Source organism: Lycorma delicatula, chromosome 6, assembly GCF_047948215.1.
Source record: "Lycorma delicatula isolate Av1 chromosome 6, ASM4794821v1, whole genome shotgun sequence".
Taxonomy (NCBI): domain Eukaryota; kingdom Metazoa; phylum Arthropoda; class Insecta; order Hemiptera; family Fulgoridae; genus Lycorma; species Lycorma delicatula.
Window position 1 is genome coordinate 158531108 of NC_134460.1, and position 72089 is coordinate 158603196.

Sequence of the window (72089 nt, forward strand, 5' to 3'; positions counted from 1 at the left end):
CTTATACATTGGGTTTTCTATTTTGAAATGATTCATCTTCTTTTTATTGCATTTTAATAAGAGATTATGATTCTCTTTTAGTTAATTTGGTAACATTTATTTATGGTAAGTCAGTGATTTTGTAGAATGAGTTTTTAGAAATTAATAACATGTTTGGCATTGGTTTATTTTTTGGTTAAAAGATAATTTATTATGCTCAAGTATATAATTAATTAGAAGTTAATATTGTAATTAATAAAAAATTAATCAAATAGTTCTTAAAAGTGGTGTTAAAAATAAGTTTAGATTATTATTTAGTGTACATTAATAAACACAAATTAAAAATAATATTGTTATAGAATTAATATTTGTTATTTTGAAAACATAAAAAAAACACTGATTTTGTTTGTATGATCATATTTTATCAGTTTTTAAAAAAAAAAAAATTATGTATTAATAAATTTTATGTCAAGTCTTTTGAATTGATAATCTGTTGTAGTTATATATATATATATATATATATATATATATATAAATCTCTGTGTTGTGTTGTGTATGGGGTATGTATAAAAATATATATATTTATATTTTTTTAATATAAATGGAAATGGAAATGCATGTGTTCATTTTTATTAGTTAAAGTAGTGTTACCATATCAGGAATTTGTATGGTGACTACGTTGTGTAGTAAAAAATCTGCTTCTTTATATTTTACATACATATCCCGATCAAAAATAAAATTCATAAATCTTAAAAATTTATTTAAAATAAACATTTTCAAACTGTATCTTTTCTTTTTCTCCAGAATAAATGCTGTTTTAATTTATTAAGAATATTTTTCATCTTTTCGTTTCTTATATGTTGGTAAATTTTTGTAAGCTTGAAATATTCTTCAATTGAAGTATATCAAGCGATAAATTATCTGGTTTAATTCTAAATTTCTTACAGCAAGTGTTAATTTTTCATAATTGTAGATGTAATGGAAGAAAACAGACTGGTGCAAAAATGATGAGATTTATTCATTAGTTTAGTGCTATTTATGCTTAAGTTCCAAAATTTTACACTAGAGTAGTAATTGTTACTTAACAACTATACAGAACTGTATGCATATTAAGGAGATGATCTCTAAGATGTCTTAAAAGCTTAATATAAAAAATTATGACAGAAGAACTACCACATTAGGTGGTTACAAAACTTAATTTTTAATCTAATTTCTAAAATTATCTCAATAGTATTTACTGAAAATAGAATTTGAGGCAGATCATGTGGATTATTTATGAAACTAAATTTTTATTAATTTTTTATCTTTATATCAAATTATGTGTAATATTACACCAGTTTGCTGCTTATTTCTGCAGCTGTGCATAACGGTGGATCATGATATATATATATATATATATTTTTACGTTAATTGTAAAAAGTAATTTTTTCTCATCTCTTTTTATCACAAACTGCATAATGCAATTTCATCAGTAGATTATGTAAAAGATTACTGTTTAAGCTTATTTGATTGCCTTTATCTGTTCAGGCATTTAAAAATATTTTTCCAGCGGTTAGTTTCCATATGACAGCTATTTAAAAAAAAAAATCACCATTTTGACACCTAATGAATTTTTTGCATTAAACTATATATTTTAACAACATTATTGTAGTACATAGATCATCTTTTTCAATTTTTTCCATAAAATATTTCAAACGTTATTATTCTTCAAAGGCAGCTCTTTGAAGGGAGATGGGATTTCAAATTTGAAAAAATAATTTTTTGAAATTGTTCTTGCTTCATGTGTGCCTACTTAATATGACATTCTAACATGTTATGAGATGTCAGTCAGCAAAAAGGAAGTAAAATATAAATAACATACTTTTGAAATTAAGTTGATGAAGCACTAATTCTTTATAAAGCAAAATGTTAATTTTTTAATCTCTTTTTACATTGTACTTTTCGAGTCAAGAAGATTAAGGAAAGATCAAGTGATTGTTTAAAAAGCTTCTTTTTAGAAGTTTTTATTAGCAATTTTCTGGACGTTTAATTCCTATTCAGTGTTTTAGAATTACCTATGAGATACACACATATTTAGTTTTGCCACTTTAGGATTCGTTAAAAAAGATGCCCCAATTTTTTATTTTTTTTGGTTGAGTAATTGTAGTTAAAGATTATATTCAAATTCATCTAGTTCTGCTATAATTGGATTGCAAATTAATTGTAACTAATATGTAAGATTGTATAGAATGTTACATGTTAGTTATCCTTGTTAAATCTCAAGTTTTTATCAGAATAATTTTAAGAGAAATCCGTAAGGTCAAGGAAAACAACTTTAATCAATTTACACTGTTTAGAGGTAGCATTTTTATGTTGTCAAAGGCTTAACTGCTTTGATACATTTCTCCATTATTTTTTTAAGCAATTAAATAATACCTTTATTTATAATGATTACTATATACATCATTAAATACAACATTACATGGTACTACAGCTAGGCAATTGAATGTGGTAAAATATACAGAAAACAGTTCATAAAAAACATTTATATTATATTCATAATAAATATCAGAAGGATTGTTCAAAATGTTCTTAACACAGTCAATTAGCATATTTTTCTTATAAAGTTTTATCCCACTTTATAAAATCAATCATCTGAACTTTCGATTGACAGCTTCAAGCAGTTCAGGTCATTTGGATTTGAAGAACATACTACTTTGATAATCTCCCAAGACAAAAAAATTGCGAGGCATCAAATCACATTGTGGTATCATATTCTTCCTTGGGGTTCTATCTATTCAGGAGAAGTATTATTGAGGTAGATCTATGGAATATAATGAGGCCAATTCAAAGCTTCTACTTCTGTATCAGAATGCTACTGAGACAAAGATAAGTACTGAGCTTGATGCATTTTTTTTATTTTTTGGGTCGGCAAAAGTATTATGTTCATTAACCAAATACAGTTAGCAGAAATGTAATCCATGTATGTAACAGACAAGTAAAAAATATGTTTGGTTAAGGATTAAATTATAAAAAAAAGAAGAAATTGTAAATAAGCAAGCGGTCTGTCATCAATTTTATATAAGTATTAAATAGCAGTGAAATAATTAAAATCTTTGCTTAGCTTTAAAATAATTAAAATGATTTATTTATACATTTAACACTAATTTAGATAAGACATACTAAAATATCAGCCTATACTAGCTCAGTACTTATAAAAGTTATATAAAAATAATTAATATAATCTTATAAATTTATTTTAAAGCTTTGTGTATGTATGTATGTATAGGCTTGTAAAATATGTATATTGAATAGCTTAAAGCTATGTAACAAGAAATTTTGTATAGAGATATATTTATTTGTAAATGTTAGTGCTTAAAAATTAAATATTGAAATGAAATAAAAAATCTTCGTTAATATAATTCCTTTAATTCTTCTTTATTTCCTTATTGAAGTTGTACCCTATTTACTATATTTTTTTTTGTTTTATGTTGGAGAAGGAAAAATCTGCAACCAGACACCCAGCAGCCCATACCACCGGGTGTGTGGGGGTTTCCTGCTGAAGCAGAAACCCACTAAAAACCCTTCTCCTCTCTTGATGCTGTGACGGAAAGAACCCTAAGGTATGGCATCGCCTCTGCATATGCCAGCAGATACTTGTGCTGCCCTTCTGTGGGAGTTTCCAGCGTCCCCTGGGGGCACCCAGCGACAGCAATCCTGTTGGACCCTTGGAAGCTGGCCTTCTACCTCCATTTCCAGCATTGCCCTATGTTCAAGCTTATTCCTGAGCACCTTGTGAAACCATCTCTAACATTTTTCTCAACCCTTTGAGCTCATCACAACTCTCATAACCTTTTCGAGCAAGATGTGTCGATCAAATGACCTTTTACCTTCCATCTTGGACATTTCATGAAGGTGTGTACAACCTTGTTTATACCTTTGCATATTGACATCTAGCTGTCATGCGGTGTCCTCTAGATTGGAGGTAAACCCCAAATGATCCATGGTCTGTAAGACAGTGGTCTATCTTCCCATATCTCCTGTTAATCCAGGTCTTAATGCAAGGAATAAGATGGCATGTCCATCTGCCAGTCAGCGCATTATCCCATCTCTCTTGCCATTTGCCTAGCAGGTCAGTTCTTTGAGATCAGAATAACTAATATACTATTAACTATAATAGTAAAAATCAAAATAAAATTACAATCTGTCGTTCAAAATTTACAATTACATCCAGTAAATATCCACCAACAAAACCAATCCAAACTGAAAAAATATCTCCAAAAACCAATCTAAAACTAAGAAAAACACAGAGCGGCACGCAACACATGTTTCCACGATGAAACCTCCAACTCCAATTTACTAGATTATTTGTTCCCATGCTGACTCAGTAGACTAAAAATATGCCTTCCAAACAATATCCCTTCACACAAATGTAACTACTGAATGAAATGGATTGTGATAGTGATGCATATTATTCAGAAATAATGCTATTCTTGTTACCTGCATGTTATTTGTTGTACACATTCAGCGTCAGTTGAAGCAACTTCCTAGTGTATGGCCTCTTTGGATTCAGTTTCTTTCCTAATGTTATGTTTCTGCTTACATGCAGGTAAAATACTTGAAAATTGTTTCTGTTATAGTTATCTTCCTGTCATATGTAATAGATTTACTTTATTCGTTGCGGAGAGGAATTCCCGTTGTGTCTGATGACAACAGTAATAAGTGAGCCTCTGAGAAAATAAGTTGGTTCCTTTGGTCCTCTTTTTAGAAAAACTGTCAGTGGTTTTTGAATCTACATTGCAAATCAATTGTAATTATTGTACTGATATTTGTTGCTCATATTGTGTTGTAAAATTTAAGCAATACCTTACACCATTGATTCTCAAAATTTTTCACCCACCATTCACATTAACAATCAAACATTTTTTAACACTCTCAAAATTTTTAAACTTACCATCTGTTAAAAATAATTTCAATTGCTGTTTTTAAAATTCACTCTTTAAAACAGCATTTAAAAAACCCTTTAATTTCCATATTTATTTGAATCAATATGTTGTTTAGATCGGGAGGTAATCAGCATTAAAGACAAAAGTGACTTTTTCTATTTAAAGTGGAATATTTTGATTCAGAAAATCATAGAGAGACATACAAAAAAATAAATTAAAGTTTAAAGTCTAAAGCATTTAAGCAATTTTGATGCAGTTAAAAAAAATTTCTTTTCCCCCATGCGCTCGATCAATCGCAAAGAAATATTTTCAAATTTTTAAAACCTTTCTTCTTACTGATTTTTTTTTAATTTGTCATTTTTGAAATCTGAAGTATACTGTCAAAAAGTATAATATTCAAGCTCCAATGTTTTTTTTTTATTCATCTCTAAGCCTCTTGGTTGCAAAGTTAAGCTAGTTTGAATACAGTCATTTTTTATCATAAAATATAGCTGTCCCTTTAAGTTTTTGTGCTAGTGTTGTATGGATTTAATTTTTGTTTGAAATATCAGGAAAACATCATTTTTGCCTTTTTTTAATCAGCCATCCTAGACCTTCGTGAACCTGTCTTCCTAGACCGCGAACACCCCCAATTTCTGTGGGCTTTTTACTGTCCCCCCTGAAGACCTCCAGCATCTACAAGGGGGCATTATTGCCCACTTTGAGAATGAATGCCTTACGCAGATAGCAAGAAGTAAACAAACTCTGATTCCCATCTGGTTACCTTTACATGTAACAGCTTACATGCCTATTTCAAATGCTTTTGACCAACCTTGAGAATAATTTTTGACTAGAGGCATTACAATACTAGTCTAATAAAATACTAGTTCAATACTAGTCTGAAGCTGATAAAATCAAGTTAATCATATTTAAATAAACGTTTTAATAAAATAAATTTTTTTTTACATTTAAATCAATTCAAAAGTAAGTTATCTCTGGGGTTTTTAAAATTATTGATTATGAATTTTATCCAATTTTAAATATTTATATACTTGTATATGAAGTTTTTGTGGTGATTTTTATAATTTATCATATAATAACAAACACGTAAAGATTATGTGAATGATGAAATAAACAAACTTTTTGAGTATTTACAAATAAAATTTAAAATAGTACTTGCATTATAGTAAAGAAAGGTAAATTAAAATTTAATAAATTAAAAATTTATTTAAAAAAAAGAAATTCCAAAAAAAAAATTGGAATTTTCATTTTAGATTAGAAATATGAATAATTATATAAATCAGTATGCCATGCAGACAAAGAACAGATATTTAAGTATTATTAGATGTTCAGTACATCAAAGATGAATGAGATAGCAAAATGTTACAACACAAAATTAGGGATGTAACATTTATCACATTATCCATAAATAACATAATACAAAATTTAGAAATTTCCAGGAAAAATTTGAAGAAAATTTATGGAACCTACATTTTCACAAATATATAAATTATTCACATCTCGTGCAGCAGCAATTCATTGATAACAGTGCTAACAGAATCCAGCAAAGTTTACTGTTAATAAAATGGATCCTAGAAATCTACCAATTGAACTCCCAAGATTTTAAATAATTGTCCAGTAGCTTTGCGTGTAACTTTCAAACTTGTAGAATCAGAGTCTAAGTAAGATGAACAATTACACTTGCGTAAAGGAGCACGTGTTATTTTAAGGTGAAATCTTTGGGCCACAAAAGCACTTACTAATGAATCAGTAACAATAATAATTGATAAATAATTTACGATCTGCTGTTGACAGCAAAATTACAATTATATACCATTTGGCAAACATGTGCCTTTTGAAAAATAAATAGGCATCTTCAAAATAAACATGATTTCAGTTCATTTCTCAATCAAAATAAACTATTTTATTATCAGGTCCTACATTCTGATCCCCAAGAGAAAAGCCTTGTGATGATCCCAGTTGCGAAACCACCCCTTCCATTCCTAGCTGTGATGGAGCTTGTCTTATAGACCTTCTAAACCCTATAACATATCACAGTCTTCAGTTTGGCTTCTATCAGGATGCCACTGATGTCACCACCCAGGCCTCAGTCGGGCTGCCACCAATGCAAATGCCTTGGCAGAAATTTCCATCAGTATATTTTCACAATCTACTATATTGCCTTCGTGTAGCTTCTTCCAACCATGACAATCCACAACTATCAAATTAACCAATTTACAGAAGTGCAATCCCCATGTCTTCTTCTAACAGTAAGGGTGTCGCAAAAAAACTTCCCTTATCTAAATTAAGTTAGACTGTGTACTCAGATCATTACTTTACTGAGTCTTTTAAACACTATTCTTATACAAACAAAACAAGTATTGATTGCAACAACAACAACAATTTTGTCATACAATTCAGTTTACCCAAAGTCCTTGATTTACTCAAAAATCAGGAAAAAATTTAATAAGATGCTAATGAAAATATACCCTATCTCTTTCTGCTCTGGTCTGCTTTCAGGAGTGAGGTCAATGCCTTCACCCTCACACACTGCAGTTCCATCACAGACTTCTTAACATATCCATTTTCAACAGCAAATATCTTTGCCGTTGATGCCAAAAAACCTATTTTTGGCATCCAGGTGAAGCAAGCACCCAGGTGAACCCCTAGCCACCCACCCTGCTATGCTATCTATACATCTAACAACATCAGTGTCTTCAATCATCCTCCATAGGGCTAAAAATCTGATGAAGCCAGCAACTACTTCCATTTCCTTTCAGTTTTCCTATTAACTTGCACATCAAAACCAGAATTGATCCTTGCAAGCTCTCTAACTACTTTGGTACATTCAGCTTCATACTTGGGCTAGACATATGACATGGCACACATTAATGGCCCCACACTCTGAACACAAGCCTGAATTTATCAAACCAAATCTGACCTACCTAACTCGAAAAGTTCCATGCCCAGAAAGAAATGTGTAATATGCCGCCTGGTGGAAATCCACCAAAAACCTACATACTTCTCACATCAGTAAAATACCATTGTACAATTCAGTCCACCTGACCTGCCATAAACCAAGGCCATGCTTAATATCCTATCTTTTCTGTCATCTAAGCGAGGATAATAGTTCAAAATTTACACATAACTCTGTGGAATGCTAATAGTCATGAGGTGTGGCACTGTCTTGCTGAGAGGGGTCTTTGAATGTGACAAAGTAAGTGTCGCATGGAACTCGGAGATGGAGCTGAGTGGGAGTAAGAGGTCTGACCTCAACTTCCTTGTGAATCAGTTTGGAGTCCACTTTTTTAAATCAGTTAATTGGTGTAGTAGGTGGTGGAATATAGGTTTGAATTTCATTGTTACATATAACAAATTTTTGAGTGGTGAGTTTGGCATTGCATTTGACTCGTTACTTAGTAAATGTTTGAACATTTACAGTCATAAACATTTGTATTGTAATTGAGCTAGGACTAGTTGGTGCTTCCCCAAACTCGTTTAACTAGTTCAGAGGGTGATGCTGTAAGTTAGCCCAAAAGTGAAGATATCTGAAGGAAGCCTAAAGTGAAGGTGGTGGTTGAGTTTTACTGGTGTAAATCTCTGCCGAGGCATTTGCATTGGTGGCAGCCCGACTGAGGCCTGGGTGGTGACTATGAGATGTGATCAGTTGGAGCGTCTGAAAACGACCTCTGGTATAGAAACGGACAGGGTGGTGTGATGACCGGAATCACCATAAGGTGAGGTGTCTTCCCCTACAGGGTTTGGGGATGTCTGGTACTCTAATTTGTGGTCCATCTGATGCGTCCAGAGATTGCTGTGGGTTACGAGTTGAAGGTCAGTGTTATTTGAGCTAGTTGGTCGAGTGAGTACCTTTCCCTAGTTTCAAGTCTTGCTGAGTTTTATACTGTGGCTACAGGTTAGCGTCAATTTATTAAACCTGGAAGTTTACGAACACACACAGACAGAGAGAGAGGGAGAGATAGTATTGCATTACGATAATTTAACACATTCCTATGTTTGTGATTAATGTTTTATGTAGGCACGTGTCTGCAGTGGTGGTGGTGGTAGCAGCAGTAACGGTATGCAAGTTGCACATGCGCAACCGCTTTGAATCCTACGCTGTGATAGGTCGGAAGGGTGTGGCGATTTCGCGCTTACCACTGTAACGGCTGTTCAAAATAGGACGCTAAACCTTAGGTCATGTTCGCCAGCGGTTCTTCAGTCGGGCGCCACACCTCGAACTGTCAACAACACCGCGCCGCTACGTCAACGCACGCACGCGAACACACACTCAGCCACAGCTGCCGCCGTCGCCGCCTCCTTGTGAACGAACCATGTCCGGATGCTGGAGTAGCGGGTAACGACTCCCGGTTCAACGTTACCTTAACAACATAGTGGTGAACTTGTCATTGCAAATCCGCTGCTTTCGAAATCGAGATTTCTAAGGTTCAAATGCTAGTAAAGGCAGTTACTTTTAAACAAATTTGAATACTAGATTGTGGATATCAGTGTTTTTTGGTGGTTGGGTTTCACTTACCACCCATCTCAGTAATGGTTGACCTGTGACAATACAAGAGTACACTACACTTACCTTTTTACATTTCATTCTGTTTAAAGTAATAGCATATAGAGGTTCTACAGGTTAGATTTAAAAGTGCGCCTTAACAACCTAATCTTGTCATCGCAAATTATCTGCTTTCAAAGTTGGGAGTTCTAACGTTCATATGCTAGTAAAGGCAGTTTCTTTTATATAGATTTCAATTCTAGATTGATGATATCGATGTTCTTTCATAGCTGGGTTTCAGTTACTGCACTTTCTGGAATGATTGACCTGAGACTACGTAAGATTACACACCATAAATATCGTTCTCGTTAAAGTAATTGCATAAGGTTGTTGTGCAGGTTAAAGAGAAAAAAATTACCCTTAACAATGTCCTGGTGACTTTCCATTGGAAATCAACTGATTTTGAAGTCTACAGAAGGAAGTTTCAAAAGCTAGTAAAGGAAGTTTCTTTTATGCAAATTTGAATACTAGATCGTTGATATATCCTTTGTTTGTTGGGTTTCATTAACCAACAATCACAGGAATGTTTGACCTGCGACTATACAAAAGTACAGATCACTTACCTTCTTTCATATCATTCTGTTTAAAGTAATAGAATATGGAGCATTTGCAGGTTAGATAGAACAAGTGAACCTTAACAACATAGCGGTGAACTTGTCATTGCAAATCCGCTGCTTTCGAAATCGAGATTTCTAAGGTTCAAATGCTAGTAAAGGCAGCTACCAATTTGTTTAACAGCTACTTTTAAACAAATTTGAATACTAGATTGTGGATATCGGTGTTCTTAAGTGGTTGTTTTTTGCTTACCTCACATGTCTGGAATTGTTGAACTGTGACTACGTAAGATTACACTTAACTTACCTTCATACATATCAGTCTCTTAACAATGTAGGTGTGAAATAGTCATCGCAAATCAGCTGTTTTCAACGTCGCAAGATCTAAATTTAAAACGTTAGTAAACGCATTTTCTTTCATGCAGATTTGAATACTAGATCGTGGATATCTTTATCGGTGGTTGGGTTTCACTTAGTACATATCTCAGGAATGGTTGACCTGTGACTATAGAAGAGGACACTTCACTCACCTGCATACATATGATTCTCTTTAAAATAATATGATATGGTTGTTCTGCATGTTAGATAGAAAAAGTAGCCTTAAAAACTTATCATCGCAAATCAGCTAGTTTTGAAGTTGAGAGTTCTAAGGTTCAAATGCTAGTAAATGCAGTTACTTTTATATAGATTAGAATTGTAGATTGTGGATATCGGTTTTCTTTAGTGGTTGGGTTTCAATTAACCTCACATCTCAGGAATGGTCGAACTGAGATGTACAAGACTACACATCATTTACATTCATACATATCATCCTCTGAAGTATTATCTGAAAGGTAATTACTGGAGGCTAAACAGGAAAAAAAGGTTTGATGCGATGGCCAAATCGATTCTTTGGCGCAGTTGTCATGAATTATTATGGGCTTTCGTTCCTGTTCGCAGAGACGCTTTCTGCATTGGATGACGGATCAACTTAAATTTATAATACATTGGCTTTGGTCTTCGACTGAAGTATGGATGTGCTGTAATAGGGGACCTGGTGGAGAGTTTCTTTCCCCTGGATTACACCGCTGTCATTACTTCTGTGAGGTTCAAGTGGCTAGTTTCCTTCGCCTCATATTCTACATTAATTGCTGAGCGGGTTTATTTTAGAGTAGTACCCCGGGTGGCTAGGGAGCCGTCTGGGCAGTTGACTGGCCGAAGGTAGGCGCATTTGGCATCGGGCCCTGGATAGATTAGTCTAAATTATCAATGGGGGTAGTGTTCGGTGGTGTGGTTATCACGCTCCTGAGGGCGATTCTAGTGTGAGTAGTTAAATTCTGAATTGGTGTGCATTTATTCAGGGCAAATTAGAGAATTCGTTGTTGCGATCAACTTGGAAGTCAGTGTTAGCGGGGCTCTAAGTTAAAGCTGACGTGAGAGATTAGAGATTATACTCAGCTCCCGAGCGTATCAGACCAGAGGTTCTCTGATATTTAAGTTTAAGTTTAATTATTGAACACCAATTGATAATGTTTTGGTCTATTTGTTGTTGCGAACAACAATGGCGGCATGCATTGAATTTCAATTTGTGTCTGCCAAGTTACACCATATTGGTTTAGTAATAGAGTAGTCGTGGTCTTTGTGCTTACGCAATCTCGGTTAGGAAGTTTCTGAGGGCTAATGGTAAACCTATCAAGACGTCCGATGCCTTCAGGGAAGGCAAAGACTGAGCGTTATTTATAGATGTAAATGTCTTCATTTGTCTTGGATATGACAGTTACCATTATTAAATTGCCAGACAAGTAGAACTACTTGTCTACAAGTAGACAGTAGACTGTCTACAAGTAGACAGTCGAGTGGAAGCTTGTGTTGCGGTAGGACGTATTGTTGTGCGCTCTGTCTTATACTGTTTTTTTTCGGATCAACGGTTTTATATCTGATTTTTGGAATTGGGAATCGACGGTGGAAAATTTTCGGAAGTGTTTTAATATAATTTGGTGATTTTTGGTTGCGGACTGACCATTTTATTGAATTTTTTGTCTGAGTAGCCTTATTGTTATTGGCAATAAGGTTCATAGTTGACTGCTGGTCGCAGTGGTTAGTGTGAGTTAGTAGTGGTGTACCTTGAGTTGTTTTCAATTCGGGTGTAGCTTATCTGTAGTGGATGGCATAGACAATTGTAACTGGCATCGACTGATAATATTGTTTATTATTCTTCAAGTGATAAACTTTTGATATTGGAATTAATTTAATTAATTTCGGTTGTTGTTATCTCTTGATAAGATAGACTGCTGTAGCTTATTTTATCAAGCTCTCATTTATATATATATATATATATATATATATATATATTTTTTTTTTTTTTTTTTTGGGGGGTGTCAACGGATGCGGAATTGTCCCCTAAGTACAATTTCGAGACATGCGAAGTCGTAGCTCCCTCCCATCTGAGGATACAGCCTCACAAGGGGCTGGACCCTCGAAGGGAGCAACTGGAAGGAGAGAGAGTGGCACAGTGGACACTGAAGGTATGGATACTATGGTGAGCACCCAGGTAAAGAATAAATGGAGGGAAACCGAGGGCAGAGTAGCCAAAAGACCTAGAGCGGGTTCTTTGGAGGAGGAAGAAACCCCTCCTACTCTTAAGGAAATTACCTACAAATTAGGCAATGCAATCACACAACTGAGACACATGACTGGCAAGGGGAGTCAAACTGCAATCAAAGCCCATGAAAGGGAAGTTAAAGAAATATATGAAGACTTACAAAGACTGTGTGAAGAGAAAGCGGAGACAAGTAATCAGACCACTAAGACTGAAGGTCATTATAACAGCGAGATGTCGGACATTTTGGATGTTGATCTATCAGACGAGCAATTGATAGAGAGACTGCCTTCCAGATGGTCAAGGTGGGTGATGAACAGGATCACTCAGGTTAACGCAGCAAAACCTGGAGAGGGTAGTTGTCACTTTGTAGACTTGAATGGCATAAGACCAAACAGCCTATATGCAGGAGCAACGCCTGGTGCAATGTTTCTTCAGGAATCAACGATACTCGAAGACAGTAAGGTCACAACTAATGGTACAAGATACACAGTCATCTATGACTCCAGTTGCGGGGATAAGGAAATGGCATCACACGTACTTAAGGCACTAAGAAGAGTAGTGGGTAACTCTGAGTCTTCAGTTTTCGTGATACCAAATGGCTCTCCGGGCATTTTGATTAGGAAAATAGTAATATATATTTTAATGAAGGGGAAGACCTTACCAAGGATGGTCCTCCCCAATCCAAGTGACAATGCGAGACCAAGATCCAGATCGGCGTCTGTAAGGCGAGGAACCCCACCGGTCGCCGAGAGTAAAACCATTGTTGTACAAGCACAAGGGAAAACATACACTGATCTATTAAAAACTATGAAAGAGAAAGTTAAAGTAGAGGAGGCTGGAGAAATTCTTTCTATTAGAAAGGGTAGAGATGAACAGCTAGAAGTTAGGGTAAGTGGAGTACAGAAGGCAGGGGAGTTTTCTGCAATGCTGAAGGATAGAGCAGGGGATCTTCAGGTCGATATAGACCGTAGAACAGTTGTACACATTAAGGACATGCTTGGAGATACTACGGAAGGTGAGCTAAAAGAGGCAATTGAGAAGGTCCTAGGAACGAGTGAGAGATTTCAAATAACATCTATGAGAGACGCATACGGTAGTACCAAAAATGCTACAGTAATTACTACTCAACGCAGCGCAACAAAGTTAATAACAGCAAGACTGAGAGTAGGCTGGGTTTGCTGTAGGGCATATATCTGCATCGAAAACGAAAAATGTTACCGGTGCTGGAGCATGGGGCACGGTAGAAGAGAATACAGGGGCTCTGACCGCACCAACTTATGTTTCAACTGTGGTAATACGGGGCATTTCATCAAAGACTGTAGGCAAGCAATGAAGTGTCTCGATTGCAGAAGTACAGAACACAGAACCGGGAGTATGAGCTGCAATAAACATAATGATTAAAATATTATTAAGTAATAATAATAGAAGCCTACTATCAGGAGACCTGACGCTGGAAATAGCCACAAGATACAATGTCGACTTTCTGGTATCTACGGAGCCTAATGTGTATTCGGCTGCCAGAAGTCAATGGATACCCGACAGGAATGGGGCTGTGGCCATCAGAAGAATACTCGATAGAGTGGATTATAACTTGTACAGCAGAGAAGACGGAATAATAGCTATTGAATTAAGTGACACGATTATTGTAGGTACATACATCAGCCCCAATTGCACTATAGAGTTTTTTCAAAACCAGATATTTAACCTACAGCAGATCATGACCAGATCGCGGAAAAGAGTGGTAGTGCTTGGAGATTTTAATTGTAAAACTACTGTAGCGGGTGCCAATTCTACAAATGCTAGAGGTAGAATTCTCGAGGACTTGTTGGAGGTTATGGGTGCGTGCTGAATAAATGATGGGGCTCCTACATACAGCGCAAGAGGTCACCAATCAACAATAGACCTGGTAATTGTGGATAGTAGGTTTAGAGCAGATACCGTCGAGTTTGCTGTCCTTACCGAAGAAACTGTAGTGATCACAAGGCCGTATTGGTTAACATCAGAGATTGTCCAAGGCGGGTAAGGCAGGATAATATTATCTCTAGATTAACGGATTTCCAGATACACCGGGTGGCAAATAATGCGGCAAATAGGATTAGGAACTGTGAAAACATAGAACCGGAGAAATTTCAAGAAATAATCAAAGAGGAAATTGCTAACATACCGCAGTCAGTGTTTACTGTGAAGTGAAGCAAAACTTGTTCCGAATGTTGTAAGATATTTCAGTCCAGAGAAGGGAATTCAAGTTAAACTTTTATATGTCGATGAAGTGTCAGGTGAAATTGCTCAAATTTTGACTCTGTATCTTTTGCAGTTTGTGAAAAAATTCAAACTTGAAGAAAATTGCTGATAACACTAATATTTGTGGTGTGAAGAGAAAGGGGAATGAAAATGTGTTCATAAAAGTTCAAAGCGATTTGGATAGACCTATTTTAGAAATTGGTTGTTCAGCCCACATCGTATACAATTCAGTATAAATAGCATGTGATTCTTTACTCCTTAACATAGAAGTTATTGTTTAAAAATTTATAAATATTTTCACATATATACAGTAAGAGTAACAAAACTTAAAGAGTTCTGTGAATTTATGGAAACAGATTGCAAAAAGTATTATCTCATAAGAGCACAAGTTTTCTTAGTTTCTTATCTGCAATATTAAGAATTCTTTCCATTTTTGATGGCCTAAAATCATACTTCTTATCGTGTGACTAATACCCAAATTAATATTTGATTTTTTGAAAATCTAGAAAGTGAACTGTTTCTGAAATTTTTAATACAGTATTCTACATTATTTAAAAATGTAGTTCTGAAATCAGAAGCTAATTCTATCACAGCAACAGAAGCATTTCAGGTATATTCTGAATTAATTTCTCAACTTCAGGAAAGAAAAACCCACAAATTTATACAATCTTCTGCCAAAGAATTGCTACGCATTCTAAAAGAAAATAATGATGTTCAGGAACAAAAATTCGTCCCAAGTGTAGATAATTTTTATAATTCCAGTATCCAATACTTAAGAGTTGTGGAGAATCAGTTTTGATGAAGTCAGTAAGTTTCTGTGGATAAATTACAAACTGAAATTTTCTGGTCTGATTTAGAAGAGAGTGCACAAGTTGTTAATGAAATTATAAAAGATCCCATAAATATTGTTGACCAAAGGGTAGGTTGTGGTGCGGTTCAAGTCTGAGAAAGTACCAGATACTATTGAAGAGAAGTGGAAAGCAATTCTTAAGGTGTTCAAAAAGACTGATATTTCATGTTGCAATATTTCTAAAATGGTTGAGTTTGTGATGTTTTTGCCTCAGACAACTGCCCCAGTTGAGAGAGTTTTTTTCAATTACAGGGAACATTTGGTCTGCAGAAAGGGGTAGACTTTCAGTATCTACTGTTAAACATCTGCTACATATTAAAATTAATTCAGGACTTTCTTGTTAATTTTATGATTTAATTAAAACAAACAAACCATTTCTGAAAAAAGTCATGTCTAGTGAAAAATAAATAAAGTTTAATGTTTCAGTAAACTGTTAAGACTTTTAAGCAATTTCAGAAATGTATCCTGGGTTAAACCCAAAAAAATATGTAAATATATATTTGTTATTTGTTAGGGTGTCGTAATTAATTATTTATTTCTTGATTATTTTGTAAATGGGAAATTTGTTAATAAGAAACAGTAACTGAAAGAAATACATGCACCTTACTGTACGATCTAAAACTATTAAGACTGAGGTATTTATGGAAAAATAACAATGGTACCGAGTAATATAATAATAGTACCAATATCCTAAACTATTTACATAAAATTATGTATATAACACTATATACCAAAAAAATAATTATATAAAAACTTCCCCGCTAAAAACTTTTAAAAATTGATTTTAATTAATCAGACTCAGTAAATTTAAAAACTATAAAATAAAAAAGGTACTTGATTATACAGGATGATTCAGGAGGTTAAGGCAATACGTTGACAACTCATTCTAGAGGCTAAAAATAAGAAAGAAGTTCATATAAACAGAGGTCCGAAAACGCTTCGTTAGCGAGTTATACAGGGTGAAAGATTTTGCCAGAGTTTCAGTTCCTCCGGGTAAATTAAGGCTTTCTGAAATTATGGGAAGGTCAATTAAGGGGCAAATTCGATTGTTTATGGTGTTTGGGCTGGAAAATTGAAAAAATAACTCCCAGAACTGTATCTCCCTTAGTTGATAAGGGAGATATCCCATGTAAAATGCCAAATATAGGGTCAAAAAACACATTTTTTTACATTTGACGTACAAACATTTTTACGTCATTATCTCTTACACTATAATTATCAAAGTCTACACGAAGCACACAACAGATTTTTCAGTCATTTTTTATATTGACAATTCAAGTTTCAAGTGGACCTAGATTTGCAATAACAACAATTACTGTCATTCTATACTTTTGAAGAAAATAGCCTTTAAAACTTACTTTTACGGTACTTAAATGTTAAATTTCCCAATGGCCTTTACTTTATCCTTCACAGCTATTGAAGATCGATTCCATTTGGGTGATCACTGATGATTTTAAATGAGTGTGTTTACAAAAACCCTTTGTCATGTTTAATTGTGGACATATAAAAATGATCCCTTCTGTAACAAGGGTAGCCACCCCATATTACAAGGGTACATCTCCATATTTGGGCTACCAACCCAGTATGCCAATGGAACCAGCATGTCAAAGCAGAGAGCAGAGAGCCCTATGGACCGACAAATGGACACCTTATTACAAGCTTGCCATCGCAGAGGGCAGTGAGAAATGGATGGATCTCTGTTACACCTACTACAGCTTCAACCCTGGTCGCTATATCACCAGCACAAAAGATGTAAACCTGTTTCCAAAATCATTCTCATTATACATAATCTACAGGTAAGCCAAAAAATCCAATCTGTGTATCGATCTGAAGTTGAAAATAAGATCAGGATTATTAAAAAAGAACGACCACATTTTCGAGGAAAAGATTTGGAGTCCCGCTAGCCAACTATATGTTTTGTACTTATAACAACTGTTATTGCCCTGGATGGTATATCTCAGATATGGAGATCTACCTCAGGGCATTCTTTTTCTTCTTTTTATTATTTTTTTTAAGTGTAAAATAACTACTGGTAATGATGAAAAAAATGATGTCATTTTCTTTAAATTACCCTTTAAAGAGAATGATAATCAGAGCTTTTACGTAGAACAAGTCAGATCACCTTAAAAATATTGGTTTCTAATGTATTTATTTTATCCTGATATTACAATTTTATTAAACTTTATCTATAATTTAATAATTCCAACAAAAAAAAATAATAAAGATCGTTCAAGCTGCTCAATTTTTATAATCTTAAGTATAAATAAAATCTTAAGTGTAATACCATGAAGTTTTATTACATAAAAAAAAATAAAATAAAATAAAACAATGCAATAATATATAACCTACTTTTGTTTCTGATATTAGCTAAATGAATGATTTTTCACCACTTTTCAAAATTCTTTAATTCTCTGAAACAAATTTCATTATGATATGTATTTGAAAATAAAGTTGCGTTTAGACTGTAAATCATATATTATTCATAACTATCAAAGGAAAAATGCAAGAAATATAAATGGTGAATAGAGGAAGAGAGAGAGAGAGAGAAAGAATGATAAAGTAAAATATCTTGATTTTTGTATCAATTGATTAAAACTGATTGATCTATCCATATATCAATATTTCAAGTACAATTGGTTAATTTTTTATTTTTTTTTTTTATTTTATTTCTGTGACATTTAATTATATAAACATAACAAATTCAGTTTGCCATGTGATAACAATTTTTATCTAAATTTAAAGACAAGAAAAAACTTTTTTATTTGGTAAAATTGACAAAAGTAGGGATAAAGAGATACAACTCCACTAGGACCAGTATTAATTTATCATATAAAGCGCAAAATAAACCTATAAAAACCATTTGTCCAAGTGTGCCTCCATGAAGTTCTCTTGCATGAGCTTGATACAACTCGATCTTTGATATGAACTGTTACTACATTAACTCACAAATTCAATAGTACTTCTAACTATTTAGTTAGAAGTTAGATAACTTCTAACTAAATAGAAATAGCTTACATAATTATTTTTATAGATCACCACAGGTGATCGATAAAAATATAATATCAAACTTGGTTTTAATTATTAAATAAACACCTTTTACGTCTGAGATGCTAATTTATAAGACATGCCACTTGCACTGGAACCATCAGGTTGTGAAGTATGAATGCGGTTATATCTCGATCTTAATTCTTTAATTAACTTTCATATTTAATTAATAGTTATTACTGTATTTTTATAGAGACATCGAAGCTTTATTAAATGTAGTCAAATCAAGCCTTGGTTCAGGAGTACTAGCGATGCCGATTGCATTTAAAAATTCTGGCCTTCTGCAAGTATTTTCGGGAACTATATTTGTCTGTTTACTTTCCACACATGTACACATTTATCGGTATGTATAAATATAAATTATCATTTTATCATTCCAGATTCATTAAAACTTTGTTTAAACTTCATCCTTCATTTTCTATAAAAGTGTCTCTTCCATTCAGAATATGTGGAAGGGTTAATATCATAAAATAGTTCAGCAGTATGTTGAATATTTACAGTTTATATACAAATACAATATACACTTTATATACGCAATATATAGTTTATATTCCTAGAGATAGGAAAATATTGAACTGTGAGAAAAGACAGTAATTTACGAGTAATCGGGTAATAGCTGTAATTATTAAAGAGAATGAATTAATAAATAATTATTTAATTAATTACTTCCTGGTACCATTGTTTTTATTATATGGAACACAGTTATTATTTATATAGATTGATTATTAAAACACAGTGAAACTCCGTACAAGAATAGCCATCACAGAGAAAAAATATCCCATTAAGTGAATCATTTCAATCTCTGGTGTAGGGCGATGCAGAACTCATTGATGTTAAATTACTGAGAGTTATACATTAGCAGTCAATATAAATGTGTTCACATAATTATAATAATGAATTTATATTTAACGTACTTTTATTTGCGATTAAAAAAATATTTTAGCTCAGTAATGTTCAATATTTTTTCTCTTTAAGATAGAAAGATAGTAAAAATAAATAAACAATGTTAATAAATATTTTTAACCGCTTCAGAATTATTAGTTTTAATTATTTTCAGAAAAGGTGAAACCACAGAAAGATTAATTTAATTAATAACTTGATACTATACTTGCTTTTGTAAATAATTAAAATTTCATTATACTATTTCTGGTTTTATCTCAAATAATCACAGTTAACAATCACTTTTTTTAAACAAACTGTCTATTGATGTTTTCTTTAAAAAAAAGTTACGTAACTGATACTTAAACTAATAATAACTTGAAAATTCTGTACCTGAATAGGATTCAAGAAATTTCACAAGGATTTATTGTTTCTTGAGTTGATGGTACCGTGATTATGTCAACTCTTCTTCTCAAGCCTTCTTTCTAAATTTGTGTCAGAAGTTCTAATGATATTTCTGAATCTTCTCTAAGTGCCGGTTGATTGACTTTCAATCGGAAGAAAATATTCATTTCATATCCACTCTGAAATAATACTGGGAGTGACAAATTCACTTCTCTAGATTCTTACTTGGGAAAGTATTAAAAAAATAACTAAATGATAATTTTATATTTAAGCTTAGGCTTTTAATTTGTTAAAAATGAAATTTGATTTTAAAAAAATTCTCTACGTTCCAGCAATTGGAAATTACTATGGATCTGGGAGACTTGTTGAAACAAGCAGACCGCTCTTTTTTGCTGGCCACAGTTCATAATTAGATGTGAGTGTTAATAAGTTGTTTTAAGTGGAGTTTTAACTACTGTAATTTTTTTTAATATAATTAATTGAAATCTAATTTATATTGTGCAATTTTTTTAGATAATTAAAAATAAAATTTAGTTCTAATCATAAAATGTGTGTTCTGTGTTAATATATTTACTACATTTTTTACCTGTTAAAACTTATCCACAACTGAATTTACTGTTGTAGGAATAATACTTTAGTATCTATAATTCAGCCTACTTCATTTTAATTGTATATACGATTCATTATATCCCTTACAGAATTGAGGTAATGTGTATAACATATTGTTTCAATACAGAAAGAGGTATGTTAATTTGTTGTTAAACACTATCTAACCCGGTCTTTATCGTGGTTATAGCGCTTGTGACATAAGTTGCAAGAATGACAGATTACGGTTGATTTCTCTGAGATAATGATTTCTATATAGCGTTAATTCCTGTGGTGGATAGATCAATAGTGTTGTCTGTAGGGCTGAATATCATTTGCATTTTGGTAAGTTTAGCAGAATGATATGATACAACATATTTGACCGATGAAGAAGACAACATGAAGTCTCTTCACTCATAATTTTAAAGGTAAGCCTTATAATAGTATTATAATAATTTTTATTAATAATGCAGAAATTTAAGTCAGTTCTATAGAATATTTTGTCTATTGAATTAAAAGCTGTCAAGTCAATTTTTTCAACAATAAATCTTGTACATGAGCAGCCATTAACCATTAAAGTTTGTTCAAGCAGATCGTGGTAATAATTAAGTTAAATATTATATTGTAGTATCATTTGTCTAGAAGTCTGGTTAAATGTTATGCGTGAAGTGTTCTGTTCGGTTTGAAACGGAAACATTAGAAAGAGAGAAGATTGAAGCTTTTGAAGTACAAGTTTGGAGAAAGAATAAAAGATAAAATAAGCACAATTAAGAAAAAAGAGACGTTTAAACCGCAGAATTGTTGTTGATAGAGGACTCTTACATCCAGTTTCAAGGAGGTAAGGAAATCGGTCATGTCAGAGGAGAATTATGATTAAACTGAACTCTTAAGGGAACAATTGAAAGGGAAAACCGGAAAGAGAGAAAGCAATTGAAATTGGTAGACAAAATCAAGAATAGAGGGTAAAAGAAGACTAAAATGCGGGATGGGACAGGAACATTTGGAAACATAGTAAAAGGAGCCTAGCCACTCAGTAAAAACCATATCATAATGGTAAACATGCAGTCTTAATGCTAGTTATCTTTTTCTGAACATAAACATTGTTTCATGTTTGAATATAGATGTATGTACTATTATTATGTAATATTCAACAGTCATTTGATTAATATGCGTGATTGTTAAAATCAAAGTTACACAGAACTAAATAAATAGAAATGTCACGAAAAATAAAATTTAATAACTTGTTGCTTACTATATTCCAGAATATTCAAAAACTAAATTATTTGTATTTAAATTTCCTCATATTACCGAATCTATAGTATACATTTATATATGAGATAAAAAAAATTGCCAGTTTTTTATTTCCCAGATAAATAGAACATATAAATTATACTTTCAGGTAAAATCATATCAGAAAATGTGTTACACACCTAAAAAAAAATCTTTAGGATATGCAGAAACAGTTGAAGCAGTATTTATGTCATCGCCACATAAAAGTGTCAAATCTTATGCATCATTAAGTAGGTGAGTTGAAACCTACATTTATTAAAATTATATTACGCTAAAATATGAACAAAATTAATTTATAACTCTCACTAATTTTATTATTTGTTAAATGAGGAAGATACTTTCAAATAAATCATGTAATTCTTTCTGTTACAACAATTGTCTTTATTGTTCTGATACAATAATTAATTGCTTGTTTAACTATTAGAAATGATTAATACTAAATGATAAATTATTCCACCGATTAGATCTCATGAAGGTAGTGCTTATCGGTAAAAACTTACCCGCTTTATCAAGTAACATGAAAAAAGTTATACAGGGTTAATTATTATTAAATATATTTGTTGGGAAAAGTTACAAAATAAAATTACACATAGCTCGTTTTTGCCAAAAGAATTGGACTTTATTTTTCGACAGAATGAAATCAGAATTGTATAACCATATTTATAAAAACTGCATAAATACATTATCACATTTTAATACTTTGTTAAGACTGCACAAAATCTACATGTGTGAAATTTATATACAACAATCCTTAATTTAAAGTATAGATAAATTTGTTACCTTTAATATCTTTTTTACATACACAAAGTATATAATAATAATACAGAGTATAATAATAATACCTTATTATTTAACAGACGATCACTGTTCAATGAAAAACATTAATATCTTGCTTAAAATAAAATATCTTACACTTGCACAAAATGTAATCTCACAATCCAATCGTGAATTTTATATATGTCTACATAAAAATTCCTTTGATTTTAATGGAACATTCCAAATTATACAGAAGAAAAATCACAAACACAATTTTTGACATGCAACAAAGATTCATATGTATTATAACATAACAAAAGATATTACAAAGATTCATACGGATTATAATATGACAAAGAATATTTGTAGAGCTCACACAACAAAGATTCATAAGTATTAAACGTAACAAAAAATATTCACAGAGTTAAACATAAATCCATTCAGGTGTTCAATTCTTTAACACAAAATGAAATGTTCACATACACAATGGTTGCTCAACACAAACTCGAGAAAGATATTTATCAAAAATGTTTTTTACATAATCGTGTCATATACATATAAAATTAAATAAAATGAGAAAAGATGAACATGTGTAATTATGAATGTGAAAAAAAAACAATACAACAATTTCAAAATGTTTTTCTTTTTTTTTTATAATTAAAAGTTCTTATTATTACTATCTAAGATGTAAACACATGAAATAATATATAGTTAAATCTTAAAAAATAATCAATACAGAAGGCATAAATGAAAATCAGCTGAGCATATATATATATATATGTATGTTGAATGGAATGCATGCATAAATTTCAGTGTTTGAAAAACCTCTTAATTATAATTAAAATTTTCATCTACAACGGTTCACCAATTTATTTTTAAAAAAAACAAAAAAAGTATAATGAGACACTCTCTTATAAGTTGAATTAAAGCTGCTTTAATTCAACTTATAAGAGAGTAAAAATTAAAGCTGCTTTAATTCAACTTATAAGAGAGTTCACGCCAATACTTTACGCAATGGCGTAAACAATATTTTCATATTTAATTGTGGGAATTAAAACAAAAATTGTAATCTGGTTTAAAATAATCCCAAATTGGTGATTTTGGAATCAGCTTATATACGATTCAAGATATGTGCAAGTAAGAAATCTGCTGTGACTATGTCAGTACCTATCTCATAAGACAGTAATATCTTCTAATTGATATTAAAAATTAAGTATTTTTTGTACAGTAGAACCATAAAGACACATTATTTTTACACTCGCATTTAATAGTTTTACTGTGTTGATGAAAGTTATAAATACAAAATAAAAGATGAAAAAAAATTACTCGGGTATAAGTACAAAACTCAATTATTTTTCACAAAAAAACAATTTTTTTTTAAATGTGTGGTTATTTTTAAAACTAATTTAATATACGTGCATTTTTAGTTATTTTTTTTTTTTTGTATGGAGAACTAGAAATTGTAAAATTGTGGTGAAAACTGTTTGGTAAAGCAGTTGTGATTTACAACTGTTTATGAGAGAATCATACAACTGATTATCAGAGAATTTGTTTCCATTTCTTCATGAATCTTCTAGGTACTTCCATTTTTCTTTATCTCAGGAAAACCAGTGATTAAATAATTTGATAATATATCTGTTTTTTTTTTCTTTACCATTTCCAGCTTTCAGTCGTGCTTAAAATTGTTAATGGCTTTATTTGTCAGCTAAAATAGGATTAGGGAATATACATCCTATCCTTTTGTGCATCAAATCGATGAACTTCATTAGTCATGTTGTAAAATTTACATTATTTTTTTCTACATAAGTGTTTTATTTTGCACTATTTTTATTTAGTTTTATTTTAACGATTACAAAACTTGACTAGCGCATTCAATCTTTCATGAAATACCATTAATCTATCAATCTATAAGTGAATATTAGATCGTTATTATGTTACACATTTAAACAGCAATCGGAAAAAATAAACCTCTATAAAAAATTATAGAAACTCGGCTTTAGTACCATATAAGAGTTTCTTAGCTTATAATGTCTCCTACGTCGTAGCCACAACAGTATCCATCAAGATTTCTAAACCAGAGGTATATGTGCTCACTTGGACTTTGGTAAGAGGAGAATGACAATAGCCTTTGCTTCAAAGCAATTATTATATAATTACAAACCCCAAATGATCGCTGTAGTCAGATCACTAGAGGGGAATTATTTAAGTAAATATTGATTTTAGTAATTTATTGAAACATAAGCGTTTATTATAAAACGATCTCAAAGAAAATCCAAATACTTAGGCCTTAATGTTATTTAAATGATACGCTAACTTTATACAGGGAACATCAAATTTTTTTAAGCCGCCTGTAGAAACGTAAACTAGATCTCGATAACAAATTGAGATTTAACATCGACAGCATATCCCTTTGAATAAAATGCATCTATATATAAAAGGCGTATTTTCAAAGTAAGGTCTGTTTTGAATTTGCCTCCTGTACAGGTGATGTAAATAGATGGCGCTTGCGTACTTAGTTAATTTGATCGATATTCAGCTGATAGCAGCAATAGCTAGTCATTTTGATGTTAGTTGTTTATATTAATCCGTTTATAATGATCGTTAAAATTCCTGATTCTTAATGGCAAAAGATAATTTTGCGCCAAAAGTGTACAAGCAAATCTGTGATGTTTAAGGGCCAGATATTATAAGTGACGGAAAAGTAAAACAGTGGTTCCGTTTATTTCGAGAAGGATGAACGAACGTTCACGATGAAAAACTGAGCTGTCGCGGTGATAACAGATGATTTGATTGAAGAATTTGTCAAAAATCAAGCGCCATGAAAACCGGCGCTTTTCCCCCATCAAAGTTGTCTTCGATGTTTCAAGATTTTTGATTTAGATCTTTTTATCTTGAAATTTTTTTCGGATCTTTGAAGTTTTGATTGAAAAAATTGTGTGCCTGTTGGATGCCGAAGATGTTAATCGACAAGTACAAGGAAAAACGATTGTAGCACAGTGCACAAATTTTGTGACATTAATAAATGATGGTGATGGATTATTTGACCCCTTTGTTACCGGAGAAGAAAGCTAAATTTGTTATTCGTATGTCCAGAAAAACTATCGCCTAGACCAAAGAAGTTCAAAGAAGAAAATTCAGTAAAGAAGGTTGGACTATTTTTGGGACAAAAAGGGTGATCTAGCGTATTAATTTAGCGATTACAGAACCGTTGTGAACTCGCAAATACATATTAAAAGTGTTAAAAAATCTTAGAACTGTAAAGAACGAACGACTGCGGGATTTTATTTCAGGAGTAAGTTATAAAAGAATTACCTCACAGCTAGCTTTTACTGTATATTAAATTTCTTTTGAAAAATCAGTCTGTTGTTGATTTTTAAAAGAGGATTTATACAGAGTGATTCCAAATTGTGTGATAATCTCTCAGGAGAAATTCTATAGCCAAAAATAAGAAAAACATTGTTCATATAAAACATAAGTCAGAAAACAATTCCTTAGCAAGTTTCGGTTCGTGAAACATTTAGCCCTGCTTTCTACTCCCTCTGTGAAATTAAACTGTAATAGAATTCTTGGCGTATAAATTGAGGGGTAAATTTGGTACTTCCTAAATCGAATAAAATTGGTCCCAGACCTCTATCTCACTTAGGTTTTATGAAAAACCTAATTAAACTTTTTTTTTAAATTAAAAACTTCTTATATTTGAACTTCTAAAATTTTTGTTTAATTTCAATACACATTATTTACATCAATTTTCCCACAATTAAATTCTCTACATTAAATTCTCTAATTTAACTAGAATTTATTTGTTTATTGGTAAATTAACAAAGTTTTTTATTTCAAACCTAAAAATGTTTATTTTCCAATAAAACCTTATCATGTTTATCCTAGTTTTCTTTATATATATATATATAGAAAATAACAGTTATTGCATTTACTCCAAAAATAATTATTTCAAACATTATAGACAAAAAATTACATCACTGATTAAGTTCTTTGCTATGATTTTGCTAAAATTCATGATTATATTATATTATTAAAATTGATGGATAAATTATGAAGTGTATGAAACTTATATTACTATAATTAATTTTAGATAACTGATGAGATGTAAATATTACATGGAAAATATTAGGATTTTTATTTTTGTTAAAATACAATAAAAAAAAAAAATTATATAAAAAATAATTGTAAATATAAAAAAAAAAAATGTAATTTAATAGGTGTAGAAGGAAGTCATATGGTGTCCACATCAGATATTTCTTTTAGATCCTCTGTCCACTTAACACGGTTAATACCATAAAATTATTTTGATTACTGAAAATAATTTGAGTAAAAATAATTTAAAATGCTGATTATCTCAACATATTTATCAAACAAAAAATCTTCAGTTACCAGTTTGTAAATATTAGTTACCTTCCTTGTAAATTTTGTCCTCTAAAAGTGCTGTCTAGAGGGAAAAATTATTTCAGAAATACTCTGTAATTTTCTCATTATTCTGGCTTATCTCTTACAAAGTATTTTCCTGTACTGTTACTGCATTACTCGGAGCATTTTTCACTGTTGGTAAGCTTCCTGAAACAGAAATAAAACATTAGGTGCATTAGTAAAAGTTTTTTTTTGTTTTAAAACAGCAGAATTAAAAGTTAAGTACGGTTTTGCAAAATCAAAGTATATTTTTTTACAAGAGATAGGAGAATTGAGAAAAAAATTTACAGCACATCTCACCAAAAATTCACACATAAGTTAATACATGAGCATGTGAAGTACCCTTGAATTACTGACCAATGCCTCCTACAGTTTCTTTTCGCCCATTCTCAAATTACGTCATATTACAGATTCTCAAAATACTTACAAAAAATTTCATTTTTTTCTAGATCCTACAGGACAAACTTCAGACTAAGATGATTTTTTTCCACCTCTTTGATGTTTTGGTTTCCAAACCGTAGTTGTACTTTTGGACAATTACACCTTTTGAAGTATTTTAAAAAATACTACAAAAATTTGTTTTACTGTCAAAGTACTCAAACAGAGATGTTTCTGTTCAAGAAAGAAACTGCTTATGAAAAAAGAAACTGTAAATGTTTCTATAATCAAACATAAAACTACTCCAACCGAAATGTTTATTTCTTGTTTAGAAGCATGACACAAATTTTGCTTAAACATGATACACATATTCAGTTTTTTTAATTCAAGTTAGTTTAAGTTTTACAAATTTCCATTTCTGATACTTCACAGCCAGCTGAAGAATAATTTTTCCAAAAATACATACGCACATACTTTTGCAAAAAATATAATTTATCTTTTTTTAAACCCAAGGATCAAATGTGCACTATACAAAAAATATAAAGAAATGAAAGATGAAGTTAAGAAAGGTGAACTGAAACAGGAGTATTATAGTCACCAGAAGAGGAAAGCCGACTGTAATAAAGCAAAAGAAAACCATAAAGATAGAGCAAATACAGATACTGAAGTTACAGGGCACAAGTTTCTTGAATCCAGCCACAGTCATAGAGAACATAACTCCATGCATACAGCAGTTGAGTCTCAGAGAAGTCAGTCTGTATTTTAATTTACCAACTGTAGCAAACAAGTACAGCAATAATATTCTACCAGAACCACATATGTCAGAAGAAAGTTATTGGAACTTAAAAACTTAATCTTTTTTTTAAAAAAGCAAGATTTTTATCTTTTGTTTTATTAAATTCACAGTAATTCTTAGTTGTATTAGATTAATTATTGTTATACATTATTATTGGCTGTTTATTTCTGTATTAATTTCCCAGGTGTTTTAATGAACTAACATTACTGTTTAGAATTATTAGCAGCAGTTTGTTGATGTATCGATCGGTTAAATTACATTAAACAAATTTTCCAAAAATATGAACACTAGTCCTAATATGAGCAGGAGTTTGTTAGTTAATATTTTTCTATTCTGATATTGTAATTTGCATTTTAATTTCAGTGATCACGAAATAAAGTAGAGAAACCATTAATATTCAAAAAGACCTAAGCGCAAACATATAAAAAAAAATTATTTTAAAACTGTAACTGCTATAATTCAATATAGTATACAAAATTATTTATGTTTTTATTATAAAAAGTACTGTAACATTCATTTTAATAAGAATTTATTTTAAAAATTCATTTGAGTCTTAACTTCACGTACCTTGCTTAGTGAAAAAGTGCAGTTAGTAACTTACGACAGCAACGAACGATATGTTCATTAAAAAAATTATTACTTGAAACTTAATGCCGATCGATCGTAATATTTGGGCAAATATTAAAGTCGTCTTCTGAACGCTTGAAGGTGGATATTTATTTGAATTCCATGAATAGTTCCTGAAAGTACAAGTTTTACTAATTTTAAAGAATTCAAATTTTTTTATTGTTTTAGGAAGATTTATAAAGTTTTTGTTTTACTGATCGGCAACCACTTTTGGCTAGAAAAATGTATGAGAATTTAGCGGTGAGAAGGTAGTTAGTTAATATCTAAGATACTTTTCATTCTACATTAGTATAATTATACAATTTTTTTTTTAACTGAAATCATGTAACAAAGATGTACTTATCTATAGATGCATACCCAAGTCATAAGTCATCAACTTTTATATCAATGACAGTCTGGAGCAAGTGTAAGTTTTGAACCAGGAATGACACTATCAGAGTTTGACTTGATGGGAAGTCCACAACGCAATCTTACACTTCAAAGAAGAGAAGGAAGTGTCAGTAATCCTAAATAAACTGTTTGTATTATTACTATTTCTTATTATTAGAAAATATACCACCATGGTAAACAGAATAAAAGTGTGATTTGTAGGGTTGATTATCACTTATGTCTTGGTGGGCTTGATAATATGCAGAGTACATTCTGTTCAGTGAAGAAATCAGCCTTCTAAACTAATCCTGGTATTTGATACATGTTCTATAAGTGGTTTTGTTGGTTTCAGCAATGACTTGAAACTCGTGTTAAGTTACTTACTATTACTATTTTCTGGTTATGCCAGGTCGTAACAAAATAATTACAATTTAGTAATAATGTCTAACATATTGGTAAAAAAACATTAAAAATTGATATCTGAAAAATAAAACTGGATACATTGAAACTTTGATCATTTTGCTAATATTATGAATTACAATATTTTGTTGTATTTTAACTTGAAGTTGTCTCACTAGCTAGATTTCATGTCGTTAACCGATGCAGTGCAAGGATATTTTTGAAGATATTATTTGCAATGGCTTTTCTAAATCCTCCAATAAGATCAAATACCCATTTGATATCAAAATATTTTTAAGTGTGCCTAAAAAAAAACAACCCCGTTACTTTCAATCCTGCTTTTATTCTTTTATTTTATTTGTTAAAGGTTCAGCGAATAATTCTTACACAAGAACATGTATTACAGGATTTACTGTATAAGGAAGTGGCTAATAGGCGCAATAAACTGCAAATATACTGGATGGATTTCTTGTTTAGGCAAGTTGTGGTAAAGCTGGCCGACTTCTTAACAAGTAAATTGGTTGTATGAATTGGATTCCTTAAGTAAATTTCTTAATGATAGTTTGCTACTTAAGTCATCGCTTGAAAAATTGGATTCCTTAAGTAAATAGGGGTGGTAATTAAAGTCATCACTTTAGAAGATTGACTTCTTGCAGAGTAGAACTCATAAAGATGTCAAAACACTTTATTCATGCCTAGATGAGTTCTTATTTAAGTCGCTATTAAGAGTAATAAACCACAAATATATTGGACGAATTTCTTATATAGTCAAGTTATTGTAAAGCTGGCAAAACTTCCTAATAAGCAAATCGCTTGAGAAACCAAAACATATAATGCATAATGAACACAATTACGTAATGCTTCTCTTGTAGATTTGAGTATCTACAATGGATACTCGAATAAGAATAAGAATACAGTGAACTCGAATAAGAATTACATGTTAAATAAAAGAACAAAAACCGTTCTTATGTTACCACAGAAGAACAACAAAATATTTATTCAATTCTTCAAAATCGATACAGTTTCAATGTACAACATTTTGCCATATTCAGTACTATTAGATAATGTTTATTTTCATATTATTAGTTTACAGTTTATATTAGTACCTAACCTAAGAGTAGATATTTTAGAATGACTGTCTGAATGTTCACATTAATTTATATTACATTATAAGTTTAAGTTCACTCTTTTAAGATTACATTATTAACAAAACAACAATGTGTTCTTGAGAAAGAATCGGTCAAGAAAAAGAACTAATTTACATATGACAACTAGTTAAAAAAAAGAAATACTACACGTTTCCACGATGGAAATTTATTTATCAAAAAGTTTTATTAATTTCAGAAAAGCAGACTACATTTGAAATACGTTTATTTGAAAACTATGAGACTGTACAAGACTAGACTTCATTTACATTCATAGATATCATTCTCATGCATCGTCTGAAGTAATACCTTAACGGCGGTTCCAGAGGCTAAACAGAAAAAGAAAAAGGACCTTCTTGCATGAGATGTTCAAGAACTGAAACGTAACTGATTCAATGTCATGCACTTGGTTGGCTACCTATTCAAGTTTTGAATAGATTAATAATCACTGAAATTCTTCATAATTTATTTTATCTAGCAGAAGTTTCATGTATAATTCATTATTAATGAGTAGCAATAGTCAGTTGTTTTCTTTGATAGTAATGTTAGCTAAGCACTCATTCTCAGTGATTATGAGTCGCGGTGTCTCTTTTAGTAATGATTATTATTACATATAGTAATTATTACATATATGTCATTGATGTATTATTTCATTTATCAATGAATAATGATAATAAAACAATAATTAAGCGTTTGAAATATCAGAGACAGTTAATGATAAAAAAAATGCATAAAAAACCGTTCCTTAGTTTTAGAATTCTATTCTGTTTTATAAATAAAAATTTATTTTGCCTGTTTTTATACTGTAGGACTGTTTTCTCTGTTACAAGTAAATTTCAATCTCTAAAGGCACACAGGACACTTCCTAATACAGGTTTACATTCCCTGTATTCTTATAGTTGTCACTTTCTTGGGTTTCATTCTGAATACATCAAGAAGCAACAAGCGACCGAGTCTGTTTAAGCATGTAATTTAAAAGTTATCTTTTAATTATCGTAACATAATTTGCTTTTAAAATGATAGTAAAGTATAAACTGTGCCAAACTGTTAAGCATGTAAAGCGCCAAATTGTTACTGGGTTTAAAGATTCCGAGTTGCAATATAATCTCACGAATGGATGCAGAAGATGAAAACTTTAACATAAGATGTTATGAACTTATTATTTATAAATGAAATAATCTTCATGGAAGAGTATGTAAGAGGATAACAAGACTAATACCACACTTAACTGTTAATAAAACATTCAACTAATAAAATTATCAATTATAAACACATAATTTTTATAATTAAACCGCTAAATTTATCATCACAGCTCTTTGAACATTCTAAGTTACGGCAATAATACAAAATTCTGGATAAAAGTGATGTTCTTAAGGAACCCCGAACCAGTTCTTATATTGTTGTTTAAGTTTTGAAGGAAATGCAGGTTTTACTGGATCTGTTAATCCCAAAATTATCGATCGCTAATATGCCGGTGCAATTTGCACAAAAATATCATGATCTTCCAAGAAATTGTGGGTTAGATTAATGCCCAATGACTAGAGAAATCTTACATTTTCTCTGAATGGAGTTATTTGTCTCATAATACAGTTTCTCCAAGGGTAGATTGTTCTTCTCATCGTTTCTTCAAACTTTTTTTCGTTAACAGTTTTAGTTTTCCTTAATCTCGAATCGTTTATTCATTATTATTAGCTTGATGGATATAGCATCTGACCTAGTCATGTTTGGATTCATATTAAGAATGCCGGAACTTACATCAATGGTATTTTTTTATTACCCATGACAGAACAGAGGCAGCGTATGTGTTTGATGTAAGAGCTTTTGTGTGTATGTGTCCATTTTCCTCAAAAACTACTGGACCGATTTTGATGTGATTTTTGTATTACATAGATATCACTTCACAGCAAGTTCTTAGACATGTTTTATCATTATAGGCCACCAGAGAACGCTGCAGTAGTGTTTCTCTATAACAGCTGGGCCAATTTTGATGTGATTTTTGCATTACCTAACATAGGTATCACTTCAGAATAGGTTCTTGGACATTTTTTATGGTTACAAGACGCCAGGGGGCGCTGCAGTAGATATGTTTCCTCAAAATAGCTTTGTGGGGTTTTTAAAATTTTTAATTTTATCACTGTTTTATCACAATGAATTACGTTAAAGAATTACTGTAAAATAGTCCTGATATTAAAATTCATTGTAGCATGAAGCTAGGTTTATTGATTTTTTTAAATTATAATTCGGGTAATAAGAAGTCATGAGTTTTAAGAGATCACATAATCAAATTCTAATAGCTTCAACTGTGAAGTAAACAGCTGCATCTAAAGTAAACAAGCATACTCCTTCAATAAACTAGACTCAGTAAATTAATATAAAAAGCAGCTCTGTTCAGATTACTTATATAGAATTATAAAACATAGATTTGGCCACTAGTAGGATTGTATCTGATCATTAATCCATAACTAATGAAGTAACTCGACCAGTATTTTTTCTTTCTATCGTTTAAAGATAACCGATATAATTAGGGCGAGGCAAAGTTTTTTTTAAAAAAAATCACACCTATAAACTTAATTTCACTTCAAAGGAATGACTTTTTGCAGTTTCAATTTTAAAAATATTTAGAAAATTTATCATATAAATCGGCTCAACATTTTAATAATAAGATTTACATTTACTATTTTTTAAAGGGTACTTTTCTCCTAGATGGTATTAACCTCTAGTTAATTTAAATTTTAATGTAATATCTTAATATTACATTATTTTTATATGCAAGTGTTTTTGTAAAGATTAAATATAATTATATACTACACATAATTATATATATATATATATATATATATATATATATATAAAATTATAATCGATGTATATTTTTATAAAATTGATATTACGTAAGAAAAAAATATATATATAAACTTTATTTCATTAATATAAGTGCAAATAGAAAAATTATTAAAAATACACAAAATTGTCTTTTTACATATATAAATAAAATACATATGAGAGAGAGAGAGAGAGAGAACAGAGAAACCACATTATATAAATAGTTTAAAAATATATATTATTTATATTTATAAATAAAAATAGTGAATTTGTATTTACATGATACTCTAATTATTACTCCATTGTTTAAAAATTTATATGTTGTAAAAAATAATAAATAATAAGAGAAATTAAAAAATTAATCAATCTTTAATAAAATTTAACTTTTTAAGTTAATGGTGCGCTATTCATATGAAAAGATAGATTTGGTTCAAATCTTAAAAAAAAAGAAAAGAAACTCTACTACATAAGAAAATTAGAATTCTATGTTTTTTTCTGATGTTGGTTTCTTGTATGTATCTTGACATCTTCAGGATAGAAGAGGATAGCTTAAGTTTTGTCATATATATAAAGTATATAAATTAAATACTTTTAATTTACTGCAAAGTATTGTATACTTTTAGTTTTTCTGATACATTGAGAATAGATCCTGCAAACTTACTCAGGGAAGGTCTGGTTCTCACAAAACGGGCATGTGAAGCCTTACTGTAGTAATTAAAAATGAATATAAAAATCTAGCAAGAAAAACCTTTTAACCGCTCTGCTTCGATTCAAGCTTTCAACACATGATGCCTCTAATAATTTAAACAATCTTATTTAAATTTTGAATCCACGGAAAACCGGGTCGACATGTTAATAAGTGCTATCCAAGTGTGTCATTTCTGAGTTACGAGTGACTTTATTACAGAGTGAACCGAATAAAACTGGCCTCCAGAAATAAAAATTTAAAAAAGCAAATGTAATATTAAATTACTTACATTTATTGATTTTCAGTTACAACGCTTCAGAAAAAATAAATGTTTACGATGTTGTAATGTAATTTTAAAGTCTCTGTTCAAAAAGCTCACTACCAGCTACTATACAAAGTTCAGCACGGCAATTCATATTCAATTTCCAACTAGAATCCTTGCAAGTCTCTTCCCGTATGTTGTCTTCCAATGTCTATGGGTTTTTCTTATAGTCTATCCCTCTTAAATAGGTCCAGATGTAAAAATTGCACAATAATAAATCTGGAGATCAAGGCGGCCAAAGTCGTTACCGATTGTTCTATTTCGTGAAATCTTGGTGGATTCGAGTGAAAGACCGTTTACAAGTGTGTTAAATTGTTTCGTCTTGTTGGAAATAACCACAAGAAAGTTCTTCTGGAGTCAAGTTACAGGTAAATTCTTCGTAATCGTAAATGGATGTCGCTATTAACAGTCTTCTCCAAGAATATTGGTTCAACAATCCAGCTTCCAAAAATTGCACTTGAAACACCAATTTTTAAATCGTGTAATGATTTTTGAGTGATTTTCATTTGGGTTTTGTGTAACCCAGTGCCGCATATTCTGAGAATTAACGTAGCCTGATAAATGGAACCGCACTTCATCTATTGAAATGAAGAGAAAAGGATCAAGGAATTCTTTAATATTCTGTAAGAGCCACTAACAGTAATTTACTCGTTTAACCTTATATGGTGTTTTAATTCTAGAACTCTCACAAGATCGGCTTTCATTTGTAAACCGTTTAGTATAAGCCAACACATTGTTTGAGAAGCTCCTGTTTGTCAGGATAATCAAGGTGTTGACCTGTGAGACTCCTTCTAGTAGTATCTGCTATATCAACAACTTCTGGTCAAACAGTTGGTCGTGTCACTCTCTTTGCATTGGTGACAAGAGTCGGTTGCGTTGTTTGCCAGGTTTCATTAAATCTTGAATTCTTAATTTTGCAGGAACATTACTTCAAGGATTAGTCCATAAAACCTTTCACAAACCACATTTATTGAAATTGTGTGAATATATTCCTCTACAGTGAAAACATGCTGCTCAGTTGAATACACCATGACGTATGTAGTGTTTGTCAACACTACAGACTCACTGAACGGAAGGGGAAGGCTGGGGATTATGAGTAAGTCAATAACCTTCTATTAATAATCTTCTTACACAGTATGTATCATAAAATACTGTGTCAGATGGCTGAGAATGGTTTTATATGGCCTATCTGGTACACTTCAATCATCCCTCGTAAAACCTGTAAAGTATTACACCTCAAATTTAGCAGTATTTGCGGGAATATTAACTACTTGAATAGTTTTGATTAATGTTGCACATAAAAGCAGATAAATTTGGCACAAAATTAATTTTATAAACTGAGCATAGACTAACATTAAAATTTTCCACTATAACTCGAATCTTAAATTGAAAAAAATTAATACTTAAAATTTTAGTTAATAAACAATTACTTCTAAACGCTAGTAGTTCTCGAGTTATCGTATAATGAATAACTAAGATGGTCGATAATTTGAAATTTTCAAACGTAAAATTTCCATATTTATTTATTTTTCCCAGTATATTATTCTAAATAGGTACCAAATTTGATTAAACTGCTCAATTCTTTCTAGATTCAGCTTGTTTTCTTTCCTAAAATTTTGTCTTTTACCATAGTCGATGACACATTTGTTGTTAGTAGTAAAAAGTTAAACCGATACTTATTAGTTTAACTTGAGATGATAGTTTACACTTTCATTTTAAATGAAAGTGCATTTTAAATGTTTTTATATTTTTTAATTCTTTGAATTTTCAATCGAGATACATTACATCTTTTACTAACATCCTAGTCAAAATACTATTTTGGATATAATTTTCTTATTAATTAGACACTACCTTTATTTTTTTGTCATTTATTCACTTCAAATGTAAATTTAATAAGTTTTAGCTGATATGAGAGGTTCTAATTATGAGATGTTGATTCTACTGAGATTTCATGATTTTTTGAAAAGGAGTTGCAGTTTATTTACTACCTGTATTGATTTTTAAAATTATTTCTAGTGTAAGTAAAAAAGAACTATTGTAATAAAGCTTTTATTTCGATTACAACTTTCAGCTTTTGAAATGATAAATTGTAGACAAGAAATGATATAAAAAAGGAGTATAAAATGAACTGAAAAAAAACTTCAAACAAGAGGATAATTTTTCTTTAACGATGTTTAACATAGCAACAGTCATGATATTCAAAATTATTTCTATGTAGTTTTCAGCAGAAGTACGCTTTTAAATTTTAGCTCCAGAACAAAAACTTACAGAAGTTCAATTTAACGCAAGACTTTATAGAGGTAAAGATTAAAAAAAAGCAAAACAGACAAAGGTTTTAAACATTAAAAACTAGACCTTACAAAAAAAAAACTATAAGACAGTTTGTTCTCGGTTAAAATCAAGAAGAAAGAAGAAATTAGTAATAAAAATTCATCAAGAAGAAAATAAAAGAAAACAGCACATAGAACACCTGGCAGAAATTTAATAAAAACAGATATTTATAAATAAAACTCAAATTAAACTAAAGTAAAAGAAAACCAAAGATGGTAGAACCATAATATTCGGGAGGGGTTTAATAAAGCGTGTTGGGGTGATGGTCCCCATCATATCATGTTTTTACTTTTGAACATTCATTATTTAAAAATGCAAAAAGTAAAATGAGATTGAATATTTAATTTTGCCTTTTTTATTTATATTATAAATAATAAAACCTGTTTTACCGTAATAATTTTTGCTATCATTATATAAACCTGCAAAAAAATGGATCAGTGAATGAATAGGACCAATTTATATATAATAAGCAAATTACAGCTGAATGGAAATAATGTATAGGGGCAAGCAAATTAATCCAAATGTAGGAATTTTTTGTTTATTTCTACATTGTGGCTAAACTTCTTGACCACACAATTCTTTAAGTTGTCCGTGTAATGTGAGATTTTTCTTTGGTTACTAAACAATTTTTCATGTTTTAAATAGCGTTTTGTGAATTTTTATTACAAAATAATATTTTCTTATTTTTTTGTTCTGTGTGTCTTGAATATATAATAATGGAAATAGATGCAGACTTCTGGCAATTGGAAAGCTTATCGACCAGCTAAAATGCAGCTTTTAACACTAGCGATGTGCAAAAAAAAGACTCTTGAGGCCAAAGCACGTGTTGTCTGGATCAAAGAAAATAGGAAAAATGTTATGTTTTCTGATGAGTCAGATTTTTATGTTCAGGAGCAAAGGTTTCCGTACATTAGAAAAGTATCAGATGAAAATACATCACCGGCTCTCGTATCCAACAATCAGTTAAATCTCCACAGAAAAAAAATGTTCTGGGGTCGATTCACATTTGAAGCCCCTTGCTTATTACTTCCAGTAGACGGTATGTTGAAAATTTATGTATATGTCAAGATTCTGAAGTAAAGGAAAGTGATGCATCTTCAAAATAAATTCCCACAAGGCAATGAAGTGTTACAACAAGATTTGAAGCCATGTCAAGCCGACCAAAGAGTGGAAAACGTTTTGAAGAATGAAACATTGAAGTGGTTCCGAGGCCGGGCAACTCCGTAGATTTAAACCCGGCAGAAAAAGTTTTGGGCAATAGTAAAAATATACTCAAAAATGAATTATATCACAAAAATTGACCTCATTAAAGCAATAATATTAATATGATTTCTTGATGAAGAAATTAAAAAAGTGTGTAGTACACTTAAATCGATGCCAAATGTGTACATGAAGTGACAAAGAATAAAGGAGGATATAAATAGTTAGTTGGTATTACAAACTTATAGGTATGATTTTTTTTCTAAATAAAATTACTTTTTATTAAATAACATCTGCATTGAGATTAATTTACACGCTTCTGTAATTCATTACTTCCCAAACAGATAAGTACTTCAATCTATAACCTTACATTACATATGGCATTTTTTCTTATGATATATGGCACATGAGAAGTAGCTAAGGTAGAAGCACAAGTAGTCAGGATTTTTTTTTGTTGACAGTAATGATATTTATAGTATGACCATACTGTAGTAAACAGAGTAACGGTATCAGATGTAGCATTAAATATAATCCGCAACTAAGCGGGTTTGACAAGTTAATGTGTAATACTATTTACCTTATCTGAAACATACTAAGATCTTATCTGAAGGTTTTGAAAATTAGACCAGATACTGGTGATAATTTCCAATATCATTAATCGGTTCACTTGCATTAATAGAGATGGCAAATAGATAGGTGAAGAAGAAGCAAAAAACTAGGATTACGAAAAAATGTTGTGGATCATGTCATCGTTGGGTAATGTTGTCAGCACTGTAGTGAATAGAGCTGCAGATTATATACCGGTAGAAGCTTACTTACCTGGCTATCAGTACTGCGGTCTTGGCACTAAACTAAGAGATTTTTAAAATAGTAGCCCCTGGCATAAATAAGTTGGATCAGGCATGCAAAGAGCACAACATTACTTATGCTAAATAACAAAGATAACACATCCAGAGCTAAAGCTGATAAAGAGCTGGCTGAAAGGACTTGGCGATGTGGGTGATGGTGGCCAATTTCAGCTTCAGTCAGTGCTTAATTAGCGTTGAAGAAGCAAAACCCACAGGTCGGTCTAGTGGTGAACTCGTCATCGCAAATCATGTGATTTTGAAGTCGAGAGTTCTAGGATTTGATCCTAGTAAACGCAGTTACTTTGATATGGATTTGAATATTAGATAGTGAATACCGGTGTTCTTTGGTGGCTGGGTTTCAATTAAACACACACCTCTGGAATGGCCAACCTGAGACTGTATAAGACACATGTACATTGGACCTCATTTACATACATATCATCCTCTGAAGTAATACTTTACGGTAGTTCCAGAGGCTAAACAGAAAAAGAGGTGTTGAAGAAGCAAATAAATTCTGATTTCTAACGACACAATATCAGGCGATTGGATAATTCAGCAAGCGAGTTCAACTGAATATTTTAAGTGGTTTTCAAGTGGTATGCAAGGTTTCGTGACAGTAGAGAATGTATTGAAGATGATCAACATCCAGGAGCATCATCGAAAGTTCAAGTAGAAGAAAATGTTAGAAACGTGGCTGAAATTCTTCAAAATGATAGGAATCTACCAGGTTAATTGAGGAGATCATTGCAATTCCTACAACAACTGAAAATTTGGACAAAAAGATCTGTTGTCGCTTTGTGCCCCACTCGCTGACTGATGATCAAAAGATAGCAGAGTGGAACACTACAAACATGAAAAAATCGGCTGCTAGGGACCCAGACTTCATGTCTTGCATCGTAACAGCTGATGAAACATAGTGTTTTCAGTATTTCAAGTGTTTTCATTGTTAAGACACGATTTCAGATATCCAGCGGGCTACGACCATGGTACTGCAGGCAATTTCAAAGATCGAGTATTAGAATTGTTTTGAACAATTTTTCCAACGCTTCTAGTTGTGTATTGACTCACCAAGAGCCTATCTTGAATAAAACGTCATATAAGCTAAAAAAAAACATCTATTTTATTTCATAAATTACCTTTCCTGTGAGACGGACTATGTATATATAGATTTAACAATATACTTATGTAGAGTTAAATCAAAATTTAATTCTGATTTGAAGTACTTTTAAAGTAATCTGAAAGCTGTCAGTGACATATTCTACAAAAGTCTCATCAGGTTTAATGCTTCGCAATATATTTTCCAGGAAATTTGCGCAATTTTTTTTCTGTGATTGAAATTTTAACAATTCCGTAGATAAGCGTTAAAAATATATCACGGTTATTTTTGATTCTTCATAGCGGACTGGATTGAAACCAGAATAAAATTTTAATCTTTGATTTGCTTTTTTTTCCTCATATTTGCTTAACTGTTTAAAAATTATACATACATAGTAAATTGTATAATAACTGTACATAAACATAAACATTCAAGGAGGATGATTTTTCTTAGCTTATAGAATAATTCGTAGTTACTCTATAAGCTAAGAAAAATATTGTAGCATAATTACTATTTCGACATAAAAAATTACTTTATTATCCATTCTTGCCAGAGCATAGCAAGGTCCTTTTTTACCTTGAAAATTTAACATTTCGTCTGCTTCTGAATTGGTAAATCAACTATACCTAACCCATTTTCTGGATCATTATGAAATTTTACGTTAACTATTCTGTTGTTAAGCGGACTGAAGTAGTAGTAAACATTTTTTCATAAAATTTTTTATCTCAAATAGCGACTACCATTTTCTTTAGACAACCGTGTATGAGTAATCAAGTAGAGGGGAAATTTCCCCCACCAAGCTGACAACACGTGTCCTCCACTCTTTATTGTGTCTTAGCGAATGCAAGATGGATAAATATTTCTTTACTTTTTATTACTTAATTTTTTCACAAAAAAAAAAATTATATATATATAATTTGATTACATAAAAAATTAATTTAAACGTCAGGAATACATTTTTGAAAATATGTTTCAAGTGTAGCTTTATATGAAAGTGAAACTTAAGACGATCGGAATACCTGAGAAGAAAAGATTAGAAGCTTTTGAAATGCAGTGCTATAGGAGAATGTTAAAAATCAGACGGGTGGATAAAGCGACAAATGAAGAGGTGTTGCGGCAAATAGATGAAGAAAGAAGCAATTGGAAAAATATAGTTATTAAGAAGAGACATACTTATAGGCCACATATTAAAGCATCCGAATTAGTCGCTTCAATATTGGTGGGACAACTAGAAGGGAAAAATTGTACAGGCAGGCAACATTTGGAATATGTAAAACAAATTGTTACCGATGTAGGATGTAAGGGGTATACCAAAATGAAACGACTGACATTAGATAGAGAATCTTGGAGAGCTGCATCAAACCAGTCAAGTGACTGAAGACAAAAAAACTTCATTATTAAATATTTAATATTACATTGGCTTTTTAACTTTCTTGTAGACTGTTGTAATTTTGCGCCGATCACTTTAAAAAAGTAGATTTCACTAACGGCCAAAATCGGACCATTAGGATAAAAATCGCTCTAACTTTAAAATATCGAATTCGTTGAAGGTTCCTACTATTCTATGGGTAAGGACCTAAAACTTATGTAAGTAAAGTCTTTGGATATCACCAACCATTGGCTCAAGGGGTGGAAAGAATGGGTTTCGAATATCCCCCCTTAATAGGCACAGTATCGAATCTGTTTAAAGTGGTTGTTCTTTAAACATTACCTAAAACCTTTGTCTGAAACAATTTTTGATATGACCAACTCTTACGGTATGGGATGACCAAAACGTTGTAGGAATTGCAAGATGGGGCTTGTCTTATGCGCAACATGTGAAACTTTTTCACTACAACCATTGTCGTGTTGACTAAATTTGAAATTTTTCTTAATTTTAAGGTGGAAATCTTTCCCTACTTAGCACTGATGAAATCTACCTCTGCCTTCCCGCGTGCCGAAAGGATTTTTTACATTAATATTAATCTCCACTTCACTGGTTTAATTTCATCACACAGCCCAGTTTTTTTTTTAAATTAAGTACAAAATAACCGTTCTACTTTTTATAGAATCATTAATAATTCTATTATAACATCAATATCAATAATAAACATATCAGAAACACAGAAGATTATATATAATTTTTTTTTTTAGTTTTGAAAACATATAAGTTTTATGTTTTGATATAAGTTAAACAAATCGTCAAAAAATAACACTTGTACAAGTTAGCACTTCAATATTATTGTATATTTATGGTAAAATATCATCAAATTTGCAGCAAACGGTGTTAGAAAATAGTTAAACGTCACTTTCCAAATAACGTCACTTTACAAATGCATTTAAATAAATGCATTTGTAAAATTAAAAACATTTTGAATATTATGTGTTTTAGTTTGTTCATCATTTGATATATCTGTACCTCTGAACAAGGATATCTAGGTCTATTTTTCATGATTAATATTGTTCATTGGCCCTATTTGGAAGCAAAGTACTTTTTGTATGTTAAAAAGTACTTAACTGAAAGTAGAAAGCATAAAAATATCTTATGTCCATTCAGTAAGATAAACCGATTTATCCTATGATATGTTACGTTTGTTTGGTTCAAAGCAAAATATAATATTCCTTTCCTAAGTCCAGCACTCACTAGGGATATAACTATTCTATCACTTTTGTCCTAAAGAGAGGTTGTGTTAGGTCCACCACTATTGCAGTTATGTTTTGAATTAATGCAGTATCTAACCTAGCTGTTTATGTATATAATTAGTCATGAATAGAGGTCAAATTATGATGAATTTAGTTCTTATCTGAACTGCTTTGGACAAAAGGTAAGGTTATTACTATCGTCTTTAATTATTAAAATGTTAATAAAGTAAACATTCTAACCTAACACGTCTTCAGGCTGATGAGAAGCTTTTTAAGCTATTAAAAGATTAGATCGACCTAAGTTTTAATTATTTAGCGATAATAATAACATGAACTTTTGTAGACACAGAATATTTATATCATATCGATTTAATTTTGTTTTAACCGTAACCTTACATTTTCTTATTTGTATGTCTTACTACCAGGGGTCTTAATTATATATAATTGAAATAATTTTTACAAAACTAATAATAAGAATAAATAAAATTAGTTAGAATTCGTAATCATATTAAGTTAACGCAAGGCATTGTTCTAGGTTATGTTAGAAAGTTAAGTTAGCTTTTCAAAATAAGCCTGTAATCAACAAGACTGTTGATAAATAGGTGATAAAAATACCATTAAAAAACAATAACACCTCATACATAGCTGTAAACTCTAAATGAGAGATAGTGTTCTCTTCTAATGAATTTAAAATAGAACTACATCAATTAAAGAACTACTTGATGCAAGAAAAAACAGCCCGAATCATGCAGTCAGTTAATTGGGCTTCAAGATCAAATAATGTATTCAGCAGTTGATTAGTTTTAGTTTACGTTTTATTGCAAAGACTAGGGAAAATGGGGAAAAAAATTGGAAAAATAGCTGCATTTCCCTTTAGTACATTCTTCTACTGATGAAGGTGATGAAGAGAAAAAGGTGTACGCATTTTTGAAGACAGATAATAGCGACTGCTTTAATGATTCTGGAAACAAAAATAGGCTATTAACAATAATTACGATTCAGTTTGGTAGTAATCCGAATACCACTGAAGTCTGATGTATTTCACATATGACAAAATGGGTCGCAGGTTATTGGCTATGAATTAAAAGGTATTCAAGAAATACAATCATTCACTTCAGAGGATGATTCGATTGGTGATCTCAATTATTTGCCTTCCAGTAGCTTTAATCTACTGCCAGGCTCTGATATCTCTTTTATTGAAAATTAAAAGTGTTTACCATGTGAAAGCCATGAAGAGCTTGTGGTGTTTCATGTAACACTAGTTAATGAAAAGATTGAAAACATTAAGAAATTTGTATATATTCACATTCCAATTCTGATATGAGTCATCATGTAGATCATGAACCTAAAGAAAAATGTAGTACAATATGAAAGAGAAAAAGAAATGCTACTTTTTGGATTAAAATGTCAGAAAAGGTAATGTTTGTAAGGTAATGTTCTTCAACGGGAAAGCTAGTAGCAAGTCATGTTACGGGCCCTGGCTGTAAACAGGATTGCAGAATTAAACGTTCTCGTTGATAGGTGAGGCTGACAGGAAAAATATTTGATAAATTTTGATCTAAAGACAAGTCTTGGGATATGAAAAGACAGTACATTGTATCAAAAATTTATTCATCAGGACCAGTATCTAGAACAGGAATGCGAAGTTGTAGTTGAGAGGATCAAAGGAAAATGACAAATGTGTACAGGGCGCGTTTCATAATGTTCTTCAGAGTTTCAAAAATTCATTAACAAAAAACTATTTCACTCATAAGAATAAAACAAGTACTGTACGAAAGAGTAGTTCAAATAGTTTTTTCCACATACACTAGGAAGTTAGTAAACCATTTGCTCGCTAGGCGTCAACAGTAGAGAAAATGGCGGCCACGGGAAGCAAGAAGTTGTTTTGTGTGTTAGAATTTCACTTGTCAAAGTCAGTAATTTCTGTGCAATGTGCGTTTTGGTTAAAATTTCATAAGGAGCCACCAAGTGACAATTCAATTCGTGCATGGTATAAACAATTCAGTGAAACCGGTTGCTTGTGCAAGTGAAAATCAACCGGTCGTCCATCAACCTCAGAAGTCAATGTCGAACGTGTGCGTGCAAGTTTCATTTGCAGCCTGTCAAAATCGACTGCGGCTGCAAGCAGAGAATTAGGAATTCCGAAAACAACAGTGTGGAGAGTTCTCCGTAAATTTTTATTACGCAAACTGTACCGTCTTCAATTAATCCAGCATCTTTCTGATGGAGATAAAACACATAGGCTCGATTTTTGTTTCCAGTTACAGGAAAAGATGTTGTTAGATGAAGGTTTTGTAAAGAAGATAATTTTCAGCGATGAAGCTACTTTCCATATTAGCGGCAAAGTAAACGGTCATAACGTGGGAGTTTGGAGAACTGAAAACCCACACGCTTATGTGGAACCCATTCGGGATTCTCCAAAAGTAAACGTTTTTTGTGCGATCTCTCGTAAGGCAGTGTATGGGCCATTCTTTTTTATGGAAACGACAGTAACCATCATAATATACCTGGATATGTTACAATTATGGCTTATGCCTCAGCTACTCAACGACTTCATTTTCCAGCCAGATGGTTATCCTGCCCGTTTTCATAACGAGGCTCAACAGTACCTTAACACAACATTACCTCGCCACTGGATAGGACGTGCGTCTGAACACCAACACATTATGCTGTGGCCACCAAGATCACCAGACCTCACGCCATGTGATTTCTTTCTTGGAGTTACATGAAAGATAAGGTGTTTATCCTGCCGATGCCGCACGATATCGCCGAGTTAAAGGATTGCATAATCAATGCAATCAACTCTATCGAAAATGATATGTTAGAACAAGTTTGGCAAGAGCTAGACTTTCGTGTTGACATGTGCCTTGTCACCAGAGAAGCACATATCGAACATTTATAGATTTTAATAAAAACTGTTTGAGTCCACGCATCACCTCGTACAACTTTCATTTAGGATAGTGAAATACTTTTTTTGTACTGAATTTTTGTAACTCATAAGAACATTATGAAACACCCTGTATAAATTCTCATTTTTAAATAAAAAAAATACATTTCTGTCAGTCTATGTTTTTAGGTAATCCACGAATAAGTACGCCGGTGGTGAAGATAGTTTTGAAAAAGGTTTCTGAAAGCAGTATGATGTTATGTGATAAGAAAGGCAAACATGCACCATCGAATAAAATACCACAAACTATATTATTGAAGCAATAAAAGCTCATAAGACAAATACTCAGCTTACGAGAGCTATTATAGTCAAGATAGAATACAAAAAAAATATCATGGGTGTGGATTAAATATATATATATAGTGGTTTTTCTAATACATATGAGTGTGATCAAAATGCAAATCAAGTAATGAGGTGGCAAAAGAATGGCTTTCCCTTAAAGTTTTTAACAAAGAGTATAATTCGTCAATTAAAGAGACCACTGGTAGAAAGAGCTTCTTTGTTACAAAAGAAAAACACTCATTTGGACGAGGCTGATAAATGCTACAAACTGAGAGCTAAAGACAGGAATTGATGGAAAAAGGCCAGGAAGCCAACTTTTAATGGTGGATATACAGAAACTCTTGCCTATCCCGTTCCTTTATGACAAACAATCAATTTATCTCATAAAGCTATGGACATTAAATTTCACAATGATGATCCAAAAACAACAGATTCATTTTTCACGATTATGATGAAACCACTAGAGGGTGTAGAGGAAATGAAATATCATCATGCTTCTTAAAATGTGCAGGGAAATAGTTGCAAGATCATATAAATGAACTTAATATCTGGTCTGACAAATAATTGTTCGAGCCAAAATAAAAAACATGATGTGATTATAATGTACATGTAATTAATAGAAAAATTTACAAATTTACAAGTTATCAACCACAAATAATTGTTGCCTAGGTACACTCGTGCAAAAGTGAATACAATCACAGCATAATCAAAAAGAAGAAAAAAACAATTAAAACCGAGGAAATAACATGCTCTGATTGGGGAAAATTTTTAAAGAAAGTGGAAAGAATATCCACATTGAAAGAATGGCTGTAGTTGATTTTAAAGATTTTAATTCTTTATTACACAAGGATGAAAATTGTAATTTAATAAAAAAAATATAAAATACTGTATTTAAATAAAAAGTATTATACTAAATGTTATCAAAAAATGCTGCTATTCACCTTTCAGATATTTCTACAAATTAACAATCAAATAATTTATTAAAACTCTTGCGGTAATTCTCATGATTTTGTTTTTTCTAATCTTACAGACATTGGTGTTAACATTGCTTATGGTGAAATTATTTATCATAATAAACATCATTTACCTTAGAGATAACGTTACCTACAATTTTGAATTCTAATCTTATAACTCATAAATTCTTACCGGATATAAAAATATTAATTTTGTAACATTCAGCATTTACTAAATGAGAGTTTGATTGTAAATAGTATTTATTTATTTTTTGTACTGCCACGTATATATCAAAGAACTTTAAAGAATATACATTTCATGAAATGTATGTAGATAACCCTGTGTCCATTAATTAATTTCAAATCCGCTCCTTGTTATTTTATTACTAAAATAATAGATAAAATATTCGGATGAAAAATCAATTTACCTAATAAGTATATTATAAAAAATGTATATTATACAAATTAAATAGTTTTAATAGTAAATGAAAGTACAAGACATAACTAACATGTACCCTAGTATCCGTATAGATCAAAATATATGTATAATAAGAAATATACTGAAAATTAATAAAGACCCTGAAATTTATAGATGATATTATAAACAACATTAGAAATATATGTAAACAAAATTATTTTGGGTTTAACAACAAATTTTTACATACACGATAATACTTTTACCCATGGGATTTCCATCGTTGGCCGTTATGGCCAAAATTTATTTACAGAATTTGAGAGTAGAATAGTATATGGTATTACCCACATTTATAAAATTTAATCGCGGGTTTGATATGTAGATGGTATTTATATTTTGGTACTCTATGAACCTATTACAAATAATAAACAATTAATAATTTTTAAAAACTTTATTCTTATCATAATAATTTAAAATTTACATTCGAAACTGACAAATATAGAGAAATATTTTTTTTTAGACGTTGACATAGAAATTAGTAAAAGTAATAAAATTATAACACATGTATATAGGAAACCAACAACTAATAAAATAACTATTAACACAAATTCAAATCATCCTTGGGCGCACAAAATTAATAATAAATTTACAAACATGATAAATAGAGCAATACATTACCCACATAATAATTTTAAAAAAACTAGATTAAAGTTATTACAATAAAAAATGGATATAACATGTCATTAATTGATAATAGTTATAAAAAGCAAAATTTAAAATCTAATAAAACAATGTTGATACCTATAAAAATAATAAAAGTGTTGATGAAAATATTTGTATAAAATATTGCTACTCTAACAACAATATTGAAAATTTGGTTAATGTCTAAAATGATAAAAAAATAAAATAGCTTATAGACCGTACAATCGCATAATAAATGATTTAAAAATCCATAATAATGATCTCAATAGCTTGTGTGGTATCTATAAAATAACATGCAATGATTGTAACAAAATTTATATTGGAAAAACTAGTAGATCCTTTAGGGAAAGGTTTGCAGAACATTTTAGTTCTTATAAAAAAAACAAGTTAGGTTTCTCTAATCTTGCTAATCAATATTAATCTTAATTAATAAATGGTTTGCTTAATGTACAGACAGAATTTGATAATAAGTTTCTTATCAAAACTGCCTTGGATAACCGCACATTTATATCATTTAAATAAAAATTTAACATATTTTAGTACAGAGTTGTATGTGTGACTAGTCACATGTAATAAAAATTTTTATTCATTTTAATTATTATGACTGCATGTTTTTATATATTTACAACTATAAGTTTTAAATTTTAATGTGCGATTTTTAAAAAGAATATGTTTTATTAACTGATGATGAGGGAAACCCTCGAAAGCGCTTTTATATAATAACAACATGCTTAAGGTGAGGCATTATGAATTCTGTACTCTTGGTGGTAAACTTTTTATACTTTTGTCTTTGACATAATCAGTACAGAGGGGAAATATAGACAAATACAATAACAAAAAAAAAAAACTGATTTTTCTAAGTTTATATATATATATATATATATATATATATATACACACATACATACACACATGTTGTTTGTCTGTTGTTAATGTATCATGCAAGAACCAACTGACCAATTACTTTCAAATTTGCAGGATACATTCATCTTATCCCAGAGAAGCTATTAAACCATCACCCGAGGCCCTAACTCCCTTGTAAGTTAAGATAACTTAACTTCGCCCCCAAGGTGGGTGAAGTTATGAATTAAAGATACTCGTTAAGGAAAAAATAGACTAATCCTTTTACTTCATTATTATATTTCTGCACCTTGCAAAAAAATAAGAATTTTTCATCGTCAAAGGTGTGTGTACTTTATTTACCATAGTTCCCATTATTCTACCTTTTGTAATTTAGTTCCTTTTTCAGATTTCTGTAATGCCTGAATACTGTAACTATTATTTATCAGTATTATTCTCATAACAATGAGAATAACATACAGTGCGGGAGTCTAGGATATGGAGTCGTCTGGTGAGATGGAAATGGCAACCGAAGCAAAATCTGCAGGTGTCCAGGACACCAGTCCCCCTGGAAAATTGGGAATGGCAATCGAAGCGATGTCTGCAGCCATGGGGTAGACCTTGAGGTGCCTCTGAGTTGGCTCTGGGATTCTCGCATGGGCTGACCTGAGCCTCGAATGATCCAGGTTCTGGTTAGACAGCTAGTGTTTTATAAGAGACCTAACATGTGTTTAATCCCTTTGGGCAACCAAGTTACAGGGTTACAAAAATTAGAAAAAGTTTTAAATGATTATTTTTGAATATACACTTTTAATAACATTATAATACTGTACAAATATAAAACCCTCTGCGTTACTATCATATTTTTGAAATTGCACTATCAATAACTGAGGGCAAACATTCACAACAAAAAACTGAAATTATTGACAACATTTTGCATCAGGTGACTCTAGTATGATTTATTTAGCATTGCTGCATCAGCTCCACAGAGCAGCTTATAACTTATATCATTACTCATAACTTATCATAAGTTAGCTCATAACTTAAAATATCATTTTATTTTCATTTCAATAATAAAATTGTATGTCACAAATCTGTTGAATCTGCATCAGGTTAGGTTTTTATTACTAACTTGATAAATATTCAAATATGACAAGTGATTACAAATAACAACCGTTTACCCAGAGCTTATTAAAATGAGAACTCTATCAAAAAGTTAAAATACACGCATTTCAGAAATCACTGAAGTTTAAAAACAACACTTTTGCCCTCAAACGTTAACCGTTTATCATTCACACACAACTTAATAAGTCGATATTAATTAAATAGAAAGAGAATTAAAAACAATTTTTTTTATAATTTTATAACAGAACACACGCGTGCGCGCATACATACACAGAAATGAAATTAACAAGAGATTAACCCATGTTTGTCATAATATCCAATAATTATAAATTCTTACATGACCCGATAAAATTCCATCTCTTCTTCTGTCTTCACAGTGTGTAAATCAATTATTTCAAATTCACTGGTTTTCATGTTAAGATTAATCTGCGGCGAAACTTCATCATTAAATGAGATCTCAGACTCCTTTAAATAAGATAAAAGAAAAAAACCTTATAAAAATGTGAAAAACTAATTATTATTCGACAAATAATCTCTTTTTATTCTGACTGGAACTTAATAATACCATTATATAATTATATTATGTCATCGTAAAATAAATTAGTAATAATAAAATAAATTATAACATAAAAAAAGATGTGATTAAAGTCTATACAAATTGTTTATAAAAACACATGAAATAAAGTTAAGGTAAATATTTAAAAATAAAGTCACAAAAAGATAATTCACAATTTAGAGGGCACTACTGAAAATTAAATACATGTTGATTGGAATCCAGATAAATTGAGCTTTTTTTAATTAGTATTATTTAAAAATTCATAAACAACGGAAAGTTGTTTCCATAAAAAAATTTTTTAATTGTATTTTAAATAAATTGGTGGGAGATTTTTCAAATGATTCAGGAATTCAGAAGCACACAAAGGCCCTTTTCTTGTAATCTGAAGTACCGTGTCAAGTTACGTGAAAACAGTACTGTGTATGGTTCAGTTTAGGTGGATATTGTTATTTTTTTAAGAATAAGTGACAATTGTTTTTAGTAAAGATTGCACATCCATAAATATAAACAAGGATATTTAATTTCACTTATAAACACCAGTTAATGATCAGACAGCCCAATTTTCTATCTTAAAAACTCAATCTGACTTTGAGGGAGTGCCAAATTTGATATTAGACTTTATAGAGGAAATATGTAGACATAATAAACATTTCCTACAAACTTCATACTTCCTATTGGACACTAGTGACCAAATGATCACTCGTACTAGTGCATTAAAAAATTCAATATTCTAGATTTTGTAATATCAAAAAGATACAAGAATATGAAGATGATCTAAATAATGATTATATTGTACACTATTATGCTTTATATATTGTATAAATTGGAGTAAAATGAATATTGTTATATCTCTTATGTTGTTAACACTATTTTGTAACAATATGAAATAATGCTAAATAATCTTAGTATTAATATTATAACTATAATTGAAATTATAGATTTACCCTTAATATGTTTGCCTTCCTTAGTTTTGATTAGCTCTGTTACAAGATTTTATACAAAAAACCAAAATATTATTAAGATTAGATTAAAAAATTAACTAATTATGTATAATTTACACAGGATGTCAACAACGTGTTTAAAATAGTAATTCTTATACATTATTTGTCATTATCCACTCATCTATTTCATTAAGGAGTTTTTTGTTCACTCTACTATATATAAATTTATCAGGAATAAGATTTATTAGTTTAGAAGAAATATACATGAAATGTCTTCTGTAGACATTTTTTGTTTTTTGTTTTTTTACGGTGAGAAAAATATACATAGGAGATGCATATTTACATCCTTCAATCGTCATCATCATGTCAACTTAGTTCACCATAGCCCAATTAAATGATGATGATGTGTGTGACATTTAAACAAAAGGTACTCTTGTACAGACTCAGACCGACCATTCCTGAAACGTGCGGTTGGGTGAACCCCAACAACCAAAGTACACCAATATCCACTCTTTAGTTTTAAATTCATATAAAAAGATGTAACTTTTATTTTACTAGGATTTGAACCTGAGAACCTTCAACTTCAAAAATAACTGTTAAACAACTGATTTGCAACAAGTTAACCACTAGACCAGCCTGGTGAGCTATATATATAACAAAAAAAAAAAAATAATCACAAACACAGTAACAGAAACCTTAAAAACTAATTCTAAAATTCAACTTTGAACGGATCCTGCATCATCAGTCAGTGCAAAATTCTAAAATTACATCAAACAAAATACAAATAAAAACAAAAATTTAGAAAATATAAGCCCTAATAATGGCAAAACTTGAACAACAAATGGAATGATTATCATTCCAGTTGACCTCAAGTTATGTTGTTCAAGTTTTGTCGTTACTGGGGTTTTTGTTTTCTAAATTTTAATTTATTAATTTTTGTTTTTGTTTGATATATTTTTGGAATTTTATACAGACTGATAATGGAAGTCAACTTTGATGTTAGGTTTTTAGGTTTCTGTTGTTGTGTTTGGTGATTTTTTTTTAATTATTTGAGGTAATTTGACACAGTGGTCACTATGCTGATGATTAATTAAAATAATAGTAATAATGATGATGAAAACAATAACAATAAAAATAATGGTAATAATAATGAAAATTTAGGGCTAATTTGACCACTGCAGTCGATGCCTACAAGATATAAGTGGGACAGCAATTTTCCAGATGTCCAACTAACAGCACTGCTTAAATCCACACTACAAAACTTAAAAAAACTAATGCATAATTTGAAAAATTTAAATACTACTCAAATAGATCTTTGCTTCAATAGGAATTTTTTTTATAGATCTTAATTTTACCGGGTTTTTTAAGTGATTTTTTTTTTTCAATTCATTTAGCAAAAACATATACGTATTTTAGTCTTTATAAAACTAATTATAAATATCTACACAGTGTATTTTTTTAACCGTATTACTGAACCTCTTTTTTCTTACATAGTACATATTTTCCGAATTTCTTTTTAATTTTATTAAAATACAATTATTTATTTTTTACATATTTTTCTTTTTACTTAGTGCCTTACCCACTAAACATTAGAATGATATTTGCAGTTAAATAAGACAACATTCTTTCAATTATCCAGATTTGGCCTTGTAAGGTCCATCTGGATAATCGGTGTTCATATGCAAAATCTAACACTCTTACCACTTCATTTTCAACTTTTAAATTTTCTGATTTAACTAAGTTGGTCTCTTCAATTGCTAAGGAACCTTTTTTGACATCACCAGTCATAATGTCAAACGGTTCCTCTTTCGGTTGTACTAAATTTATTTTCTGTTATAAAAAACAAAGAACAAAGTAAATATGTTTATGATTTATTGTACAATTTATAAAATAAAAATAATTTGTATCTCTAATTCACTTACAACATTAACAGTGCAGTCACAGTCAAATTATTATTATTAGGTAACTTTAATCGGCCAGGTTTTATATGGGAAAAACTTAGAAAATGTTTCTTATACCAAATTTTATCATTCTAATTTAAATGTTGAAAATGCTGCTACTTTTCTTACATACAGATTTTTCTACAAATTGTAATCTTTTAAAATCAAATAATTTGTTAATTAATAATTAACAAATTCTCCTGATTCAGTATTTTCTAATCTTACACACATTAGTGTGTGTTATTGTTTATATATATATTGTTTATGGTGAAATTTTTCATAGCGATAAATATAATATACCTTTAGAGATAATGTTACCTACTAAAATTTTGAATTGTAATCTTATGTCTGATCAATACATACGAGATTATAAAAACATAAATTTTCTAAGATTCAACTTTTAATGAATGAGTTTGATTCTAAATAATATTTATTTACTTTTTATGTCGCCACATAAACTTGGAGCTTGTGTGTAGAACATGAAAATGCAATTTTGTAACATAAGAAAAATATCATGCCTGACTGGATTTTGATATAGATCATGATATAGAAATTTCTTCTGAGTAATTGCAACTATGTATTACAGTGGTCACTATGAAAGAAGGTGCTTGTATAAACTATTGCACCTCAGTAAAAAAAACTGAATTATTTTTGCGCTAATTAGATTCGACCGGTTTTAGTTACTGTCATTTGTTTGAAAATTAGGGGTATGAAAAGTAGATTATTTGAATTTTTTTTGAGGCCATCAACTTTGAATTTCTCTACAATCCAAACCAACAGAGATAAAAATTTTATACATTTGGAAGTAGATTAAACGATTGTTTCTCAATAATTTTAATTAAGATTTAGCCCACAACTATTACTATTTAAGCAGGTTGTTCAATAAAAAAACATCACATTTCGGTTAACATTAGGTGTATAAATTTCCATTTATATCAGGTATTAATTTTGTAGAATTTTTATTTGTAGAGTTGAATTAATAAACATTCTCGTTTTATGGTTAGGATCATAATAATCAATTTAAAACTGTGGCAATATATGAAGGACTGAAGAAGCAGTTTCAGTGAGCAGTTGTCTCAACGCTGATTACAGTGTATTAATATTATGTCATTGTATATTAGTATAAATTAATTGCAATGCCAGTGTTCACTCTGATGAGTTCATTAAGCCCTTAGCTGTGGTATCTAACAAAGTGGTATCTAACAATTTTATTTCCATATGTTCAGTTCATACTGGTTTGTTAGCAAGATTATTTAACGGTGCCACGTTACATTAGACAGTTTAGAATAGTACATTAATTTACATTTTTTTATCGGGTTATAAGTAATTTTTCTGTAACTATCTTAAGTTTAATATGAATGAGATGGAAACACAGTTTCCCAATCAACATGGCTGTACAATTAAGGGCGGTTCCAGAATGTAATCTACAATGAATATAAATTTCTTCAAAAGCTATCTGACTTTGAATTCTGTAGCACGATTTACTTTGATGAAGTTCATGAATTCACTGCTAAAACATGCGGCATTAGTTGGAGGTCGCTACAAAGGATATGTAGGACAGCTAAGGAGTGCGACAGTAACAACAGTAGCGTTCAGTTTGAGATGCCAGAGAAAAATAGGACACGGAATGCAAATCTGTCACTGAACGATTTCAACTATCATGTATTGCGCACACAATCATATATCAGTAACTACCCGTACCATTCAGAATGAAATCCCTACCATTAAGAAGTTCAAAGATGAAATATGGTAAAAACTGGATATAAATCTACCATCTATGACCGTTATAATATTGTAAAAAAATTTGGTTTTTGTTATAAAAAAACTGAAGATGGTCAATGTTTCTTGATGGAATAAATTGATATTGCATTAAAAAGAATTTAATTTTTAAACATATTTTACAAATTAAAAGCGTCATGTGATGATCGACGTATATTTTACACAGATGAGACATGGGTTAATGAAAATCATTCTCATAAATATTGCAAGATTCAAAGAAAAATACGATACTAAAATTAAATCCTCATCAGAAAGACAGTCGTTTAATACTATGTCGTGTAGGTTCGGCTAAAGAAAGGGTTCATTAAAGAAAGTATTAGCAGTAATTCTTATGATTATCATTCAAAAATGAAACGAAACAGTTTCAATATTTGGTTTACAAATGTGTTTTTTTAAAATTACTTACAAGAAGGGAATGTAATAATAATAATATATAACACAACTTATCACACCCTTTTGCGGTAAATAAAGTTACTACCAACAGCTGGAGGAAAGCTGAAATTCAACAGTAGCTTCACAAAAAAGTGGTTGCTTGCAACCACTTTTTTTATTAGTCTGATAAAACTGTGTGAAAGGCAATATTAAACCATGCCTACATGTAGCTGATTATTATAGCAACAGGACACACGCCAAGCATTGGTTGCGGCTGTACTTTTTGAATGAACTTTTCATACCTTTGCGACCTCAATTAAAACCTTAATATTAAATACATTATATTCAAAATATCGTCATCTTATTCAAATTGTTTCAATGATTACAACAATGTGTTTTTTCCATAAAATATTCGCTGAAACTAAAGGCAGGCTGTCTCATAAAAAAACACTCTGCATGCTTACATAATACTAGATTTGGGATAAATCCTAATTATAATTATTGAGAAACAATCATTTAACCTACCTCCAAAAGCAGAAGGCTTTTATCTACATCGGGTTTAATTTTATATCAATCAAAGTTGACATTCTCAAAAAAAAAATGCAAAAAATTTTGAGTTTTCCGTTTCTCACACCCTTAATTTTCAAACCAATGACTAACTAAAATCGGCCAAATCCAGTTGGCAAAAAAAAAACTGCAGTTTCTAATTTTTTTAACTGAAATACAACAGTTTAAACTCAAGTGCCATCTTTCATGGCAACCACTATAATAATATTGTTGAAAGTCATGTACCAAAATTAATTGCAAAAAAAAAATGTACTTTTGTAGTGAAATTATTATCACAATTACTAATAACAAAATGTTCTATAAGCTTCAAAAACAATATAGATCTACTTATTATTACGAATTATTTAAGAACAAAGTGTATGCAATACTCAGTCATAAAGAGTTGTTATTAAATTACACTGTTAAAAGTTGAGGATCTTTAATCTGATGCTTCCAAAGATTTTTTAAATTTGTTAATAAAAATGACAACAGTAGATCTTGTCCATCTTGTATTCTTTATGAAATGAGTATGGGCACTGATATCGTAGAACTTCGCTAAAAAATTTGGGAGTGTCTATATTAACAATGATTTTTCTTTAACTGAAATTACATTTAGTTGTAATGATTGCTGCAGTTAACTCAAAATGATGTTGAAGAGGCCATTTGACTTAATGCTAACTCTTTGACAAGCACAGAATATATTCATCCTCTTTTAGGGAAGAAATGCTCTGCCTTTTTTATACAGTTCTTAACTAAGCTCTTCAATCATTCTTTAAATAGTCTTCTACATCCTAGTGTTACAAAAATTTGTTACATATGTCGATTATTTAAAAATGGTGACATTCAGATATCAATAATTACTGCCCTTGACAAATACAATTTTTTTGCAAAGATCTTAGGTAAGTTAATTTATAAGAAAATCAACTTACATAAAAAAAAATTTATATAGTTCCAGCACAACATGGTTTTTTGGAAGGTAAATCTACTTGAACAAACTTGTATGTACATACGGAAGATACTGTTGATGCACTAAATGATGGTAATTATCTTGATCAATTTATACCGATTTTTATTGTGCGTTTGCTGTAGTTAATATCAAATTACCTATTAAAAAACTTGCTGCGTGTCAATTTAATAATATAAATTGTTGTCTTTGATACATTCACTTCGTACAGAATTCCCTACATTAAAATTGATAATTTTATCTCTAAGCCTATTTATGTTAGATATGGAGTAAGGCAAAGCATGCATTTATTATTAGGTTTTCCAATTTTTGTAGTATTTATAGATAACAGTTTATTCATACCCTATCACTCTTTTTTATTTTTCACAGATAACATGAAATTGTTTAAGCCTATTACAAAACTAGTTTACATTCAATTAACTTCCAACTGACTTGAACTTTGTGAAAAAATGATGCGACAAATAGTATTTCTTCTAACTTACAAAAATTAATTTCATATTCAATCTTGAAGGTTTGCAGATAATGATATAAATGTGAAACTGAATAATATAAAATAATACTGCAATACAAACGATATCTTCTATTAAAAACTTGGCTGTATGTTTTGATAGCAAATTATCCTCCAGTGAATAAACTTGTTATACTGTATCTTCACTAAAAATGGTAAATTTTATCAAGATTTTCTCTACAAATTACAGAAATACTAACTCTGCAGAATTTTAGTCATACACTTATACAGTATTAAATTATGGTTCTGTTGTTTGGCGACCTTTTGCTGACTTGCAATTAAAACTACTAGAAAGACCACATAGAATCTTTCTTAGATATGCCGCATATAAAATCTGTGATTCTATGTTCTTTACCGATCATCATAGCTTTATTCGTATTTTTAATTTGTTAAAAATACCAAGAATTGAATCATCTCTGACGAGGACAGATTTAATATTTGCTAATAAAATTTTTAGTAATTACGTTGACTCCCATAATTTATTGCAGCTTTTTGACTTGCATTACCTAACTTACCTCTAACTTGCATTACCTATTACCTCTAACTTATGAATGATAATTTTGTTAAGTATGTATGTTATTTTTAATATGATTTTGTATTGATGGATTTTGTGGCTGTCTTCAATTAAGTAAATAAGTACACTTTAAAATTTACCATAATTACCAAACTTTAAAAACTTACCAAATACCAATCACCCAGCTTTTTCTTTAGGGTAAAAATAGAAAATTAGGTCATAACAACAAAGACAATTGCAAAATTCCAGCAAGTACTTTGAAATATATTAAACTACCAAACACCAAGGTAAGATTTCAAATTTCAAAATCTAGCAACATGAACTGAAAAATCAAAAAAAAAAAATTATATGAAAATGGATAAATCAGCCAGAAATTAAACAATGTAGAAGGTGATAGCTTGACTGCAACAGAATTATGAAAAGAATCATGAAAACAACGAAGTAAAAACTGAAGAACTTGCTAGAAGAAATATGGAAAACTGAAAAAATTCTACAAGACCAGAAAATGCACTAAATCCGCTACACAAATAAGATGAAACAGAAGTAAATAACGACATAGGGATTTCCCCTCTTACCTTTTTGACAAATAAAATTCTTTGAAAAGCACTTCAAAATAGAATTGAATTAATCGTAGAATTAACATCTGGGAAAATACGAAGCTCAACAAAATCTCATTTATATTCTATTAACTTAAATTAGTATGGGATAAAATTACTAACATAGTTACATAAACGAAAGTGAACACCAACACATATATATATAATACTAATATTTTAATATCTATTAAATCACTCCGTAAAAAGCTATAAGACAAAATGTACATGATATTAATCGATCAGTGATGCCAACAAATGCAATTGTATACTTCAGTACATACGATATCTTGTTATAATAATGGAAAATACGCAAATCACTAAACCCGACCATAAATAAAACAAAAATTAAAACCTATAACCGACATTAAAAGAAAACCCCTGAAACACGCCCAATTATATTAGTTGTTTTATTTTTTTTAGTGCCGGATCTCAGTCTAAACTCTTGAGGTTGCATACATCAAACTTTTATTCCAAGGGTAGATGTGGTATATTCTTTCACATAATTTAATGCTCATTAGACAGCAAAAGTATTTCTGTACGATGTATTTGTTTTATTCAAACCTCCATAAAGGAATAAGAACAAAAATAATCTTTGAGAATACATTTTGTATTTAACTTCATTCATTTAACTCTTACACGCTGAAACTGCACGAACGGTTAGCACTAACCTTCCTGTAGGGAAGTCGACGGTTCAAGGTCTGGCAAAACAGATTATATTAATTTTAATATTAACAGCTCTTCGATACGGTTTCTTATCCTTCATACAGAAATGAACGGGTCTATATGACTAATTGTTTTAAATCATTTTAAAGGCGATCGATTACTATTTTTAGTTAAAATCGGTTATATGCACACAACGCTTCTGCAGTTTGTTAGTTTTTAGACGGGGCCACTGAAACGCTATATTGAAATACGAAAATAAATAAATAGAATTATAAAAGTAATCCGATCAAATTTAACATACGCTCGCTAACCTTCGCTGGTCAAGGTTAGCGAGCGTAGGTGGGCAAGTAAGGAAGCGTTGTGGGCATATAACGAATTTTAACCCTATTTTTTTAAAAGAAATATCATAATTTTTCATAAATATAGAGTTTCAAATTCCAGAGTTTCTAAATTTCCCTTAGTTAATTTAATGAACAAAAATTTAAGCCCTCGACCCTGATCTTGGTGATAAGTACATAATTAAAGGGTTTAATGCGGCGAGTTCAAAAAATAACCAGTTTTCCATTGGTAAATGCCTAACGGAAGAATAAATCTGAAAAAATTTAACGATACCGTAACGGTATATAGAGTCTCCCCGAAAACTTAAATGAATATATTTTTTAAAATTGTAATCTATCGCGTTTAAAATGATTTAAAACAATTAGTCATTAAGACTCATTCATTCCTTGCCTAACTAGGATTCAAACCCAGAACCTTCCAGAAAGCCTCTATGACCTAGATGTCCACATAAATATCAAATATCTAATGATATTACCAGAAATATATTATTAGATTCTATGTTGCATTGAAGTTTGTTGAAATAAAAACAATATTTAATAGAATTGAACATAAAGAGGAGGCATCAATTTTCTGCCATAACTCCTCTATTTGTTAACCCATTTTAAAAAACAAAATGTCATTTTATTCAAAATAAAAGGCTTAATGTTTTAGCAATAATATAAATTTTGATGAATCTAATATTTACGGAGTTTTAATGGATTGAAAAATAAACATGCCCGTCATTTTGTAATTTGCGAAGGTCAGGTTCATATCACAAATTGGAAATGGTGAGTGAAGTGATCTCTGCGGCCACAGGGTAGACTTCTTGGCCCCGGGAGCCCCTGAGTTGGCTCTGGGATTTGTCTGGGCTGATCTGAGCCCTGAGGGTCAGGTTCTGGCTAGATGGGCCAGCTAGTACTTAAATATTTGTGAAACATAGTAAAAGGATATAATACAGGTATTCATATACTTTTATTTTATGGAAGGTAAGAAATAATTAGGGCAAAAGAGCAAATGAATTCGATGTGAATATGAAAAATTCCATAATAAAGCGACAGAAGAACGATCGGTTTTGTTAAGGAAACCAAGGTTATCTGCCTCTTACATTTTTCTTCATCTTACAAGAAATACGACAACAAGAGATCACGGAGAAAACTGAATAATGAATTAAGAAGAGCAACACAAAAAAGTAAAAAAGAAATGGTTTTATGAGATCACACACACACGTAGAAAATTCAGGAAAACAGGCGGTATGAACTTACGTGCAAAATAGTAAAAAACAGCAACTTGGAATATGTAGAGATACAGACGCTAAAGAAATTGCCAGTAAAAATAATAGTGTTGTAGGAAGAAGAAAAGATATCTGAAAGGTAGAATAAGTGTATAAAGGAACAACACTGCTTAAAAGTAAGCCAAATGATCTTCTTATAGAAGCTGGAATAAAATTAAAAAACCTGAAGTAGAAGCAGCAAAACTTAAAATCGGAAGCCTTATCAACATCAACAGAACTGATCACTACAGAAGTCTTAAAGGAGGATTTCAGGAGATAACAATATTACATAAATGAGATCTATAACAGTGGGATGTAGTCAAATTTTCTTCTTCAAGTTTTAATCTTCTCTTCAACAGAAAGACGGAGTAAAAAAAAAAATATGAGGCACTACAGATGTGATTAGGCTAATCAAAACCATTAGTAATAGGTATATGGAAAGAAGTAAAGAAATAAGTATACAGTGTCAAATATAAAAACTAATATAAATAATTAAAAGACAAAGAACAAATGTACAATCCAAATACACAAAATTAATTACAGAATTGCACCTGAATCGGAAATTGGTTATTAAAATAAAGGATGCTCAAATTGAGTTTAACCTAGGAAGAGGAATAAGCAAGGACACTGCCTTTTTTTAATGTAGTTGAAGATATGATCAAAGATGCTCTAGAAGATGACAGAATAAATCTAGGAGAAAGGAAAATAAATTGTAAAATGTTTACAGTGCTTTTACAATTTTGTTTTTCAGATGAAGTACATAACATTCAAAATTAGAATACTTTATAAAAAAATATAGTTGCAATAAATGTTAAGAAAACAAAAGTAATGAGGTTTGAACAAGTAAAACAAAACTGAGAATGGAGATTAAATGAATAGATGAAAATGAAAAGATAATAAAGAAATTGTTTACAAGAATAGAAGCCTAATCAGAAAAAAATTCAAAATAAGGGAGCTGGGACATATTCTGAAGGGAGAAGAATTGGTTAAAACAGCGTGTTTTTTTTTTTAAGTTCTATAGCTGGAATAAACAAAATAAGACCGAATTTGAAAGGTCTTGAAGACCTTCATATGTTTCCAACAAGCAATATCTTTTTAATAAAAGATATTGGTGCAAACATTAATGAAAGCATAAAATAGCAATAGTGAACATCTAGAAATACTTAGAATGAATACATATAACTCCTTAGTTAATACTGAAAAAAGAGTTATCGAGGGTGATCAATTTTACATAAACACACAGGGAAATTCTTGATAACAATGATGCTGATTTTCAGTTTAATAAGTTTCTAGATATTATATTAGGGCTCTCTCTATGAAACATGAGACCTTGCCGATGGTGAGGGGGCTTGAGTGCTCAGTGATACAGAGTAGCTGGACCGAAGGTGCAACCATATCGGAGAGGTATTTGTTTAGAGCCAGACTAAGGATGATTCCTGAAAGAGGGCAGCAGGTCTTTCAGTAGTTGTTAAGGATGTAGGTCAGGACAAATCAAATGGCCATATCAACATCACTAAATCTTCTGAATACTGTGCAGTTGAAAGCAATGGAAAACTGCAGCTGCATTTTCATATAACAAAGATGGAGATACCTTCCTTGGTAAAATACTCTGGAGGTAAACTAGTCTCCCGTTTGGATTTCCGGGTGGGGACTGCTAAGGGAGGGGTCACCAGAAAATTAAAAAATAACACTCAACACTCTAAGAGTCGGAACATTGAATGTTAGAAGTCTAAAAAAAAGATCGGTAGGTTAGAAAATTTAAAGAAGGAAATGGATAGGATAAATGTACATGAAGGAGGAATTAGCGAGGTTCAGTGGGAAGAGGAAAACGACTTTTGGTCAGGTGATTTTAGAATAATTAACTCAACTTCAAATAATGGGGAGGCAGAAGTAGCTTTTGTAATTAACAAGAAAATAGGGAAGAGAGTAGAGTATTTAAAAACTCATAGCGATAGAATCATTGTAATAAGGATAAAATCAAAACCTAAACCGACAATGATTGTTAAAATCTAATGCCTACAAGCGCCAATGATGATGATGATGAGGTAGAGTGTGTAAACGAAGAAATTGACAAAGCAATTAAACACATAAAAGGGGATGAAAATTTAATAATAGTTTGAGATTAGAATGCAAGCATTGGAAAAGGCAAGGAAGGAAATATAGTGGGTGAATACGGGCTGGGCAAAAGGAATGAAACGACTTACAGGGTTTTGGACAAACTATTATTTAGTAATTGCCAACACCCAGTTTAAAAATCATAAAAGAAGAATATACACATGGAAAAAGCCTGGTTATACTGCAAGGTATACGACAGATTATATTATGGTTAAGCAAAGATTTAGAAATCAACTCGTCGACTGCAAAACTTACCCTGGAGCAAACATTGATAGCAACCATAATTTAGTGTTAATGAAATGTAGATTTGGGTTTAGAATCCTGAAAAAAAGTGTCAGATGAATCGGTGGAATTTAGAGAAGCTTACGGAAGAGGAGGTAAAGAAGGTTTTTGAGGAGGACATCGAAAGAGGTCTGAGTAAAAACGGTAAGGTAGAAAATGTAGAAGAAGAATGGGAAAATGTTAAAAAGGAAATTCTTAAATCAGCGAAAGTGAACTTAGGCAGAACAAAGAGAACTGGTAGAAAACCTGATTTCAAACAACATATTGCAGCTGATGGATGAACATAGAAAATATAGGAATGCTAGTGATGAAAAAAGTAAAAGGAACTATTGACAATTAAGAAATACTTTAAACAGGAAGTGCAAACTAGCGAAAGAAGAGTGGATTAAAGAAAACTTTTCAGAAGTGGAAAGAGAAATGATCATTGGTAAAATAGCCAGAGCATACAGGAAAGTTAAGGAAAATTTTAGAGTACATAAATTAAAATCTAATAATGTGTTAAACAAAGATGGTACACCGATTTATAGTACAAAAAGAAAAGTCAATAGGTGGGTGGAATGGAATATATTGAATTGTTATAGAGGATGAAAGGGGAGAAACAATACTGAGATCTGAATTTAAGAGAGCATTAAAAGAATTGAATGGCAGAAAGGCTCATGGAATAGACAGAATACCTGCAGAATTACTGTGTACTGCAGGTGAGGAAGCGATTGAGAGATCATACAAACTGGTGTGTAATATTTACGAAAAAGGTAAAGTTCTGTCAGACTTGTGTTACTGTGTTACTAATGACCGAAGAAAACAGGAGCAGATAAATGTGAAGAATACATAACAATTAGGTTAACTAGTCATCTCATCAAAAATCTTAACTAGAATTCTATACAGAAGAATTGAGAGGAGAATGGAAGAAGTGTTAGGAGAACACAAATTTGGTTTCAGGAAAAGTACAGGGGAAAAAGGAAGTAATTTTAGCACCCTGATTAATAGTAGAAGGATGATTAAAGAAAAACAAACCAGCATGCTTGGCATTTATAGACCTAAAAAAGGCATTTGATAATGTAGACTGGAATAAAATGTTCAGAATTTAAAAAAAAATTAGGATTCAAGTACACAAATGGAAGAACAAATTCGAATATTTACAGGAACCAAACAGCAACAGAAATAATAGAAGAGCATAAGAAAGAAGCCGTAATAAAAAAGGGGTCCGACAAGGATGTACCATATCCCCATTACTTTTTTAATCTTTACATAGAACTAGCAGTTAATGATGTTAAAGAACAATCTAGATCCGGAGTAACAGTATAACGTGAAAAGATAAAGATGCTACGATTTGCTGATGATATAGTAATTCTAGCTGACAGTAAAAAAGATTTAGAAGATACAATGAACAGCATGGATGAAGTCCTATGTAAGAACTACCGCATGAAAATAAACAAGAACAAAACAAATGTAATGAAATGTAGTAGAAATAATGAAGATGTACCACTGAATGATACGAAGAGAAAAGATTGTGGAGGTAGAAGAATTTTGTAATTTGGGAAGTAGAATTACTAAAGATGGATGAAGCAGGAATGATATAAAATGCCAAATAGTACAGGCAAAACAAGCCTTCAGTCAAAAATTAATTTAAATGGGGAAAGGATTTTTGAAAGTATATGTTTGTTTGAAGTGTAGCTTTATATGGAAGAGAAACTGACAATCGAAGTACCTGAGAAGAAAAGATTAAAAGCTTTTGAAATGTGGTGCTACAGAAGAATGTTAAAAATCAGATGGGTGTATAAAGCAGATTGATGATGAAAGAAGTATTTGGAAAAATACAGTTAAAAGAAGAGACAAACTTATAGGCCACATGCTAAGGCATCTTGGGATAGTCGCTTTAATATTGGAGGGACAGGTAAAAGAAAAAAATTGTGCAGGCAGGCAACGTTTGTAATATGTAAAACAAATTGTTAGGGATGTAGGATGTAGGGGGTATATACTGAAATAAAATGAAATGACTAGCACTAGACAGGGAATCTTGGAGAGCTGCATCAAACCAGTCAAATGACTGAAGACAAAAAAAAAAATATTAGGGTTTATTAATCAATCAAAATCTGTTATTTATTTAAAAATAGATCTATTTATTTATTTTAAACCATGGATAAAGTTGGACTGTGCATTACCATTTCTCAGAGACAGGTTGTATAGGATATGGCATAAAATTCTCACAGCTACAAATCTTGATAGGTTGCAAACTATAATGCAGAGTGATCTGGATAATTTCAACTTATTGGCTATCTTCACCTGATTATAATTTTGCAAAACGCTATTGAACAGTTAATGTGTGGTGCGACTAGGAAAACATTCTTTCACCTTTTTTCAGTAAATACCTGTATTTTTCATTAATCTCTTTGTTTATAAGGTCTTCTAACCTTTTACAAATGAAGTGGTAACAGCTACGGGTGAAAGCTATTATATAACTAAGCAAACTTTTACAGAAAATATTACTGTTCAAGGCCTTACTGTACATTGTTTTAAGCATCTTTATTTTTTTACACCTATGTTCTTTAAGCGCCTAATGGGTAGTGTAAGAAGTACCTGTAATTATAATTTAAATTAATTAATTTAAAAGATTGGATTTTTTACTTTACAATTTATTAGTTGGAATGGAAGCACTGTATTCAACGGTGATTATGTCTAAATGAGAGTAGTCAATTTGAAATTTAAATGTTACGTTAATATACACCGTGGTATCAATATATTATGTATGTGTATGTGTATGTTTGGGGGGGGGGGGGAAGAAAACTAAAGTTTTCTATTTTAATGTTTCTAATTATAATTACAGATTTAGTACTTCTACCTACGGACAAACTTTTCCTTTATAGGTAAAACATTTTCATATGATGCAACTATCAAAAACAGTGAGCTAAGTATATCGACATATTAATACATATGTGTGCATTACTAGTACACTGCTTGAAAATTGACATAACCTACCAATGTTTCCTGAACTTAAATCCAAACTAGCAATTGGTTCTATATTAACACGTGCTTTTTCCCCATTTCTTTTCTTCCTGGACGAGTTGCAGATTTTTAAACTATAAATTTTGGTTTATCGAGGCCTTTTTTGTATTTAACAACAAAATAATCGAACGATTAACTCACTATTTATAAACACACACACCCAATGCTTACTTGAAACTTCAATAATAATTCTAACAATGGCAAAAAATGAATTTAAAAAAAATTCTCTAACGAAAATACCCCTCTGAAAGCCAGTATTAAGAATTGAAACAAAAATTCACAACTATGATCCCAAAGCTGTAATTCAGGTTTTACCTGGAAAAATATGCTTGAAGTAGGGGGAAAATTACTTAATTTTGTATTACCTCCCCTTAAACCACTATCAATTACTTTGAAGCACAAGGTAAATTTGAAAGGATACGTTGGTTGTAAAACTGCTTGACCTCTTATAAGCAGTATACTTATAATGTGATTACTACTAGCCGAGTGGTAGCGTCTCGGCCTTTTATCCGGGGTTCGAATCCCAGTCAGGCATGGCATTTTCATACACGCTACAATCATTCATCTCATCCTCTGAAGCAGTATATAACTGTGGGCCCGGAGCGAAAAGGAAATTTTGTGAGGGCAGCAAATGAAGCTTTAGACATGATAAGTAGATGGCTGAAAGCCAGAGGCCTTCGATTATCACATGAGAAAATAGTGGTGATCTCTATGACAGGTAAGAGAATTATAGGACCTATACCGATTGTGACCCATGAAGGACCAATCCAGGCAGTTAAGACTGCAAGATACCTCGGGTTGTGGTTGGACCATAGAAGGTCCATCACGTTTCATGTCCTGGAAATTCGGGTAAAAGCCGAACAAGTTGTTCAAAGCCTGAACAGAACTATGACTAGACCGCAGGACTCTAAAAGGAGATTGTATTCACACATAGTAAATTCCATTTTGCTGTATGGTGTACCGGTACGGTACAGAGCTCTGAGGTATGATCATAACAGATGACAGGTGGAGGGAGTACAAAGGAGGATAGCTCAGAGAATTGCGTGTGCATAAGCCTCAGTATTCACAGAAGCTTTATTTGTGGTCACCAGGGTGTTTCCGCTGCAGCAGTTGGCTGATTTATGGGTGAAGATAATTGAAGATATGAGTAAAGAGGTATATTGTAAGCTATTAGAGAAGTACCAGATAAGGTGGACGGTTTCGTGTAAAGGTGAATGGACAAGGTGATTAATATGTGTCATTGGGCCGTGGATCGGTAGGGAATTTGCGAGTTAAATGAAATGTTTATAATTATATTTATTCTATCATTATTACTAGTACTGTTATTATTAATACAACAAAGTCGATCTTCATGGTGGAGTGGTAACGTGTCTGATATTCATTCAGAAGGTACTAGTTTCGAATCCCAGTCAGCATTGGTATTTTTTTCATTACGCATAAAATTTATTATGATCCGAATGGGTATCATCCCAGTCGCGTCTTCACCCGCACATCATGGTGGCAGTAGTTGTATTTGTTGAGCTGCCATGCCATATATTGCCTGCACTTTTGATATTCACACACACACACACACACACACACACACACACACACACACACACACACACACACACGCACACGCACACGCACACGCACACGCACACGCACACGCACACGCACACGCACACGCACACGCACACGCACACGCACACGCACACGCACACGCACACGCACACGCACACGCACACGCACACGCACACGCACACGCACACGCACACGCACACGCACACGCACACGCACACGCACACGCACACGCACACGCACACGCACACGCACACACACACACACACACACACACACACACACACACACACACACACACACACACACACACACACACACACACACACACACACACACACACACACACACACACACACACACACACACACACACACACACACACACACACACACACACACACACACACACACACAACAAACACCAAATATCAAGTAGATATCAGAGAAATTCAAAAAAGAATAATTTCATTTAAATCAATTTGAATCTTTAAACTCAAAATTTCAAAGAATTCTTTCTTAGTGCTCCTTTCACTGTAAGAAAGACATGTATACAAATTTCCTTAATTTCAAATTAATCTTCTTTAGTGATTTTTGGAAGTTTTTCATAAATGACTCTCCTGTTATTTTATATTTATAGATATATTTGGATACAGTTTTTAATATTCTTTCTCAATTACTTCTAATATACTATTAACTTAATGAATTCCTTTTGTAACAATGTCCTAAACTTGTAGTTTTAATTTGTTATACATGGAAGTCTAAAAAGTAATGACTGTTTTGCAAACTATATACTTTAATGTCCTAAATCTCAGGGTATATGAGTCGCAGTGGATCAGGCCGAAGGTTATTTGACAGCTGGCAGTTGAAGCTACTAGATGTGCAAAAAATGATGCAATTCTTATACTTGGACGTAATGTATTGTGCTATGAAAATCAGTGGACGTTCAGCGAAACTGATGAACATCCTACAATTTTACTTTGATAAAGATGTAAATGCTGCGCAGGACCGTGAAGAAACTTGTGCTGTTTATGGGCAAGCTATGTCATCAAAAACAACAGCCAAAAGATTGTTCAGTCGCTTTTGTTTTGGAAATTTTGATGTCCATGATGCGTCTTGCAGTGGAAGGACCAACAACAAAATCACAGAGAAAGTGAATGATATTCTGGCAAAAGTCTAGCCATGCAAGCCTTCATGACATTGCCAGTGGCCTAACACCCATCAGCAAACACCATTAGTCTATTCAGAGAAAGCTGGTTACAAAAACATAAGTGACATTTGTGTGCCACATGATCTGACTGAGAAAACTTTACTCAATTGAATTTCTATCTGTGAATCTCTACTGAAATGCAACAAAAGTGAGCCATTTCTGAAGCCAGAGATCATCAGTGATGAAAAGTGGATAACCAATTTTATTACTCTTCGCTGTCTTTGATGCTTTAAGAACAAATGTAATGACCAATCACTTAATCTGGGGATGAGTTTGGAAAATATCTACACTTATTTACAGGGTTCTATTTTCAGTTAATATTAACAGAATTAAACTACAGTAAATTAAAAAAAATTGTTTTTTTTATTTGGTATTATGAAATTGCCTGTTGACTGATCAGTTTTAATTTCTGCGCTATGTAGCATATAGTTTGATTGTGTTACATTTTGTCCTCTGTATTTTAACTGCTAATATAAATGAAATTTTTATTTTTGCTACTTTGAAACAAATATAAAGTGCTTGCTTAAATATGAACATAAGATATTTAATATTAAAGTATAAAGTGTTCAATTTGTAGTTGGCATTATTTAAAATAACAAATTTTTACGATAGATTTTTAACTCAACAGCTACATTTTTTTTTTAGGATCTTATTGAAGAAGTTATCGATGATGTGGAAGAAAGAATTACTGGAAGTATTTTACAGACATCAAAATGTGTGATTTGCAATAAATTAAAATATAAGTGCATTTGTGATTGTCTTCAATGAAGAATATGATGATTTCAACACTTTTACTTTTAAAGAAACATGCTTGCAAATTACAGAAAAACCTGTTACAGAAAGGAATGTCATATCTTCTCATCTTCTTATTCACTCATATGTTTTTTGTCAGGAGTCTTTCACTCAGAGTTCTACTTTAGAGTCACACTTAAATATTCATGTTGTCAAAAAAAAAACAACAACATTTATTCGACACAGTAATTTAAAAACACATATCTCTACTAATACAGATGAGAAAAATTTCACTTTTAATTTTTGCAAAAAAACTTTTAATGAAGGCTGTAGTTTAAAAACACATTTCTCTATTCCTACTGTTGAAGAAATTCACATGTAATTTTTGTAAGAAATCATTTAGTCAAAAGAGTAATTTTAGTAAATTTACCAATGGCATATGGCATTTCTCCACACAGTGAGAAGGAAGTGGGGAGCCTAGATCATGATAAACAACAGATATATGGGACCCAGGCCCTTGTTTGGTCTTGACTTTACACCCAAAATAAAGTTCGCCTTTGGGACTAGAGCACTACTTCACCACATACATAAAAAAAGAAGTTAAAAGATTTAAAAAAACTCTAGGCATTTTGTAACTAACGACTAATTAAAAGAAATAAAATTGTAAATATGTAACACACAAAGCACTTACAATGACATGTTTCCTGGTTCACTATCTCACAACTGGCATTGTTCTGATGAATGTATGCTGCACTAGGTAACATTTGTACATATTTATACACATCTAAATCTACACAACAATAACAACACTACTCTTTGAGTTAGCTCATTTGGTTCAATCATATTTATAATTCTCTAGGATCTTTTAGTTGACAATGAAAAAAAAAATTTTTTAATATTTATAAAAATTAAAATAACAAAGAAGCTGTAGGTAATGGAGAAATTATGAATACATATTTGAAAACAGGATAAAGAATTGCATTAAATACACCTATTGGTACTCATGAGACAAATTTTTTTTAATTTTATAATATTTAATATGACTACATATTTTTACACATTTACAATTTTATTCCTAATTTAATGTGCGATTGTTTAAAAGAAAGACTGTAGATGAGGGGAACCCTTGAAAGCACATAAGGTAAGAAGCATTATTGAATTCTGTACACTTAGTGGTAAACTGTTTATACTTTTTGTCTTTGGTGCAATTAGTACAGGAGGGAATATGGACAAATACAATAACAAAAGAATTGGTTTTGCTAATAATATATATACACTTTTTGAACTTTTACCCATTGAAATAGGTAGCTTTCTTATGAAATCTACCTAAAAATAAGATTAAGATAATAAGACTTTTTCCAACTACTAGTCCCGTTCAAACAATATTAGACTATTTTTGAATAGTGTTGTATTCTAATGTTACATGAATAGTAGACCTAGTATTGAACTTAAATGAACTCTTAAACAAAATTTAATTAATAAAGTGAAAATAGGAATTTAAAAAAAAAATCATAAAATTTATGTAAAGAAATGTATATTCCAATTAAAACAATTTGATCACATTGCATGTAAAATTTGGAAAATTAAGCCAAAATTACCTTATTGTATTGTAGTACTTTTTTGTTCGATATAAAATAAGATATTAATTTATGGTGTGTTTTACATTTAATCTACTTATGTTGTTTGGAAACTTGATTCAGTAGTTATAATAAGGATTCTAAAGTACAGAAGTAATAAAATATCGAAACACGATGTTAATCTACATCAGAGAGGACATCTGTGCATAACGCCTCTGTAATATATTTGTTCTGGACGATAATGCGAAAGTTTTTTCATGCTACAAAAAAAAAACTGCCTCAGTAATTATACTGATTTTTTTAACCGTAACCGAATCAGTAATTTACTGAATCAATTGTCATATTTAGCTTCAGAAAATTTCCTTTCATAAGCTTCTTCAGTACTGAAATTAAAAAAAAAATTGTAATTTTTAAATTAAAATAAATAATTAAATTATTTTTAAAAGAATATACAAAACATTTAGAATATTTTTAAAATAATGAACTGAATACAGATTGCTAGTAATTTATAAATAACTTTTTGTTTAAATCATAACAATTCTTGCCGTTGCATTGGTAAATTAATTACTACTAAATCTCCAAGATGGAATGTTACTTATTTGTTAAATACTCTATACTGGTTGTGAGAGCACTAAATTTCACAAACTTACTCAAAAAAGTAACTTACTGACCTGGAACTTC

General features: G+C 31.0%; 1 long non-coding RNA gene across 2 annotated transcripts; it reads right to left on the reverse strand.

Moving 5' to 3' along the window:
* Nucleotides 1-26603: 26603 nt before the first annotated feature.
* Nucleotides 26604-59289, reverse strand: LOC142326421 (uncharacterized). 2 transcript variants are annotated; one of them, XR_012756779.1, is made up of 4 exons: nucleotides 58659-59289; nucleotides 50301-50428; nucleotides 28797-28969; nucleotides 26604-27202 (listed from the first exon to the last, which is right to left on the reverse strand). It is a non-coding gene; the product is annotated as an uncharacterized LOC142326421 (long non-coding RNA). The 2 variants fall into 2 exon arrangements; XR_012756780.1 differs by lacking the exon at nucleotides 28797-28969.
* Between the last annotated feature and the right edge of the window lie 12800 nt (nucleotides 59290-72089).